The 70,794-nt window shown below is 43.1% G+C and overlaps 5 protein-coding genes and 1 long non-coding RNA gene across 9 annotated transcripts; 4 read left to right on the top strand and 2 right to left on the bottom strand.

Annotated features, from left to right (window-relative positions):
• Nucleotides 1-15,705: 15,705 nt before the first annotated feature.
• Nucleotides 15,706-23,481, top strand: LOC311149218 (cell death-inducing p53-target protein 1-like). Of its 3 annotated transcripts, none has more exons than XM_084186303.1 (7): nt 15,706-15,870; nt 17,148-17,288; nt 17,853-17,911; nt 18,451-18,610; nt 19,272-19,412; nt 19,546-19,822; nt 22,235-23,481. In XM_084186303.1, the coding sequence occupies exons 4-7, from the start codon at nt 18,526-18,528 to the stop codon at nt 22,344-22,346; spliced, it is 615 nt and encodes a 204-aa protein (XP_084042429.1). In that variant the 5' UTR covers nt 15,706-15,870; nt 17,148-17,288; nt 17,853-17,911; nt 18,451-18,525; the 3' UTR covers nt 22,347-23,481. The 3 variants fall into 3 exon arrangements, with proteins under 3 accessions (XP_084042429.1, XP_084042428.1, XP_084042427.1); XM_084186302.1 differs by having other exon boundaries at nt 17,116-17,288; XM_084186301.1 differs by lacking the exon at nt 17,148-17,288.
• Nucleotides 23,482-24,956: 1,475 nt separating this feature from the next.
• Nucleotides 24,957-26,271, bottom strand: LOC311149254 (DNA-directed RNA polymerase III subunit RPC10). Its single transcript, XM_084186358.1, has 3 exons — nt 26,051-26,271; nt 25,838-25,925; nt 24,957-25,575 (listed from the first exon to the last, which is right to left on the bottom strand). The coding sequence occupies exons 1-3, from the start codon at nt 26,159-26,161 to the stop codon at nt 25,448-25,450; spliced, it is 327 nt and encodes a 108-aa protein (XP_084042484.1). The 5' UTR covers nt 26,162-26,271; the 3' UTR covers nt 24,957-25,447.
• A 214-nt stretch (nt 26,272-26,485) lies between these two features.
• Nucleotides 26,486-28,631, top strand: LOC311149245 (U11/U12 small nuclear ribonucleoprotein 25 kDa protein-like). Of its 2 annotated transcripts, none has more exons than XM_084186335.1 (6): nt 26,486-26,965; nt 27,065-27,155; nt 27,269-27,374; nt 27,751-27,825; nt 27,919-27,983; nt 28,327-28,631. In XM_084186335.1, the coding sequence occupies exons 1-5, from the start codon at nt 26,729-26,731 to the stop codon at nt 27,974-27,976; spliced, it is 567 nt and encodes a 188-aa protein (XP_084042461.1). In that variant the 5' UTR covers nt 26,486-26,728; the 3' UTR covers nt 27,977-27,983; nt 28,327-28,631. The 2 variants fall into 2 exon arrangements, with proteins under 2 accessions (XP_084042461.1, XP_084042462.1); XM_084186336.1 differs by having other exon boundaries at nt 26,503-26,965; nt 27,275-27,374; nt 28,327-28,618.
• LOC311149238 (uncharacterized protein) lies at nt 28,386-31,653 on the top strand. The gene is made up of 6 exons (XM_084186325.1): nt 28,386-28,462; nt 29,420-29,575; nt 29,738-29,860; nt 29,953-30,033; nt 30,194-30,341; nt 30,687-31,653. Exons 2-6 carry the CDS (start codon nt 29,428-29,430, stop codon nt 30,793-30,795), a joined length of 609 nt encoding a protein of 202 aa, XP_084042451.1. The 5' UTR covers nt 28,386-28,462; nt 29,420-29,427; the 3' UTR covers nt 30,796-31,653.
• Nucleotides 31,411-56,556, bottom strand: LOC311149206 (myocardin-related transcription factor B-like). Its single transcript, XM_084186291.1, has 14 exons — nt 56,328-56,556; nt 46,393-46,458; nt 43,884-43,939; nt 43,677-43,752; nt 43,144-43,308; nt 42,604-42,824; nt 42,131-42,277; nt 39,141-39,388; nt 38,560-38,722; nt 37,506-38,381; nt 36,270-36,434; nt 36,030-36,140; nt 35,869-35,929; nt 31,411-35,758 (listed from the first exon to the last, which is right to left on the bottom strand). The coding sequence occupies exons 1-14, from the start codon at nt 56,482-56,484 to the stop codon at nt 35,247-35,249; spliced, it is 3,024 nt and encodes a 1,007-aa protein (XP_084042417.1). The 5' UTR covers nt 56,485-56,556; the 3' UTR covers nt 31,411-35,246.
• LOC311149262 lies at nt 51,986-62,776 on the top strand. The gene is made up of 3 exons (XR_014615014.1): nt 51,986-52,099; nt 57,059-57,176; nt 61,491-62,776. It is a non-coding gene; the product is annotated as an uncharacterized lncRNA (long non-coding RNA).
• Nucleotides 62,777-70,794: the final 8,018 nt, after the last annotated feature.

Raw genomic sequence — 70,794 nt, 5'->3', positions numbered from 1 at the left:
AAAGATCAAGATGGCTTCCAGAGTATTAGATGTTTTATTGACAAAGACAAGCAGAGACATAACATGCGTCGAAGCAAGCAGACATGACAGGGTGCAGATCTCAAGTAAATTTTCTCAAAGCCTTACTTCCTTGTTAATCTGTGTTTATACCTGGTTTTGCATCATAATGTGCCTTGCAATAATTGGTTACAGTAATCAAATTCAAAATACCACAACAGCTTGAGTGTAGAGTTTCAATAAACCGGTAGGTAGACCACATTTGACTAAGCTTCCAGGTGATGAGCTTAACCATTACATCAATGTTGTTGACATGAGATCACAGATACAAGTAGCTTGTTAGCGGCTGGCGTGTACAACATTTTAGTCATTTAGCAGACGCTCTTATCCAGAGCGACTTACAGTTAGTGAGTGCATACATTTTCATACTGGCCCCCCGTGGGAAACGAACCCACAACCCTGGCGTTGCAAGCACCATGCTCTACCAACTGAGCTACAGGGCAGGGCCTTCTCGCTTGACCTTGGGAGGAAACCTTCCCTAACTTAGACTCAATGGATTCTTACAAATATTTAATTAGTTTCAGAAACCACCTGCAGGATGACCCCATATTCTATGATAACAGACAGAAAAAGTATTTTGTTTTTCGAAGGCCCTTTGGACATCACTGTCTACTTGAGCTTGCAAACAAAACACACAGAGGCACATTTATATATGTTAAGAATGACAAATAATTGTGGTCTATTGCTATATGTCCATAGAGTACCACAGTATGAGTCATAATACCCATAAAACCTAGCGGTCAAACAGGGAAATGGTTCCAATCGTTTTTCCACCATTCATTTTTCCCATGGGGGATTTTAAAACACTTAAAATAAGGGCTGTGTTTCGTATAGGCTTACCCTGGCATGACGTTTTGATAACCGTGTAAATATCTCTAGGACAAGGTGACTTTTATCAATATATTTGCCTGTATTTACCCCCCAAAAATGAAATGCTAAATAGCTGCTAATGTGGTTATCATAAAGAACTACAAATGTCATGATGATCAAATCAAATCAAATTTTATTGGCCACATGCGGCGAATACAACAGGTGCAGACATTACAGTGAAATGCTTACTTACAGCCCTTAACCAACAGTGCATTTATTTTTAATAAAACAAGTAAAATAAAACAACAACAAAAAAGTGTTGAGAAAAAAAGAGCAGAAGTAAAATAAAATAACAGTAGGGAGGCTATATATACAGGGGGGTACCGGTGCAGAGTCAATGTGCGGGGGCACCGGCTAGTTGAGGTAGTTGAAGTAATATGTACATGTGGGTAGAGTTAAAGTGACTATGCATAAATAATTAACAGAGTAGCCGCAGCGTAAAAAGATGGGGTGGGGGTGGGGGGGGCAGTGCAAATAGTCTGGCTAGCCATGATTAGCTGTTCAGGAGTCTTATGGCTTGGGGGTAGAAGCTGTTGAGAAGTATTTTGGACCTAGACTTGGCACTCCGGTACCTCTTGCCGTGCGGTAGCAGAGAGAACAGTCTTTGACTAGGGTGGCTGGAGTCTTTGACAATTTTGAGGGCCTTCCTCTGACACCGCCTGGTATAGAGGTCCTGGATGGCAGGACGCTTGGCCCCAGTGATGTACTGGGCCGTACGCACTACCCTAATATAATATAATAATAATATGCCATTTAGCAGACGCTTTTATCCAAAGCGACTTACAGTCATGCGTGCATACATTTTTGTGTATGGGTGGTCCCGGGGATCGAACCCACTACCTTGGCGTTACAAGCGCCGTGCTCTACCAGCTGAGCTACAGAGCTACACCCTCTGTAGTGCCTTGCGGTCAGAGGCCAAGCAGTTGCCATACCAGGCGGTGATGCAACCAGTCAGGATGCTCTCGATGGTGCAGCTGTAGAATCTTTTGAGGATCTGAGGACCCATGCCAAATCTTTTCAGTCTCCTGAGGGGGAATAGGCTTTGTCGTGCCCTCTTCACGACTGTCTTGGTGTGTTTGGACCATGATAGTTCGTTGGTGATGTGGACACCAAGGAACTTGAAGCTCTCAACCTGTTCCACTACAGCCCGTCGATGAGAATGGGGGCGTGCTCAGTCCTCTTTTTTTTCCTGTAGTCCACAATCATCTCCTTTGTCTTGGTCACGTTGAGGGAGAGGTTGTTATCCTGGCACCACACGGCCAGGTCTCTGACCTCCTCCCTATAGGCTGTCTCATCGTTGTCGGTGATCAGGCCTACAACTGTTGTGTCGTCGGCAAACTTAATGATGGTGTTGGAGTCGTGCCTGGCCATGCAGTCATGGGTGAACAGGGAGTACAGGAGGGGATTGAGCACGCACCCCTGAGGGGCCCCTGTGTTGGGGATCAGTGTGGCAGATGTGTTGTTACCTACCCTTACCACCTGGGAGCGGCCCGTCAGGAAGTCCAGGATCCAGTTGCAGAGGGAGGTGTTTAGTCCCAGGATCCTTAGCTTAGTGATGAGCTTTGAGGGCACTATGGTGTTGAATGCTGAGCTGTAGTCAATGAATAGCATTCTCACGTAGGTGTTCCTCTTGTCCAGGTGGGAAAGGGCAGTGTGGAGTGCAATAGAGATTGCATCATCTGTGGATCTGTTGGGGCGGTATGCAAATTGGAGTGGGTCTAGGGTTTCTGGGATAATGGTGTTTATGTGAGCCTTTCAAAGCACTTCATGGCTACAGACGTCAGTGCTACTGGTCGGTAGTCATTTAGGCAGGTTATCTTAGTGTCCTTGGGCACGGGGACTATGGTGGTCTGCTTGAAACATGTTGGTATTACAGACTCAGTCAGGGACATGTTGAAAATGTCAGTGAAGATACTTGCCAGTTGGTCAGCACATGCTCGGATTACACGTCCTGGTAATCCGTCTGGCCCTGCGGCCTTGTGAATGTTGACCTGCTTAAAAGTCTTATTCACGTCGGCTACGGAGAGCGTGATCACATAGTCATCCGGAACAGCTGGTGCTCTCATGCATGCTTCAGTGTTGCTTGCCTCGAAGCGAGCATAGAAGTGGTTTAGCTCGTCTGGAAGTCTTGTGTCACTGGGCAGCTCGAGGCTGTGCTTCCCTTTGTAGTCTGTAATACTTTTCAAGCCCTGCCACATCTGATGAGCATCAGAGCCAGTGTAGTACGGTGATCCGGTGTAGCCGGTGATCTGGACGAGACTGACGAATCGAGGCAAAGGTAAGAATCTCTGAATTAACCATCTAATGTTAGCTAAATGTGGTAATGAAAAAATTATTTAAATTATATAAAATGTCTTTAAATGTACCTGTTCTCAAAGGTGCCAGCTAGAGATGACATGCAGGAGCTTGAAGCGATTTGTAGTCTTGCATGATGTTTACTTTGATGCTAATTGCTAATTAGCATTTTCACATCTGAGAGTAAATAGAGCAGAATATATTGATAAAAGTCACCTTGTCCGAGAGAGATTTACAAACGTCAAAATGTCACGCCAGTGTAAGCCTACACGAAGCACAGCCCTTATAACCACCATTGTTCCTGTACTCAATAAAGCGAAGGTAACTGAACTAAATGATTATCGCCCCGTAGCACTCACTTCTGTTATCATGAAGTGCTTTGAGAGGCTAGTTAAGGAGCATATCACCTCCACCTTATCCAACACCCTAGAACCACTGCAATTTGCATACCACCCCAATAGATCCACGGATGATGCAATCGCCAACGCACTGCACACTGCCCTATCCCATCTGGACCAGAGGAATACCTATGTAAGAATGCTGTTCATTGACTACAGCTCAGCCTTCAACATCATAGTACCCTCCAATCTCATCATTAAGCTCGGGGCCCTGGGTCTGAACCCCACCCTGTGCAGCTGGGTCCTGGACTTCCTGACGGACTTCCCCAGGTGGTGAAGGTAGGCAACAACACCTCCACTACTCTGATCCTCAACACAGGGGCCCCACAAGGTGCGTGCTCAGACCCCTCCTGTACTCCCTGTTTACCCATGACTGCATGGCCACGCACACCTCCAACTCAATCATCATGTTTGCAGATGACACAACAGTGGTAGGCCTGATTACCAACATCGAAGAGACAACCTCCAGGGAGAAGGTGAGGGCCCTGGCGGAGTGGTGCTAGGAAAATAACCTCTCCCTCAACGTCAACAAAACAAAAGAGCTGATCATGGACTTCAGGAGACAGGGGCGACGGGGCCGCAGTGGAGAAGGTTAAAAGCTTCAAGTTCCTCTGCGTACACATCACTGACAATCTGAAATGGTCCACCCACACAGACAGTGTGGTGAAGAAGGCGCAACAGCGCCTCTTCAACCTCAGGAGGCTGAAGAAAATCGGCTTGGCCCCTAAGACCCTCACAAACTTTTACAGATGCACCATTGAGAGCATCCTGTCAGGCTGTATCATCACCTGGTACGGCAACTCCACCGTCCGCAACAGCAGGGCTCTCCAGAGGGTGGTGCGGTCAGCCAAACGCATCACCGGGAGCACACTGCCTGCCCTTCAGGACATCTACAGCACCTGGTGTCACAGGAAGGTCAGGAAAATCATCAAGGACCTCAGCCCACCCGAGTCATGGCCTGTTCACCCCGCTATCATCCAGAAGGCGAGGTCAGTACAGCTGCATCAAAGCTGGGACCGAGAGACTGAAAAACAGCTTCTATCTCAAGGCCATTTGACTGTTAAATAGCCATCTTTAGCCGGCCTCCACCCAGTACCCTGCCCTGAACTTAGTCACTGTCTCTAGCCGGTTACTCATCCCTGCACCTTAGAGGCTGCTGCCCTATGTACATGGAACACTGGTCACTTTAATAATGTTTACATACTGTTTTAACCATTTCATATGTACAGTGGGGAGAACAAGTATTTGAGACACTGCCGATTTTGCAGGTTTTCCTACTTACAAAGCATGTAGAGGTCTGTAATTTTTATCATAGGTACACTTCAACTGTGAGAGACGGAATCTAAAACAAAAATCCAGAAAATCACATTGTATGATTTTTATGTAATTAATTTGCATTTTATTGCATAACATAAGTATTTGATCACCTACCAACCAGTAAGAATTCCGGCTCTCACAGACCTGTTCGTTTTTCTTTAAGAAGCCCTCCTGTTCTCCACTCATTACCTGTATTAACTGCACCTGTTTGAACTCGTTACCTGTATAAAAGACACCTGTCCACACACTCAATCAAACAGACTCCAACCTCTCCACAATGGCCAAGACCAGAGAGCTGTGTAAGGACATCAGGGATAAAATTGTAGACCTGCACAAAGCTGGGCTACAGGACAATAGGCAAGCAGCTTGGTGAGAAGGCAACAACTGTTTGGCGCAATTATTAGAAAATTGAAGAAGTTCAAGATGACGGTCAATCACCCTCGGTCTGGGGCTCCATGCAAGATCTCACCTCGTGGGGCATCAATGATCATGAGGAAGGTGAGGGATCAGCCCAGAACTACACGGCAGGACATGGTCAATGACCTGAAGAGAGCTGGGACCACAGTCTCAAAGAAAACCATTAGTAACACACTACGCCGTCATGGATTAAAATCCTGCAGCGCACGCAAGGTCCCCCTGCTAAAGCCAGCGCATGTCCAGGCCCGTCTGAAGTTTGCCAATGACCATCTGGATCATCCAGAGGAGGAATGGGAGAAGGTCATGTGGTCTGATGAGACCAAAATCGAGCTCCTTGGCATCAACTCAACTCGCCGTGTTTGGAGGAGGAGGAATGCTGCCTATGACCCCAAGAACACCATCCCCACCGTCAAAAATGGAGGTGGAAACATTATGCTTTGGGGGTGTTTTTCTGCTAAGGGGACAGGACAACTTCACCGCATCAAAGGGACGATGGACGGGGCCATGTACCGTAAATTCTTGGGTGAGAACCTCCTTCCCTCAGCCAGGGCATGAAAATGGGTCGTGGATGGATATTCCAGCATGACAATGACCCAAAACACACGGCCAAGGCAACAAAGGAGTGGCTCAAGAAGAAGCACATTAAGGTCCTGGAGTGGCCTAGCCAAACTCCAGACCTTAATCCCATAGAAAATCTGTGGAGGGAGCTGAAGGTTCGAGTTGCCAAACGTCAGGCTCGAAACCTTAATGACTTGGAGAAGATCTGCAAAGAGGAGTGGGACAAAATCCCTCCTGAGATGTGTGCAAACTTGGTGGCCAACTACAAGAAACATCTGACCTCTGTGATTGCCAACAAGGGTTTTGCCACCAAGTACTAAGTCATGTTTTGCAGAGGGATCAAATACTTATTTCCCTCATTAAAATGCAAATCAATTTATAACATTTTTGACATGCATTTTTCTGGATTTTGTTGTTGTTATTCTGTCTCTCACTGTTCAAATAAACCTAACATTAAAATTATAGACTGATCATGTCTTTGCCAGTGGGCAAACGTACAAAATCAGCAGGGGATCAAATACTATTTTCCCTCACTGTACCCTTTAATAAAACATATAAGCCTTTCCTTACAGGAGCAATTTGTAAGTTCAGTTACTGGCCAGCAATGTGTGGAGGACCGAGGGAGAGTATCTATGTGAGTGCAAAACCAAACATGAAATGTAATAGGCGAGTCAATCCACCAATAGAGTGCCTTTTGGGTTGTGCAATTTGGTTAAAGAAGATTTTTTATTTCACATGTTCAACTTCATAAAAAACATGTTTTCCCATCTCAAGAGGTTAAATTAAGAAACATGACTATAGTAAGTGGCAATTAAGTGCCAATTTAAGTAACAGGGTTGATCATAACAGGTTTAACAATTTCATCTTTAATCTGCCATAACTCCCCTTGTGACATACAGAGTAAATGGAAGCTTGTTGTGTAAACATTTCTAGCCTATATATCTATGGATAACAGGGTTGACAAGTTATACTCGAGTCGACACGCTCAGTTTTCCAACACATAACACCAGAAAAGTGCAACAAAAAAAATAGTACAACCAGCTCACCTGCTTCTTACACTAAGATTAGATGCTCAATGTTTCTTTTGAAAAAAGTATTTAAAAAGGAATGGTTTAACCACATTAAAACAAGTGTTCAGTTCACGTAACAGGGTTGATCTTAAAATGAGGGACAAACATAAATTAATCATTAATCACATGAAATAAATAATAACCTTCAGAAATATCTGTCAAAGCAACAAAATAACTAGGGCTTTACAATGATGGTAGAAAATGTGGGTGTTAAGTGCATTAAAATCGTCCTAGAACTCAGTAAAGCATGACATAGGAAATGTCAAAATGCAGATTTCTGGTACTTTAGCCAGTCTTTATACATATAAAAATCAGATTTATTGAATTTTCCACATGGTTTATATTAAAGGGCACTTCATTTAATATAACAGGCTTTTAGAATTCCTTATTGGTGCAACATTTCTACTTAAAATATCAAAGTGACGCAAAAAGGCACTCCATTCATGGAACGACCCAGGCAGTCATTGGTATACCTCAAATACTTTTTCTCTTGTGTGTATTTAGATTCAGGCTGATTCTGTTTGGGTACTTTGTATCATTGCCACATGGCAAGGGCCTATGTCAAGTTTCAGTGTGTTTGTATGGGAGAAAAGCCCAGGGATAAACTAATTCAAAAAGCAGCAATGATAAAGATCATCAGAAATATGCATGGAACACACATACAATGATTAGCCTCAGAAGATCAAGTTCTACATACTGATTGTCATATCAGAGAACAGACTGTGTTGCGAGTGCACACAGGGAGAAGGGTGAGAAACGGAATTGGGCAAGGGCCTAGGTCCCCAAGTGGTTTTCGAATGCCAGCCAGCAGGAGGCATCCCTACATGCTCTGGGTAGTGGGTAGTGGGTAGGCCTGTATCACAAGAGTATCAACATCTTGAACGCTGTCTTCTCTGTTTGATACTTCAATCTCCCCAGAACATAAGGTCAATATAAGGTCTGAAGAGGCCTATATGTCAACCTTGGTGAATGAATGTGAGACATTTAAGTGCAAACTATCACTAATTGATGCAATGTGATAATGGAGTGAGAGTGGAGTGGAAAAGAAGGCGGAAAAAACAGGGAAATGATGCATACATTCTTTATGAAACACCATTTTCCACCACCATTCAGCCACGGGTGTGTAACATCCTAAATTGTCAGAAAATACTAAACTTGTGGTGGAAGATGGTGTCAAAGTTATAGCAACTGTAGGCCTGTTTCAACTGTTTGTGATCAAATCAAACTCATCCAGACATAATAAAGTGCATGACTGAAGCTTCTCTGGATGCCTTCTTCTTCGATGAGGTTTAACGGCGGTTGGCATCCAATAAATGTTGCATTACCGCCTCCTACTAGACTTGAATATAACTCCCTTATACTTTGCTTACATTTTTTTTACAAAAAATTAAAACATACCCTACCATCTAACACTACACTCACAAAAAATAAATAAATACCATACCCCATTATTTCAATCTATTTAGTCCTACTTCAGGCCAACAGCCTGAAAGGATGGCACAACACCACTTAACACAACGTGTAACTCAAGTCTCGCACACCCAAATACCTCTCTGTAGCTGCCACCACAACCTCAATTCTCTGCGACTTACATTCCATCCCTGCAGTACAGTTGATAACCATTGCTATAAATGCCAAAAATCCAATTTTACTGAAACATACACTACCGTTCAAAAGTTTGGGGTCACTTAGAAATGTCCTTGTTTTCGAAAGAAAATACATGTATTTGTCCATTAAAATAACATCAAATTGATCAGAAATACAGTGTAGACATTGTTAATGTTGTAAATGGCTATTGTAGCTGGAAACGGCTGATTTTTAATGGAATATCTACATAGGCGTACAGAGGCCCATTATCAGCAACCATCAGTCCTGTGTTCCAATGGCACGTTGTGTTTGCTAATTCAAGTTGCAAAGAAAAAGCAATATCTCAGACTGGCCAATAAAAAGAAAATATTAAGATGGGCAGTCTGAAATATGGCTTTTTCTTTGCAACTCTGCCTAGAAGGTCAGCATCCCGCAGTCGCCTCTTCACTGTTGACGTTGAGACTGGTGTTTTGCGGGTACTATTTAATGAAGTTGCCAGTTGAGGACCTGTGAGGCGGTTGTTTCTCAAACTAGACACTCTAATGTATTTGTCCTCTTGCTCAGTTGTGCACCGGGGCCTCCCACTCCTCTTTCTATTCTGGTTAGAGACAGTTTGCGCTGTTCTGTGAAGGGAGTAGTACACAGCATGGTACGAGATCTTCAGTTTCTTGGCAATTTCTCGCATGGAATAGCCTTCATTTCTCAGAACAAGAGTAGGCTGACAAGTTTCAGAAGAAAGTTATTTGTTTCTGGCCATTCTGAGCCTGTAATCGAACCCACAATCGCTGATGCTCCAGATACTCAACTAGTCTCAAGAAGGCCAGTTTTATTGCTTCTTTAATCAGCAAAACAGTTTTCAGCTGTGCTAACATAATTGTAAAAGGGTTGTCTAATGATCAATTAGCCTTTTAAAATGATTAACTTGGATTAGCAAACACAACGTGCCATTGGAACACAGGACTGATGGTTGCTGATAATGGGCCTCTGTACGCCTATGTAGATATTCCATTAAAAATCAGCCGTTTCCAGCTACAATAGCCATTTAAAACATTAACAATGTCTACACTGTATTTCTCATAAATGTAATGTTATTTTAATGGAAAAATAAATTGCTTTTCTTTCGAAAACAAGGACATGTCTAAGTGACCCCAAACTTTTGAACAGTAGTGTATATCACTTGTTGGTTTATCCCTATGTACTGATAAAGATCTACTACTCACACCACACCTCTCAGGATCCCTCCCCCTTGACCCATCTTCCTCTACTTTCTTCACCGCCTCAGCATATGACAACTTCTGCACTACTCTAACCCTGGAAACCTCAACCTGCCTCCCTCGCATGGGACATTTCTGATCCCCAGCCCCATGGGCACCCCTTCAATTAACACATACCACTAGTTTCCCCAATGCTACACATTCCTTTGTCTCATGCCCTTCTGCACACTTCTCACACCTAGGAACCTCCCTCCTACACACTGCTGCCACATGCCCATAAGCTTGACACCTGTAACAACGTAATGTATTCGGCACAAAAGCTTGTACAGGATAATTTATATATCCTAACATCACCTTGTCGGGCAAAGACTCAACATCAAAACTCAAAAGAACAGACAATGACTCTTCTGTTTCTCCACCCTGTCTGCGTTGCACCAAACGACAAGCATCACAAACACCGGGAATCTTCCCCTTCAGTTGGTCAGCTTTCACATTTACCGCTACCCCAGTAATCATTCCTTTCAATGGCTCCCTTTTCTTGAGAGCGAAACAATTCACATTTCTTGCCCCCATTTGTTTAACACAGACCGCCTACTCCCTCTGACCAGCAGAAACACATACAATTATCACTAGACCACTTCTGGTTACCCTCACCGATTCCACAGCAACCAACTCTGTTTTCACCCACCCTGAAAACACAAATGGATCAGCCAAAAGGCAAGGGTCCACGTTTTCCCAAAACTTCACTCCTACTGTCACAGACTCATCTTTATCCTGACCCTCGGTGCAAGCCTAGGGCTCCGAGAACTTCACCACACCTACCACCTCCAATACTTCGCCCTCATTCACTTTCATTTCTCCTGCTGTCTTCAACTCACTCTGCTTACACTTTCTACCATTCGTTAACAAACCATCTCCCTTTTCCCCGCCATTTTTAATCGACTCAAGCTCACCCTTTTCCTCCCTCTCTCTCTTAGACCTCCTCTGCCTCTCTTTTTTCCTCCATTCCTCCTCTGTATTCCAAGTATACGTCTCCATATGATAATACTGCACTTCTCCTGACATACATCTTGTTCTTGCCTTGTCAAGGGATGCCATTTAACCTGCTGTCACAATCTCCATACAATCAGCACGAACCCCTCGGGATGTGGCGTTCAACAGTGCATCCCACTTGTAAACTCTTCTCCACTTTCTTGCGCCCTTGTTGAAAAACAACCTTCTCTGGATGTCCATCAAGCCTAAGTGTTTTGTTCTCTGATTCTGATGCTGTTCTAGTGTACGAAGTCTAAATGCTTGTTCTGTTTGATTAAACTGTAAAGTAAGTGCAAACTCATTGCCTCATCTAGGTTGCCTTGGGCAAAATACAGGTATTAACTTAGCTCTTATAGAACTTTGGCCTACATTCAGATGCCATGCATTTCTATCATACCCTAATTCTAGTTTAATCAGTGTTCAAATCACACACACTAACTGATTGGATTTTCGGACAATTCAGCCACGGGTGTCAGAAAATACGAAAATGGTGGTGAAAAATTGTGTTTATGCATATTTCCCCCGTTTATTTCGCCTTCTCGCCAATATAGCGTCTAGGCTTGATGTGCATTCCCGGTAATGCACTCGTGTCCCCCGTGGACCGGCTCGTACATAAAGAATCCTTCATTCAGGCTGCAAATGCATAATTTTCCTTTGCAGCCTGAATGAAGGATGCTTTATGTACAAGCCGGTCCACGGGGGACACGAGTGCATTACCGGGAATGCACATCAAGCCTAGACGATAGTGCAGAGGCTACCTTTATAGATTACTTAACATCTGGACAATATAGGCTATCAGGAGCCCCCATCTAACCCACTCTCAGTCTCATTAAATGTCCTATGTTCAAAATGTTATTACATAAAATACAATAACTTCAACATTATGTTACTACTGGGCAATACATGATGATCATTCCACATAATGTCCTAGTAATGGCAATGTTGACATATGCATAATACATTTAATTTTAGGCCATTAGTCTGCATAAGAAAAGCTTTATTTCTCATCTTTGTTACATTATTATTGAGTATTGAGTGTCATAGGTGTCTACAAAAGTGTGACACTTCCAAAAAGTGCAACAATGTGCCTAAAACAGAAAAAATAGATGTCATCATCATCATACCCAGAGCAGTAGCTGGCTGGACAAATGGTGCTTTAAAGACGACTAGAAAAAAACGATGTCAAATCATGACGTCGGTGAATTTCAAGTCGGAAAGTCGAAGCTCTAGAAAGATGCCCGAGTTTCCGACTTGGAATTCCGAGTTGGATGACCGTTCAAAACGATTTTTCCCAGTCGGAGTTCACAGCTGTCTTGACCAAACTGAAGTCGGATGTCGGAGATTTCCAAGTTTCCAGTTCCCAGTTACAATACCTCTCGCTAAGCACTGTTAAGTCAAATACCTCTAATGCTGCGTTCAAAACAACTGGGAACTCGGAAATGTCTGACTTCTGACTTCAGTGCGTTCAAGACAACTGGGAACTCAGAAAAAACGAGCTCCGACTGGGAAAGATCTTTTGAATGGTTATCCAACTCAGAATTCCATGTGGAGAACTTGGGCCTCTTGGTGCTTTCAAGACAACTGGGAACAAAAAAATAATGAGGTCAAATAATGACGTCAGTGATCTTCAGGTCGGAAAGTCAGAGCTGTAGAAAGAGTTTCCGATTTCGAATTCCGAGTTGGATGACCGTTCAAAACGATTTTTCCCAGTCGGAGCTCGTTTTTTCAGAGTTCCCAGTTGTCTTGAACGCACTGAAGTCAGAAGTTGGAGATTTGGTGAGGGCACTAGAAAAGTCTGCAGCACCCAGCCTCACCCTACTGGACTCGGAAATCAAATGTCTACTGTTTGCAGATAATCTGCTACTTCTATCCCTAACTAAGGAGGGCCGACAGCAGCACCTATATATTCTGCACAGATTCTGTCAGACTTGGGCCCTGACAGTGAATCTCAGTAAGACAGAAATAATGGTGTTCCAAAAAAGGTCCAGTAGCCAGGACAACAAATACAAATTCTATCCACAATTGCCCTAGAGCAGTGGTTCCCAACCAGGGGTACTAGGACCCCTGGGGGTAACTGACCTATCCACAGGGGGTACTTGAGAATACTCATGAGACCATAGGCCTACTGGTAAAATGCAATTCCCCTCTATGGTTATGAGGTCTGGGTTCCACTCACCAACCAATAATTCACAAAATGAGACAAACACCCAATTGAGACTTTGCATGCAGAATTCTGAAAAAAGATACTTTGTGTACAACGCAAAATCACAAACAATGCATGCAGAGCCGAATTAGAACTATACCCGCTAGTTATCAAAATCCAGAAAAGAGCTGTTAAGTTCTACGAAGCAATGCCCACACATTTCACCACAAAGCCCTCATCTACAAAGAGATGAACCTACAGAAGAGTCCCCTCAGCCAGCTGGTTCTGGGGCTCTGTTCACAAACACAAATAGACCCCACAGAACCCCAGGACAGCAACACAATTAGACCCAAACAAATTGTGAGAAAGCAAAAAGATAACTATTTGACACACTGGAAAGAACAACCAAAAAATGGAGCAAATTGGAACTCTATCTGGCCCTAAACAGAGAGTACACAGTGGTAGAATCCCTGACCACTGTGACTGACCCAAAATTAAGAAAATCCTTGAATATGTACAGACTCAGTGAGCATAGCCTTGCTATTGAGAGAGCCCGCCATAGGCAGACTTGGCTCGAGAGAGAAGAAGGGCTGTGTGCCCACTGCCCACAATTTTTTGGGGTGAAAACTGAGCTGCACTTCCTAACCTCCTGCCAAATGTATGACCACATTAGATACATATTTGCCACAGATCACACAGACCCACAAAGAGTTCGAAAACAAATCAAGCATTGATAAACTCCCATATCTGTTAGGCGAAATACAGCAGTGTGCAATCAAAGCAGCAAGATTCCATCCTTGTCGGCTGGCTAAGGAGTATCAGTGTCTCTGAGGGGTATTTGGCCTGGTTTGCTAACTAACTCTCTCAAAGAGTGCAGTGTATAAAGTCAGAACATCTGCAATCCCAGCCACTGCCTGTCACCAAGGGAGTACCCCAAGGCTCGATCCTAGGCCCTACACTCTTCTCAATTTACATCAACAATATAGCTCAGGCAGTAGGAAGCTCACTCATCCATTTATATGCAGATGATACAGTCTTATACTCATCTGGCCCCTTCCCAGATTTTGTGCTAAACGCTCTACAACAAAGCTTTCTTAGTGTCCAACAAGCTTTCTCTGCCCTTAACCTTGTTCTGAACACCTCCAAAACAAAGGTCATGTGGTTTGGTAAGAAGAATGCCCCTCTCCCAACCGTTGTGATTACTACCTCTGAGGGTTTAGAGCTTGAAGTAGTCACCTCATACAAGTATTTGGGAGTATGGCTAGACAGTACACTGCCCTTCTCTCAGCACATATTAAAGCTGCAGGCATAAGGTTAAATCTAGACTTGGTTTCCTCTATCGTAATCGCTTCTCTTTCACCACAGCTGCCAAACTAACTGTGATTCAGATGACCATCCTACCCATGCTAGATTACGGAGACGTAAATGTATAGATCGGCAGGTAAGGGTGCTCTCGAGCGGCTAGATGTTCTTTACCATTCGGCCATCAGATTTGCCACCAATGCTCCTTATAGGACACATCACTGCACTCTATACTCCTCTGTAAACTGGTCATCTCTGTATACCCGTCGCAAGACCCACTGGTTGATGCTTATTTACAAAACCGTCTTAGGCCTCACTCCCCCCTATCTGAGATACCTGCTGCAGCCCTCTTCCTCCACGTTCTCCCGAGTGGCGCAGTGGTAGCTGTGCCACTAGAGATCCTGGTTCGAATCCAGGCTCTGTCTTAGCCGGCCGCGACCGGGAGACCCATGGGGCGGCGCACAATTGGCCCAGCGTCGTCCAGGGTAGGGGAGGGAATGGCCGGCAGGGATGTAGCTCAGTTGGTAGAGCATGGCGTTTGCAACGCCAGGGTTGTGGGTTCGATTCCCACGGGGGCCAGTATGAAAAATAAAAAATAATGTATGCACTCACTTAACTGTAAGTCGCTCTGGATAAGAGCGTCTGCTAAATGACTAAAATGTAATGTAAATGTAACATACAACACCCGTTCTGCCAGTCACATTCTGTTAAAGGTCCCCGAAGCACACACATCCCTGTGTCGCTCCTCTTTCCAGTTCGCTGCAGCTAGCGACTGGAACGAGCTGCAAAAAACATTCAAATTGGACAGTTTTATCTCCATCTCTTCATTCAAAGACTAAATCATGGACACTCTTACTGGCTGCTTCGCGTGATGTATTGTTGTCTCTACCTTTGTGCTGTTGTCTGTGCCCAATAATGTTTGTACCATGTCTTGTGCTGCTGCCATGTTGTGTTGCTACCATGTTGTTTTCATGTTGGGTTGCTACCTTGCTGTGTTGTCGTGTGTTGCTGCCATGCTATGTATGTGTTGTCTCTCTTGTTGTGATATGTATTTGGTCCTATATTTATATTTATATATAGGTCCCCGCAGGAAGCCTTTTGCCTTTTGGTAGGCGGTCAATGTAAATAAGAATTTGTTCTTAACTGACTTGACTAGTTAAATAAAGGTTAAATAATGTAAAATTTAAAAGGCTTGTGGCCCATTGCCATGGGAAAAGGGCAACCAGTGGAGCACAAACAACATTGTAAATAGCATTTCACTTGCTTTAGCAATGCAAACCCATGTTTCCCATGCCAATAAAGCCCATTTCAATTGAATTGTTTTCTGAGAATTGATTTCCTAGTTTTGAACGCTGCATCTTTGTAAAGCTTTCGTCTTCTGACCTGAAGATCACTGACGTCATGAATTGACTTCGTTTTTTTCCCGAGTTCCCAGTTGTCTTGAAAGCACCACAAGAGGCGGGTGTTGAGTAGATTTCATGATAAACAGAGTAGCTAACGTTTGCTATCTAACTTGGCGGCCATCAATTGATTTCCCTACGGCCAAGCTTGGGGTATAGCTATCATCATTATTACCTAATTCTTGTGTGGAAGAGACAACAACGCATCAGGTAAATCTGTAGAGATAGTAGGAAACAATACTTGAGAGACATTATCAGCTAGCTAACGTAACGTTGGCGTAGTTAGCTATTCTCCCTTTAGTTTTAAACTGATGTTACTCAATGTGAGATAGCTAGCTACATGTTACTTCACTGTTTTTTTTATGTGTTCCATTTTCACTGATGGAAATACTATATCTAGCTAGATAGCTAACTAGGTAGTTGAACTAGCTAGCAACTACTGACTAGCTAGGCAGACAGTTGTATAACGATAGCTAGCTGATGTAAACATCCTGTCAATCGAGGCTTCTCTCACGTCAACAAGTCCTAAATGCAGTAACGACGAGCTAGCTTATTAAGCTAGCCATTTATTTTTGATAGAAGCTGTGTGGATGCCTAGATAGCTAGCTACATTACGTAAAGACAATGTTTGTCAGGTGGGTTGAGCGGATCATCTATGTAAATATAGCAGATCGGTAGCGAGAGGATTCAGCAAGGATGGATGAAGCTTTCTAGAAAGTTGCCTCTAACTAGAGATAACTATGCTGGTGTTGTATAAGTCATCCCCCCTGATTCAGTTCCACATTAACACAATAGTGTAGCTTTTATTTTTTCTTTTTTCTTTTAAGTTAAGTTATTGAAAATTATGATGGCTCATTCATATCCTACTTCAACATAAATTGGCAATGGCACTATTTTTGTAACATCACCATCATTAATCCTCAATTACTTTGTTGCTCACTAATTGGACATCAGGGTAATGTTATAACAAATGTAGGCCTGTTTCAACTGTTTGTGATCAAATCAAACTCATCCAGACATTAAGTGCATGACTGAAGCTTCTCTGGATGTCCCTCAAGCCTAAGTGTTCTGTAGTCTGATTCTGAATTTCTGATGCTGTTCAAATGTACGAGGCCTAATGCTTGTTCTGTTTGATTAAACTGTAAAGTAAGCACAAACTCATGGCCTCATCTAGGTTGCCTTGGGCAAAATATGGGTATTAACTTAGCCTAGCTCTTATAGAATTGTGGCCTACATTCAGATGCCATGCATTTGTACATTGTTATTTCTATCATACCCTGGACATTCCTGTAATTTCCCCAGTTTAATCAGTCATCACACTCACTAACTAGTTGGATAGCTCTCCTCTGCCTTAGATTACCCAGTCATTTGACAGGCTTATTTTTATTGCACTGTCTGGCCAGTTGGTTTTGGAGCAGGTGGGCCAGCCTCCTAATCATCTTATGTTCAAATTAGAGACACCTGACATGCATGGTGATCTCACACAGGCCTGGTCAGCTGACCTGGGAAAGTGAAGCCTAGTAGGCCGAAGTATGGATGGCAGGTCTGGACAGCTGGTGGCATAGCAGTCCTGCTCCCTAGGCTTGTTTGTTTTCAGACTCAGTTCCAGAGGCACGTGTAGTAGTCAGGTGAGGTTTATGTTGTTGTAGAGTCTGTTAGGGAAAGTGTTAGGCTAATCTGTAGCCAAGTTAATTGCGCTGCATTGCTGACATATCTAGTTTTACAGGCCTTTTAACTGTGCCAATAATATCAGCTCCTCTTGTGTCATTTGGCCAGTCAATCTCCTTTATGCTGAAGTGAATTGTAGTAAGGAGGACTATAGAGTTACATTTCTCATTGACATAGACTAAGTTGGCAATGTGCTTGTTTTATTTATAGGCTAGTGAGATTAGCTTGGGTTAGTGCTTGTGTTGTCAGGTGAATGAATTGAAGCCATAGAAATGTCATGATGCAATCGACTGTGATTAATGTGCATGCATGTGTTTGTATTTTATAATTATGATGTTGGAGGCTAAATGTTAATGCATCAATGTTTGAGTGAAGCAGGCTGTCTATAATTAACCTAGCACTTGTTAATGGCTACACACTGTCACACTGTTAGTGTTTTTCATTCGCCTGAGAAAGTAGCAATTTCCAAGTAGGACCACATGCAAGATATGCTTGTCATCTTTTCTCTTCCCTTTTTCTTGTAGACCGTTGGACCTGACAGAAGAGCTCTCTGTAGGTGGAACCTCCCCACTGTCATCAGCAGGTAATCATTAATAATGTCCCTACTCTTCGCCCTGCTGCCATAGGTTCTGTTTTTCTGTAAATATTGGTGGCTTTTAGAGGTCATTTCTGTTTGTCAGACCGCCAACTCATTGCTAAACTCCCTAATGTTTACTGTTGTGAGTGTGTTAGGATAATAAACATTAGAAATGTTTATCATCTAACACACATTTAGGTGAAGGGTGGTTTGAAAGCAAATGCCATTGTTTTTGTCTTAAATCCCTGTAAATGTAATATTATTGTAGCCTCAGAGGCAGTAGCCTTAGCTTAAACTCAGCGTTATCCAGCTATGCTGTTGAATGCTGTCTGCATCTGTCATATTTAGCATACAAATTCACTTCATTGAAAAGATCTAGGGTCTACCATGACGAGTGAATACTGAGATTTTTTTTTTAGGATAAATTAATTTACTTGAATGCATCAGCAGCTGAAGTGCGAGGCAGCTGCTGTATCATGTTGCAGTGTGTGGGTATTGAACTGACTGTCAGTGAACTGATAGGCCTGTGTGTGTTCTTCCCACAGAGTGGCTGAGTGAGTCCAAGGCCCGTGGTGAGTGGAGCTCCTACCCCAGGCCCCCCATCCAAAGGTCGAGCCAGCATGTCCAGCGACCCCCCTCCTCCCTACCCTGGAGGTCCCAGCGCCCCTCTTATCGAGGAGAAGAATGGACAGCCAGTCGTTCCGGGTACAATTATTCTCTGTCTCTTAATGTGTATGCTGTGGGGGAAAAAAACGTTAGTTTGGGACAAGACTACAAAAACACATTTTAAGAGACTATTTTAAGAATGGACAGAAGTCCAGGGTAGGAACCATTCACAGGCATGCCTGTGAACTTCAAAATACCATCTGGTGTCTTTGACTGGTCTGCTGCTTTGTATTTGCACTGTAGCTGACTAGCTGTAGGGTAACTGGTGTGAATTTGCATAATTGCCTCTAAATGCTTCCCATATCAGCTCTTGTGTGGCTGGTTAGAGAAAGGCAAAGAGAAACATCACCAGGGAAACTTTGAAAGTAGGCCCTGTCTGTAAACAAATCTTTCTTTGTCTGGGCTCCCCCTTCACCCCAGGTTTCCTGACAACAAAATACTTTTTTGACCAGCCAAAGGAATGCGATCAACAAAGTGTATTTGTTACAAACTGAGTAACAAATCCTTGAGAATTGGAGAGCTATGAAAAAGCACTAGTGTGGCTATTCTGGCATCAGTAACAGATGATGATGCATGTCCTCAATAATGGGCGAATGCCTTACTTGATTTAAGCCCAACATAAGTAATGTTGCTTCAATCAATCATTGGTGTGAAAGCTCACAAATAAATCCTTCTTGTTTGTCTGTGTTTTCTCTCCCAGGCTCGGCGGACCCTGTAACGACGGGTCCTCCTCAGGGGCACCCCCTGCCTCCAGACTATGGCCCTCCACCCTATGAGGCCACGCCGCTACAGCCAGGCTTCCTGCCACCACATGTCCCAGGAGATATGCCCATGCCACATGGTAGGCAGACACTGGTCTACAGAGGAGAATGAAATAAGATGGGCGAATCTAAATGCATACTCATGATGTTTGGCATAGCACCTGCATACAGAACATAAACAGTACATACCTCCTTGCGTTTTTTACCCTACAGGTGGCTTCTACCCTCCGCCGGGTCACTTCGGCCATGCCATGCCGGGGCAGTTTGGCCCTGGGCCCATTCAATTTGGGCCTGTGGCAGGTCAGACGGCTCACACGGTGCTGGCACCCCCGGGGACAGCTACCACAGTGACCGTGCTACAGGGGGAGATGTTCCAGTCAGCACCCGTACAGACTGTGTGTCACCACTGCCAGCTGCCCATCGTCACCCGCATCAACCACAGCGTGGGCCTCATGAACGCGGTCTTCTGTCTCTTCTGCTTCTTTGTTGGGTAAGAGGAGGAATCGGTGGACTACATTGGATAGAGGTTATGTAAGGGATAATCAACGAGTGGCTATACGTTCTATGGAAAAGAACGAACGATGTGGAAGGTGTTCCATGACGCACTAGCGGAGTGGAACTGACCTTCCACGGAGTTACATTATTTTCCAGAGAGCGCATAGAGCCACGAGTTGATTATCCCCTTTATACCATGGCTATAATTTAACACATTTGCCGCTAGAAATGTGTTCAACATCCACTGAAGTAGCTAGCAAGTTTACTAGATACAGTGCCTTCAGAAAGTATTCTTACCCCTTGACTTATTCAACATTTTGTTGTTACAGCCTGAATTCAAAATGGATTAAATGTGTTATTTTTTTCACATCTACACATAATGCCCCATAATAACAAAGTGAAAACATGTTTTTAGAAATGTTAGCAGATTTATTGAAAATGAAATACAGAAATATTTCATATACATAAGTAATCACACCCCTGAGTCAATACTTTGTAGAAGCACCTTTGGCAGCGATTACAGCTGTGAGTCTTTCTGGGTAAGTCTCTAAGAGCTTTCCACACCTGGATTGCACGACATTTGCCCATTTTATTATTTTCAAAATTCTTCAAGCTCTGTCAAATTGGTTGTTCTTCAAGTACATTTAAGTCAAAACTGTAACTCAGCCACTCAAAAAAATTCACTGTCTTCTTGGTTAGCAACTCCAGTGTAGATTTGCCTTTTGTTTTAGGTTATTGTCCTGCTGAAAGGTGAATTCATCTCCCACTGTCTGGTGGAAAGCAGACTGAATCAGGTTTTCCTCTAGGATTTTGCCAGTGCTTAGCTCCATTCTGTTTATTTTTTATCCTGAAACTCCCCAGGCCTTAACGATTACAAGAATACTCATAACATGATGCAGCCACCACTATGCTTGAAAATATGGAGAGTGGTACTCAGTAATGTGTTCTATTGGATTTGCCCCAAACAAAACACTTTGTATTCAAGAAAAAAAGTTACTTGTTTTGCCACATTTTTTGCAGAATTACTTTAATGCCTTGTTGCAAACAGGATGCATGCTTTGGAATATTTATATTCTGTACAGGCTTCCTCCTTTTCACTCTGTCAATTAGGTTAGTATTGTGGAGTAACTGCAATGTTGTTGATCCATCCTTAGTTTTCTCCTATCACAGCCATTCAACTCTGTAACTGTTTTAATGTCACCATTGGCTTCATGGTGAAATCCCTGAGCGGTTTCCTTCCTCTCCAGCAACTGAGTTAGGAAGGACGCCTGTATCTTTGTAGTGACTGGGTGTATTGATACACCATCCAAAGTGTAATTAATAAATTCACCATGCTCAAAGGGATATTCAATGGCTTCTTTTTTTTTTTTTTTTTACCCATATACCAATAGGTGCCCTTCTTTGAGAGGCATTGGAAAACCTCCCTGGTCTTTGGTTGAACCTGTGTTTTGAAATTCACGGCTCGACTGAGGGACCTTACAATTATCTGTAGCTCAGCTGATAGAGCACGGCGCTTGTAACGCCAAGGTAGTGGTTTCGATCCCCGGGACCACCCATACACAAAAAAAGAAAAATGTATGCGCGCATGACTGTAAGTCGCTTTGGATAAAAGCGTCTGCTAAATGGCTTATTATTATTTATCTGAATGTGTGGGGTATAAAGATGAGGTAGTCATTCAAAAATCATGTTAAACACTATATTATTTCACACAGTGAGTCCATGCAACTTTTTATGTGACGTGTTAAGAAATATTTTACTCTTGAACTTTATTTAGTCTAGCCAAGACAAAGGGGTTGAATATTTATTGACTCAGCTTTAAATTGTTTATTAATTAGTAAAAATTAAAAAAAAAACATAATTCCACTTTGACATTATGGGGTATTGTGTGTTTGTGTAGGCCAGTGACACAAAAATCTCAATTGAATCCATTTTAAATTCAGGCTGTAACACAACCAAATGTGGAAAAAGTAAAGGGGTGTAAATACTTTCTGAAGACATTGTAGCTACAGTAGTTGCTTTGGTAACCAAACAGACTTGCTAGTTTAGCTAACCAAACCATCAGTCCTGCTTGCTATTATGAAAATCGAATGCACCAATGCCAATAATGTTTTCAATTAAACTTTTGCTTTCAAAAGCAGCTCGAACATAGAATTCTACTGTGCGCCATAGGGAAATAATGTAAGCTCTAGAATGCCCTTCAAGCCAATCAGAAACGAGTATTCAACAATGCCTTAGTATAAACACAGAGTAATATACTACGGCAGGAAATATTTGATTTCAGGCCAAACACCACAGAATGAAATGAAGTGTAGCAGCGGGTTGTTAGCTATAATAAGACTATTGATTTTGGTCTGTTTTCTCTGGTGGTTTATGTTTCATCATTCTTTCTCTCTCTCCTATACCACAGGTGTGATCTGGGCTGCTGCTTGATTCCCTGTCTGATCGATGATCTCAAGGATGTGATACACACCTGCCCCTACTGCAAGGGCTACATCTACACATACAAGCGTATCTGCTAACCACCAACAGACAGACACGTGTATATATATATATTATGCACACATTAACTCACAGCTCCTCATGGTGGTAGTTGCAGCCTCTGTTCTTTCTCCAACATTTGCTCAGTGTGTCGTGCTTCATTTAGCCCTCCTAACTGTACCTTCACTTTCTAATGTACTTACTCTATATCAGAGTAGGCTGGTGGGAGGAGCGGTAAGAGGACAGGCTCATTGTAATGGCTGGAATGGAATCCATGGAACGTCCAACACGTTGTGTCCATGTGTTCGATTTGTTTGGTACTATTCCATTGATTCCATTCCAGCCATTACAATGAGCCTGTCCTCCTATAGCTCCTCCCACCAGCCTCCTCTACTATATATATATATTTATATTTTCCAGACTCGCTTACATAGCTATGTACAGGCATTTAGATAAGTGCTAGATAGACACATCACACAGGACTGAACCTGATCTAAAAACAGAAACCTAGAACAGTTGAGAAAAGATGAGTTGCATACTTTAGAAAAATGTATTTGGTTACGGGAAGGCTTGGAATTTGACATTTTTAGGAGCGAAATGGAGGAGTAGAGAGGAAGCTCACACTTTGGGCAAGCTGTAAAAATTTGTCACTTTAATTTAATCAAAATCCTCAGCAATTGCAGGGTCAGTATTTTTTGTTTTTGTAATTATTTAATCTATTTTAATATGTTAATATTGAAGACAACGAAGGTTAGGTCCACGTCTGAGACCTACTTTATGTTTATGTTCTAATCACCCTGTTTGTCCTACAACCTAAATAATGTATATCCCTTTTAAATGTTACAAGTAAATAACCATGTATCAGATTTGTCCTGACAAACTCGAGTCGGTAAAACTGAGTTTGTTAATTTATTTAGTTTGTTTGTTTTGCTCACCTGGGAGTGGTTAAGTGAGAGAAGTATCTGTTACTATCTTTTTTAATCCTCTCTGTGATTTAGATAGTCACTCGATGTCCAGGGATTTTTTGCTAGAGCTGTTACACAATAATACCATTCATGTCCATATTAATGTATTCAATTTTGATAATGAAGCAAATGTTTGCTTGCATAATGGTATTGCGAATACGCACGTTACCAGGTGAAATGTCATACATTCATAAAACCATAATTGCCATGACTTTACTGTAGTTTTTATTTATTTAAGCGGTTTGGGCTGTCATTCAGTTAACTACTTTATAGCCTTGCTTATCATTAAGACACAACTGGAAATGAGACTAGCTAGTTTTTGTAAGACTTTTGTCAGTAACTTGGACTATATGTCATATTAAGGATAATTTATATTTGGCTTTGTGTCAAATGAAGTGTCGGCGTGAACCTGATCTTTACTCATAATCCTGTACTTTCCACAATCACATCTGTCACTCTGATGTAGGGCTACATTGAGCTTCAACATTCATGCCTTCACTGAGCATGACCGTGCACATGTCAGAGGCTGAGATTTTCTAGTTGATCTATCAGTCCACAGTGATAAACAGGTTTCCTTGTATTTTTCAGCGAAGCCGACCTGGCTGGCAGAGTCCAATCTGCTCTGCTGGAGGGGCTCATTAGAATGATGAAGCGCTCTGCATATTATCACCGTAATCTTGTGCACTCGTCCTCTCTCAGGCCATATGTCCAGTCTGTGTCAAGCTGTTCTGCTTGCCCACATACCGCTCTGTCCTGTCCAATCCTAAACAGATTATCCTTTCCCCCGATCATGGCTGTCGGCCGATGTTCAGAGGGAATAATTAAAGTAGAGCGCATCCAGTTTTTTTCCCCTCATCAGTGTTTTACTACTTTTTTTGATGGGTTACATAACTTATTTAATGATAAACAATGTCCTTCACATTCAACCTCATCTCAAATACTTTCGTTCATATTTAGCATTTCTGTGCATAAACCTGCTACATCATCTGTTCAAGCAAAGTTAAGGTCTCAAAGCTACATTCTGCTCTTTCTCTTTAGTGTTCCTTGTCTAGGTTTGATCACTATTGCTCTGATGCATGTTAGTCTGATATGCCATAGATACAGGTGTACAAAAGCAAGTTCGTCACCAAGTCTTGGCTGAAATACTGTAATCTCGAATGCAGATTCAAGTGATGTTTTCACCTGCTTCATATTATCGTGTTAGATCCAGTCCAAGTACACCAATGTATGTCTGCTTCATTTGAGTCTCATCTGTAGGATCTCTCGTCTACTCTCAATACTGACAATAACCAGCATGATTATATACAGTAAACACTGACGACAAGTGGAGTATGTCTGCATGTACATGCATTCTTATGGATACGTTTCACAGGCTGGTCTCCAACTTTGTACGCTCTTGAATCTTCTACTTGCAGTGTGAAGTGGCTTGAAGCTGTGTAAGAACATGTAGTAAAACCAGAGTTTAAGAATTGCATTTGACTTTGAACACAATGAATGCCTTTGTTGTTGGTAGCTAGTTTGGTCTGTGTTGCCCCCTCAAAAAAATAAAGAATTGTATAATGTACATCTAAATGATGAGTTGGGTCATTGCTGTTGCATACAGTGCAGTTATTTTAACAAAACAAACCAGTATTTGTGATTTTTAAAATTGTATTAGTCATTTGTCAGATAGTTATACTCTTTCAATTCAAAAACAGTCCTTTTTATTCTTTATAGTATGTGAAACAAATCTAGGAGAAATAAAATAATGACCAATAATGGATTCTGGCCATTTGGCAACTCCTCAAACACATGATGTATCTAAAGCTATAATTTGGAAGTGCAATTGACTTCAGAATGTATTCATAGGAAACACAACCCAGAGAAGTTAAAAACTAATCACAATGCTAATCAAAGCAAGGACATACTCTTGTGTATAAAGCACATTTGGTAGAAGTGTATATTACATCAACTCTTGCTACTTTTTCCCCAACACGCTCGGCGCCAGAGGTGTGGTCAACTAGTAGCCATGTGGTCCAGTCTGTTTGTGCTATTAGCAAACTCCTCTCTGTTTATTCAATGTTATGCCAAAGCTGTCTGGCATGACAACAGAAGAGTTGGCTACAGCACATACACTATAAAACCAGGCTAGCTGACTCAACTAGTGTTCTCAGGTAGAGATCCAATTGAACACCAGTTTAGTCTCTCCAGCGATGTCCACACTCATAATTGCAGCATTTGTAGAAGGTTGTCATCGGTTCATCTGCAGATCTTGTCTGAATCTGCATGAAGAATGCTCGGGGGTGCTCACACTTGGGACATTTTTCTAAAGAACACAAACACGAGGGTTACAGTAAATACATACTTGGCTATAAGTAAGAGTGAATATTGCCCATTAGGACCACCTGTCCTCTATAGGTCTGGTGGTGGACACAGGACAGAAGAGGTGGGGCAAATCCAATCCAGCTATGCCATCTGCCGGCCTTTGTGCTACAATCCAGCCAGCCAGTGTTCTATCATCTTAGGCAAGGGTGACCACAGAATGATTTAAATGTTAGCTAAATTATGCAGGTGATTTGGTAACTTACCTGGCGTGGAATCCACATTTTCCCAGGCTGCAGCTCCACCAAGCACATCATCAACCTCTTTCAGTTTGGGATACTTCCTGTTGTTTACCTATGGGAAAGATGGACATATTGATGTATCAATACGTTTTAAAATGATACATTGTAAGAGATAACACATGACAGATATCAATTACTTGGCTATAAGTCTAGGAATTAAGTAAAAGTCAATTTTACCTTCCTAGTTATGTTATGCACGTACGGACATGTGTTGCAGGCGAATCGATAGCATTTCTGTCCTTCCTCTACAATCAACACATTCCCACATGTTGGACAAAACAGAAGCATATTCTCTTCACTAAATTCGTCAGCACAATCACTCTTACAATGTAGCTAAGTTGATACATCTATTTCAATCATTTAGCTAAATGACGAAATTCCTGACAACGTTGTGCGAAACGTTGGTTACATCTAAAAAGGTTCGGGTAAGAAACAACATTTGATTTTGAGAAATATGCTCTTTCTTTATGGTTCTTTGTTAAAATAATTCTAATTTATATTTAAAGTAAACCATATTGTATTATATTAGCAAAAAAGCCCTAGAAATGGAGCAATGATGTTAGAAATAGCAGTATTCCTAGTCGGAACCTCCACTTGGGCTAGTTTGACTCCGGTATGTTGTAGCTGACGTACATGCCAGTAGCTAAATGTTTTAGCATGGATTACAGAGCTTCAGATTTAACCAAGTAGCCTTTTTTATTTTTAAGCTACAGTTTATGTATGTTTTAGTAATCATGTAATATATATTTTACTGTACACTTTGAGTATAAGGTGTGACAATCTTGCATGAAATAGCTAGTTAGCTAACATAAACTGGTCAGCAACTTTAGCTACAAACTCCTATTCACAGTGTAAATGATGGGGGAGGAGACCCAGTCCCTTCACCTGGATAAGGGACTGTCTGTAAAGGAAGAGGAGTTAGGACAGGCAGAGGGGAAAATGAGCCAAGTGGAGGATGAACAACCAGAGGTTGAAGAGGAAGATGAGGAGGAGGATGAAGAAGCATTGCCACACTCTGAATTCCTGGACATCTTTGAAGAAGGACTGGCTCGGCTTGTACAGGACCCTCTACTTTGTGACCTTCCCATTCAGGTTGGTGACCTAATCCATACTGGTGAAATGTATTTATTTGATGATGTAAAGTCCTCCAGCCTAACCAATTTCTCACTACTTTCTGTCGCTTTCCTGCAGGTGACTCTGGAGGAGGTGAATTCCCAGGTTGCCCTGGAGTATGGCCAGGCCATGACTGTCCGTGTATGCAAAGCAGATGGCGAAGTAATGCGTGAGTTTCTGGCTGATCTTTCTAAGTAGAATACCTTTTTTTCCCCTCTTTGAGCAGGTCAAATGAATTATACTAATGTGTGTGTAAGTGAAATTCCAATGTGTGTTGTTCAGCCATAGTGGTGGTGCAGAATGCTATGGTGCTGGATTTGAAGAAAGCCATCCAGAGGTTTATGGAGCTTAAACAGCAACGGGAGGGAGGGGTGAAGCATGTCAGCTGGTAACACACACACACACACACACACACACACACACACACACACACACACACACACACACACACACAGTCTTGTACAACTAACCTTGTGGGGACACACAATTCAGTCCCATTCAAAATCCTATTTTCACATACCCTCACCCTAACCTTAACCCGAAAACCTAACCCTAAAACTAACCCTAGCTCCTAACCCTAACACTAATTATAACCTTAACCCTAACCCCCCTAGAAATAGTATTTCACCTTGTGGGGACTAACAAAATGTCCCCAGTTGGTCAAATGTTTTGTTTGTTTACTATTCTTGTGGGGACTTCTGGTCCCCACAAGTATAGTTACACACACACACACACACACACAGAGTTTTTCTTTTCTTGTGCAGGAGATACGTATGGAGAACCTTTCATCTCGTATTTCAAGGAGAGAAGCTTGATGATGACAAAATGAAACTAAAGGAGTAAGTTTCAATCAAACACCATTGTGATTATATTACATAATGTGCTGCTTTTGTTAACTGAAAACAACATTTCTTGTGTTGTTTTCTTGTCAGTTATGGGATCAGAAACAGAGATGAGGTGACATTCATGAAGAGACTGAGGAAGAAGTGAAACGGAGGTACAGTAGACTTCTGAATTATGATCTCATTCTGAAAGATGTTCACAGGCTGATAGTATGCAAAGTGTTACCATATAATCATGACTGTAACTAATAAAGTGTTATGGCCGTGTGAATGAGAGAAACGTTATTGGAAAGGACCACTGTCTTATGTTCCTGTGGCATTTTCCATTATAATAAGATAATGCACATTTTGAAAGGACTCAACATTTGTATTTCTTGCACTCCCAATGGGAGTATAACACTTGCAACCCTTTTAAATAAATATTGTATGTTTCTAATATTATTGATAATACATTGAGTTGAACAATGAATGACACTGCTCTATGCACTTCTTACTTAGATCTCACTACCGTGGGGAGTCCTGCCTACTGTCAGTTGCCTGCACTGTCCCCGTTGCTTCAGACCTCTATGTTTCAACCTGGAGATGTACAGCAACTATATTCATACACTGACATGATTCAGTTGATGTCTAAAAGGTTTTTCAATTGACATCTCAAAAGTTTTTACATGTTGTAGATATGATTGTGTGGAATGTTTTGTACGTCTCAATTTTGTATTGTTTGGACATATTCTCTGTCATTTTGTACAGTAAAATTGTGCCACTTCAAATATGAATAAAGGCTTCAGTGCTACCAAAACGCCCCTGAAATATCACCTAAATATAGTGAATATGTTTTAGAATTTTATCTCGCTTGAAATCATTTAACCGAAGCTGGCTGTGCAGCCTGGTCTCACAGCGTGAGAGTAGAACCACAATATTTAAATATCTCCTGTAGTCCTTGTTTAAACCAAAACAAAATATTACACTATTTCCTGGAGTACATAGAGGAGCATCACATTTTCCACAGCACAAGCTGGGAGCAACCATTGAAACCCGGTAAAAATATGTATTGTCTCTTTACAGTAATCATTTAATTTGCAGCAGCTAAGATGGATAAGAGAAAATGTGAAATCTATTTCTTATCTTTGCAATCTTGGGTTTTAGCAATGTTGGTCACAATCTATCTGACTTGTACAAACATATTAGAACATGATCTCCTCACATTAGTTTGTCTTGGTATGAAATATGTTTAGATGTGCACGGTTGATGCTTACATTGATACATAAAGTTAGTGCTATTGGCTTGTCATCCAAGTGTTGGATAACAGGAATAGAGATACATTCATATCAATTATATAACTTCATTACCCAATCATCTGAACTTGCTTGGAAAAATGTAATTGTTGGCCCAACACTATATAGTTCAAGCTTCAGCAAGGTTCTGGGCGACTGGCATGTGTTTCAGACTGGACTTCTTGATTGGTGGCATTGACTGGTGGCATATTATTATTATTATTATTATTATTATTATTATGTGGCAGGTGGTAAGTCAAAGAATTATGAAATGTTCCACCTTTGTGATGTCTGATCTGATGCTGGTGGGTTTTTTTCAGCTCCCAGGATGTCTGGCTCTTCTGAGCACAGGGAGCTGGAAAGGATCTCCATGGAGATGAACCAACTGTCATTCAGGAGGCAGCAGCTTAACGACCGCAGGAACATGCTGACCATCCTGCAGGAGTTCAGGAACCGCTCCAACCCCAATAGCACAGGTAAAGAGGAAATTCACTGTCTAGAACTGCTATTATTGAGTAAATGCACATGGCAGGCATGGATGTACTGTGTGATGTGGCCTCTAGCTATGATCCAGCAGGGCTGATGTGTTCTATCACCTACTCCCTCTGAGACTTGTATTACCTCTCTGTGTCCAGCAGAGGGCTCCAAGCAGCAGATTGAGATTCAATGCATCGACCAGGAACTGCAGGAGCTGTCTGAGAAGAAGAGAGAGCTGCAGGAAAGCCAAGATAACATTCTCCATTCCAAGGACCAAAGAAAAGGTGTGTCTACTCTACCTACGTTATGGTGATACAGTCCTCACACAGCACTCTCTTAATACTCAGACTCTGATCATGATTGTCTCCCTTTGCAGAGTGCATCATCAGTCAGGGGGGCTTGTCTGTTCTCCCTGTCACCTCTGTTGTCTTTGTTGAAGCTCCACCCTGTATACCAGGTGAGTCACTTGGACTGAGAGTCAAATGAGGTCTGAACTTTGTGGGTTATTTCAAGCGGTACCCCCATTTTGCTACAATTATTTTCCTGGCCTGCTTAGATCAGAGGCTAGTCCTATAGATGAGTGATGTCATATGGTCACACCTACACTCCCTCCATAGCTCCGGAGGTGATCCTGGACATCCAGAAACTTCCTCCCTTCTCATCTCAGACCCAGTGCCCAGAGTGTCGACAGTTCATCACCACAGAGATTGTCACTTCAGTTGGCAATGTGGCCTGTCTAGTCTGTGTCACAATGTCTATACTTGGGTGAGTTGACCTACATTGTCTTACTGCTGTGTTACTAACAATCGTCTGCCATCTTTGAATGCAGGATGTCGACAATGCTGTGTTTTCAACTCTATGCTTCATCTAGAGTTGGTAGGATATTTCGGTTAACAAAGAATAGGAGGACTGCTTAGGTCTCACCTAAGTAGAGGTGCCAACAAAAGTGCTCTTCAGAGACTACATTCCAGTTATTTGTTTCCTGCAGTACTATGCAAATTTCAGTTTGGACAAAAGCCAGTGCCTTTAGGCTAGTGTCATGTCTGATAATCACATCACCTGATGGAATCCAAAGTTTGAAACTGTCGTTTCTGGTCTCTTCTCATTCAGCTGTGTGGCTGGTTGCTGCCTTATCCCTTTCTGCATTGATAACTTCAAAGATGTCACGCATAGATGTCCTAAGTGTCGAAGTTCAATAATCACCATCACAAAGCTCTGAGGTAAGGGCCCACATGTACACAGAGACTGATAAACAGGTCTCAGACTGGGATTGGAGATCTCCCCATGTGATGATGAGGCATCTACCATGGATCTGAGGTGACCCATTTAGGGTTCAGGAGACACCCTTTCCCATCATGCAGATATAGGACAGCAGTGGATGGGGGGGAAATGGACAATGGATGTTGAATTGAGCCAAGCCATAGTGAAACATGTTCTGCTGAGTGAGAAGAGATCATAAATTCCCAACAACTGTACTGTTGGTCAGTGTCACTCCCATCACTCCTGTGATGATGATGCATCCATACTGTGACAACTGTGGCTGGATCCTGTACATTTTAAGTTAGTATGTATTGCATTGTTCTTAGAATAAAATGTCTTCATCAATGCAATTTATTAGAGAACAACTGCATTAAAATGTTTTTGTTGTTGTATTTTTATTGTGCTGCAAAAAGCCTGTGTGAATTGTAAAACATCAGAGGAAAATAGTGTTTCAAGGTATGTGAACTCTAAAGCTGTATGTGCCTAGTGGTGGCTGTGTTAGGAACTCCTTGATAAACGAAATGTCACATGATTTTATTTACTAAACACAACTGAATGATTTTCACACACAATGTACATTACCATTTTTATTGACACAAAGGCTATATATACATAATGGGTATACAGTAGTACGCACACTGTATACACCAAACAGTCTTAATACAAAAGAGCTCAGATGTGCTACATTTGTATAAAATAAAATGCATGACATAAAATATATACACAATGTGCAAAATGTATGGCATACTAACTATGTATCACTATTGCGGGGGGGGGGCTATACTAGTATAGTACAAATTAAATTACTTCTGGTTCCAGCACATTCTCCCTTTCTTTAGTTTGGACACATGATCAATGGGTGACAGACGTTGAATAGTAAAATGAGGCACCGATGCTCAGACAAAAACAAAGTTGTGCACAAAGACAATGTTTTTTTGATTAGCTACCCATTTTTTATCCACTCAGTGTAAACTGCTTTGCAATTTAAGTGCTTTTGTCAGTTTTTCTAACAGAAATGTGTGAAATTGAGGCTCTTAAAGGCCCAGTGCATTCAAAAACATTTTGATTTTCCTGTGTTATATACACTGAGTGTACAAAACATTAGGAACAGCTTCCTAATATTGAGTTGCACCCCCTTTTTCCCTCAGAACAGCCTAAATTTGTCGGCGCATGGACTACAAGGTGTCGAAGTGTTCCACAGGGATGCTGGCCCATGTTGACTCCAATGCTTGCTTCTCACAGTTGTGTCAAGTTGGCTGGATGTCCTTTGTAGACATTCTTGATACACACAGGAAACTGTTGAGCATGAAAAACCCAGCAGCGTTGGAGTTTTTAACACACTCAAATCAGTGCGCCTGGCACCTACTAGCATACCTCGTTCAAAGGCACTTAAATCTTTTGTCGTGCCCATTCACCTTCTGAATGGCACACATACACAATCCATGTCTCAATTGACTCAAGGATTACAAATCCTTCTTTAACCTGTCTCCTCCCCTTCATCTACACTGATTGAAGTGGATTTAACAGGTGACATCAATAAGGGATCATAGTTTTCACCTGGAAAGAGCAGGTGTTTTGTACACTCAGTGTATGTTTCAACACTGAGGTTGGAATAATACTGTGAAAATGATAATAATGCCATTGTAGTCTAAGAGCTGTTTAAAAAGACCGCCTGAAATTTCAGCCTGTTTACGTGGGATGGAGTTTTGGTTTGCCTGGTGACATCACCTGGTGGTAAATTAGTTAATAGACCAATAAGAAAGAGTTCCAAACCTCTCTGCCAATAACAGCTAGTTTTCAGTTTCCCCCTCCCTACTCAGACCACTCCCAGACAGTCCTAGCAAAATTATTGCTAGAGAGATTGCTCTTTGCTAAGAAGCTTTTTTGGGATAATTTTAAGTGAAAACAATCATAGTAAGGTACTTAATTGTTACTCCGAAATGATTTGATATTGAGGTAAAAACGGCTGCATTGGACCTTTAAGTAATTTTCTTTGGTAGGGGACAGACAGGTAGGCTGTAATTTATCAAAACCATTGAAATTACATACTTCTTTAGCACCGTCTGCAATGTATTTCCAAGGAATTCTTATGCTGTCGTTGGTGCTTCAAACTTATCATGCTGAATAGTGTTTTAAAGCTTCTTCCATGTTTTGGGGCTCTACTAAATTGCTGAAATGTTTCTGTGTTTCTAAAGGCAGTTATCCTTTGTGTAGCTCAGACTGCTTGATTAAGAGGACTGCCACCTTTTGCAAAGTCAACCCGTCTGTAAACTCCTCTGGCTTAACCCATTTCAACCATTGGTTTCAACACTCTTCAAATGCTTTCACATTTTATCTTTGGCCAGTATATATCACTGTAATGTAATTTTTAACTACAGGTGTACGATTGCAATAATAATGTATGATTTTGACCTAAAAAAGACTTCAACTGGGAGTGAGGAGTGAAACCAAAGGCTATTCCAACAGTGTGGAGATCATTTTAATACTCATCTATTGGTAATAATGGTACCTATGGATCACGCACTGCTTTGTTTTGAAATGTGTTTTGAAAAGTTGCCTCTATTTATGTGATGATGTGAGTGACTGAAATCCCGACCCTACATAACCTGCTGGACTAAGGCTTCATGAATAGAGGCACATCAGGCCTACTACAACACAATTATACAATAATTATGCTTACATGAACATTTGAGTGTCAAAGACACCTGAACCTGCAGGACTATGGCCACAAATATTGCTAAGCTGATCACAAAAGCACAAGACAGCCTTGAACCACCTCTGCTGATTCACTGTGACGCACTGGCTTGTCAAACTGAATGATGTCAATTTGTCTGTGCTCAGTATATCAGCCAACTAAGACAGTATATTGAAGAGAGCAATGGAAATGCTGAGGGGAATTTACTGGCTATATTTCTGGCAGTTCCTAGAGTCAAAACAAGCAAAAGTGATATGCAACACAGATGTGCAGTGCACAGACACACACCAGCTCTCACTCATGTGCACTGCACACCACACATAAACAAGCAAAATTCAGCTGATCTGTACATTGGGATAGATCCACTCCAGACTTGACAATAGGGTTGAGAGAGAGAACATTTTCAAAGGCTCTTTTGTCAATCCTATAAAGGACATACGCCTAGACCTGGCTAGGTACAGCAGTGCTGTGGGATGCTGTGCCACCTATTGTGACCCCATGGACACTAAGGCAAAGCACGTTGCAGCTTGGTAAACAAACTCACATTGGCCCTACGCTCCCCACACAAGAATAGAGTAAGAACAACAGCTGCCAGAAATGTGACGCCTCTCAACTTCTAATTCAGATGAATTCAAGAGTTCTCAGGCCGACAGCTCTCTTATTGTCAACCAATGACACTAAATGTGGGTTTTGTGCTCTCACTGTTTTCTCTTACATGATATAAGGCTGCTTACTGTTAACACTTCACTTTAAGTAGTAATCACTCTGTGTACTCTGTGGAAATTCTTTGGTTGAATTAAGTGAAAGCAATGCCTTGATAATAGCAAGATATTTGCCAAAAGGTCTTATAAATAAGGCACAATGCAATATGTGCAGTCTTTTAGCATCTGTGTCCCATTTCCTCCTATGATGGGAATCGCATGGGGGCACTGAGTAAAGCAAAGGCAGTTATTTCAAAGCCATAATGCTAAGCTAATACCACATTCCAATAGGTCATACATACACAGGACTGTAATACAGCTGCCTTAGTGATGTATGCAGCAGAGCAGACAGACTCCTGCTACTGTAGACATAGGCTTATAATATCTACAATCTCTCTGCGCTGTCTGTCAAATTTATCAAATTTAAAGTCAGTCAGTAACCATGCCACTGTGGTGCAGTCAGAACCAGGCGTGAAATTCTCTGTAACACCTGGGTCAACATCTGTTTCCACTAGCAAGTTCTCATCCTGAGCCAGGATCACATTTCCTGGTCCCACTCCTTATCTACTGTAACGCCATTTCAGTAGAGACCACCCTTCCTCAGACCAGGTCCTCTTCTGAAAGAGACCACAGGGGGAGATCAACCTAATCATACCACTGATCTATACCACGGTCAGCCCAGCGGGTGCTTTGCCTTCCTTAGAATGAGTGGCTGTTATGAGGGCCGATACCTCAGAGGGAAACAGCTATATTGTATATCCAATGAGGAAGGCGGGTCCATGCCTCTAGCACTCTGAGCTGCTCAGAGCAGTGAGATCCACCACCACTGCTGCTGTAGCCCTGCACAGAACTGCCCACAGAGACTCAAGGCCAGCAGCACTGCACTCTCCTCCCCCACCTCCACTGGAGGAGGACTGGGCTCTCCGTCTCACTTATCAGTATGTGTGTGTCTCTCCCTGACAGCCCTCTGTCTGAACAGGCCTGTTTGGGGGCAGGGGGTCACATTGACGCCCCTTAGTCCCAGTGTAGCTGCAGGTCATGGGAGTCCAGGAAGTCAGAGGAGAAGACCCCAGACGGGGGAAGGCCCAGTGGGTTGAGCCCCCCCGTCGGCCCGGGCATGGTCAGGTCCAGCCACTCCATGTTGTCCAAGTTGGTGTGGTCCAGGTGGTAGCTGGAGGGGGGTGCACTGATGTTGTTGAACCCGGTGGTGTCTGTGTCCATGTCCATGGGGGAGTGGGGGGAGTGCTCCAGCAGCTGGCTGTGCAGCTCCTCCATCAGCCTCAGTGTCCGGGGCTCAGTCTCCCTAGCCAGCGTGCCATCCAGGAAGGCCTCCAACTGGTTGTCTGTGGCCAGGGCTGTCAGGCTGGGTGGGGCCGGGGGGTTCAGGGTGGGGACGGGCCGGGCCACCTGGATCTGGGGCGGGGGGCGGGATAGCACCGTGTTGAAGGGCAGGGTGGTTACACTGGCGGTCACAGGAAGCAGCTTGTCTGGAAAGGAAGGGTCCTGTCTGATGAAGGGGGAGATCTCTGTAGAAGAAGGAACATGGGCGATAATGGATTAATGGACAGGGAGGGACTGATTCAGCTGTCTCAATGGAGAAGAGGAGACCCCAACTATAGTCAAGTATTTTTCTCACCTCCACTCTCGATCAACACGTCAAACAGGTCGTCCATGTGCTGGCTGGTTGCAGTGGGAACCTGCATAGACAATAAAGACCAGTAAATACCTGCCTTAACGCCTAACAGACCTAGCGGGTCAGTCCAGTGTGTTTTAGTAGTGTTATACAAGCTGTATTACCTGTGCAGCAGTCTGCATTCTGCGTGTCTGTTTAACGGCCTCTTCGTAGCGTGGCGGGTCCTTACTCTTTGGGACGTGGTTTGAGAAGTTGGGCTGGCAGGGAGAGGGGGACTGATAAACAGAAAAAACTATGAGCTCTAACCCCTATAAGCTGTAAACAATGCGGTTCACATATTCAACACAACTAAATGAATACATGTAGATAAGATGTGTATACGTAATACAGTATTTAAACAATACCTTCTTTGTTGGACCATTGGGGACTGCTTGGTTGGACGAGGCCCTGGAAGGGGACCTGCTCCCTGGGGAGGTGTTTAGGAAACACTGGGAGATCTCTGTCTGACCAGGGCCTGCTCTGAACTGGAACCCAGAGCCTGAGGTGGTGGTGCACAGTGGGACTGTCGTCTGTAGAGGAATGATGAACAGTGGTTAACCCTGTGGTACACGCTCCCTCTGGGACAGATACATACTGGTCAGCTGTAGTAGTAAACACTCCCCTTAGAAGGCACACAGTGGTTAGACAGGGTAGACACTTTCTCTGGGAGGAATAAAAAGTGTTTATGTATTATTATGTGGTAGTACACATTCTTTAGGAACACAATAAAAGGCATGGGCAGTGCAGTGCTAAAAGAGTTGTGTTTCTGGGTGTGAGAGCACTCTTCAATGAGTGTTGTGCTGCAGTTGCTGTTGCTAATTCTGTCTGGCTGTTGGTTCGGCCCAGTGCAGCTCTGCAGACCTGGGTTCAAATAGTATTTGACATCTTTCAATTAAGTACTGTTTGCTTAAGCTTGCATTTGAGTGACCGATGGATGGGGTGTGCACTTTTGGGACTATCCAATTGGTTTAATTATGCCGGACAAGCCCAGTCAAACACAGCTTAAGTATTTGAAGGAAAACAAATGCTATTTGAACCCAGGTCTGGTCCTATAGACTAGAGCAGACAACATAGTCTACTGTGCTGTCTGCCTGGCCGTCAGTCAGCACCTGCTCCAGTAACCGGAGCATAGACGGCCTCCGGCCCTCCTTCTGATGTGACTAGGAGAGGAATTCATCACCCTGGCCAGGCCTGCTATTACCTTGGCAACACACTAGATAAATCACCCAGAGAAGAGCATATTAAAGAAGTTGGAGAGAGAGACTCTCTGCTTTCAAAACACGGCTAATGCCCTAAGAAATGTGATTAGGCCGGCCCATCACAATAGAATGTAATTTATAAAGTGCTCTGGAAATGGTGTTATCCCAGAAAAAGGGCACAAAAACAGGATGTGCAATTAATTCAGCGGAACAATTCATCCACAGACAGCTATTTATTTAGTTTATTTAGTTTGGTGCAGCACACAGCCCATGGAGAGTACTATAACCCAATACACAGAGACACTACAATACAGGTGGGTAAAATGGTGGCTGCTGACAGTAGCTTGGGGAATATCCCACTCTAAATATGGGATTGGAGTAAAGTAAACCATATATTCTCACCTGTGCCATGGGTTGGGTCTGGGTGGTGTGTTGTTGTTGCTGGGGTGCTGAGGCCTCTGTTTTCTGGATGAGGCCTGGAGCTGCAGTGTTAACTGTGGTCTGCAGGACCGGCTCTCTGACCTGCAGCTTAATGCTGTTGTTCGGTAGCTGGATGGTGGCAGTGCTGGTGGGCAGGGAGACAGGCAGCAGGATCTGTGTTCCAGGCTGGCCAGACAGCGGGGTCTGAGGCTGGGGCTGTCTGATGACCTGAGGCACCTGCTGGTGGCTGATGAAGAACTGAGGCAGGGGGGACGTCTGCACCTGGCCTGAGCTGGGCTCCTCCTGTTTCACCACTGCGCGTGGGCTATGCGCAGAGGCGGAGCAGTTTGAGGCGGCCCTGCCCTCTTCTTTGACCTGGGCCAGGGCCATGGGGGCTGGAGGGCTGGGCTGACCCCTCTTCTCCACCTCTAGCTGCATCTTCAGCTCCTCCACCAGCCTCTGCTCCTGCTCCAGCTTCCACATCAGCTCCTCGATCTGACGCTCCTTCTCGTGCAATCGCTGGTCCTTCTCTGAGGTTCTGGTCTCCATGGGGCTGTCCTCCAGGGGGCCTTGGTGGGGAGACGACCCAGAGGGAGTGGGCCGAGCTGGGGAAAGAGCTCCTGGCATCCCAGCCTCCTCCATGCCCAGGCTGGAGACCTCTGAGGGCGCGGGGGACACAGGGGGTGTGGAGCTCATGCTCTCCGGCTGTGGGGCCCCTGTGTGGCCTGTCAGCTCCATGGCAGTGGCAGCCTGGCTGCTGGGGCTCTCTTGATAAGGCTTTAATCTCTCTATCAGGTCAGTCTTGGTGCCAGACACCGGAAGACCTCGCAGTTTCAGCTCCATCTTCAGCTCAGCTACCTACGGACCAGGGATAATGAACAGTCATGAGTCATCATCATAAAAGACAAGCCCTCTCAATAAATCTCCATACAACATGTCACTGCCTAGGTGATGTGCTGTGCTCTGCCCTGTAATGTATCTATGTTTGAGTAAAATAAGCTACTGTATGTTTTTACGGAGCAGGAGTGAGCTTCACCTTCATTTCATCCAGGTTGGCAGGTAGGACACCAGGCTTGCGGTTTGTAAGAGTCTGGTTAGACCGTGCAGGGGCAGCGCTGGGTAGAGAGACCATGATGGGACTGGACAGACTGCTGCCACTCAGAGACACATTGGAGCAGCTGTTCTGACCCTCCATCGACCTGTAGGAACACAGACAAAAGGAGGAGGGTTTAGTGTTTAGTGTTCGGATGGGAGAAAGAGTTTCCTGTATGTCCCATCATTCACATTCAACAGTCTCCATCCGGGACAATGAAGACAGGAATACTATATCTAAGCCAAACAGAAGCTGTGCAGGAAACGGATGTGGCAGATTACATCACTATTACCCAGGTGTGGACTTATTCTGTTAGGATTGTTTGGTAAATAAAATGACATTGTTCAAAGGAAACAATGTTTGTCTTCCAGGTGTAGCTATGATGTACTGACTGCCCTCAACACAAAGCTATCAGTCAATAAAACTACAACTAGAATGTGAGGGCTAGCCACATTACTTGGCCTACGGTATGCAAGCTGTGGTAACACATTACATTCCAATGTCCTTTTCACAGTGGGCCATACTTGAGTGGGGCAGGCAGGATGGCCTGGTAATTATAGTGCTGCTGCTGCTGGCTCAGTATCTGCAGCTGGAGGAACTGCTGCTGCTGATGCAGTAGCCTAGTGTAGGCTGAGTCCATGGGGGCCTCGTTGGGCTCCTGTTTCTGGTCCGGGGGGATGTACTGGTGGTACTTGAGCTTCTTCACCCGCGGCTTGGGGTCCTTATTCTTTTTACTGCGGCTCTTGTCATTGGGTGTCTTTGGCTGGCTTTGCTGCACAGGGAAAAGAGGAACGGTTACAACCTACTGAATACTATCTGGGAGGAGCATTGAAACGTTTTCACTGAAAACCTCAATGGTCCATCTCACAGAGTGGTTTGTGGACATTTTTGGTGATCTAAAGCCTGTTCTGACTGTTATGGATAACGTCTAAACATCTTGCCAGTATTGTGAGGCTTGTACATGAAATTGTGCCCATTTCATACTGTAGTATCAAATTAATAGGTGGGACATTGTGATAACGCCCAGTGAGAAAGACAGGATGGGGAAATGGAATGTGGAAAGGGATGTGAGGTGACCCTTATTGTTCAGTAACTAAATTACAGGATACACATTAAATGGCTTGGTATTTGGGAGGTAGATTCAAGCCATAGAAATATCATTCAAGTTGGTTTATGTAAACACACAGCCTCAAATGTATTCCTCCCTGTTCTTCAACACGGGAGGGGCAGAGCTCAGAAAATATGAATTTGCTTTGAGTGTAAAGGATTATGACAAATGCCCAAGTTATTGCTTTACTCCCGTCTTTTGCTTCCATCCTTTATGCCCTGAAGGCTAAGAGTAAGCCTGTCACTTAACCTTAATTGAAGACTGAGAGCGGCTGGCTGTTTAAGTTAATGGATTTGTGAAAAACTCCTCCAGGCCTTGTTGTGCTTTGAACCGCATTTGACTTGGTTGAACCATCACTTTCGACTCGTCTCTGCCTGCACTGACAGGCTCTTTCACTGTGACCGAACACAGCCCCAGTGTTTGTCCTCTGACATCTTATCTCTGATTACAGTTCCAAAGGAAGCAGCATGAAAACCACAACAGATCAGAGAGAGAGAGAGTCAAATATCAGAGGTGACATTCACGTTTACAGGGTATATTTAGTGTTTGTAGGAAAAGCTTGCTCAGCTAGCTGGGATCCAAAAGGAACCAACATATCTTAATTGCTGAAATAAATAGCTTTCTGTGCCAAGAGAAAGAAAAGTTTGGTTATAGCTTGTAATGTGCTCAGCTAAATGCTATAAATAAATGTATATTTAATCGTTGCATTGAATGTACAGTGAGGGAAAAAAGTATTTGATCCCCTGCTGATTTTGTACGTTTGCCCACTGACAAAGAAATGATCAGTCTATAATTTTAATGGTAGGTTTATTTGAACAGCGAGAGACAGAATAACAACAAAATAATCTAGAAAATGTCAAAAATGTTATAAATTGATTTGCATTTTAATGAGGGAAATAAGTATTTGACCCCCTCTCAATCAGAAATATTTCTGGCTCCCAGGTGTCTTTTATACAGGTAACGAGCTGAGATTAGGAGCACACTCTTAAAGGGAATGCTCCTAATCTCAGTTTGTTACCTGTATAAAAGACACCTGTCCACAGAAGCAATCAATTAATCAGATTCCAAACTCTCCACCATGGCCAAGACCAAAGAGCTCTCCAAGGATGTCAGGGACAAGATTGTAGACCTACACAAGGCTGGAATGGGCTACAAGACCATCGCCAAGCAGCTTGGTGAGAAGGTGACAACAGTTGGTGCGATTATTCGCAAATGGAAGAAACACAAAATAACTGTCAATCTCCCTCGGCCTGGGGCTCCATGCAAGATCTCATCTCGTGGAGTTACAATGATCATGAGAACGGTGAGGAATCAGCCCAGAACTACACAGGAGGATCTTGTCAATGATCTCAAGGCAGCTGGGACCATAGTCACCAAGAAAACAATTGGTAACACACTACGCCGTGAAGGACTGAAATCCTGCAGCACCCGCAAGGTCCCCCTGCTCAAGAAAGCACAAATACAGGCCCGTCTGAAGTTTGCCAATGAACATCTGAATGATTCAGAGGAGAACTGGGTGAAAGTGTTGTGGTCAGATGAGACCAAAATCGAGGTCTTTGGCATTAACTCAACTCGCCGTGTTTGGAGGAGGAGGAATGCTGCCTATGACCCCAAGGACACCATCCCCACCGTCAAACATGGAGGTGGAAACATTATGCTTTGGGGGTGTTTTTCTGCTAAGGGGACAGGACAACTTCACTGCATCAAAGGGACGATGGACGGGGCCATATATCGTCAAATCTTGGGTGAGAACCTCCTTCCCTCAGCCAGGGCATTGAAAATGGGTCGTGGATGGGTATTCCAGCATGACAATGACCCAAAACACATGGCCAAGGCAACAAAGGAGTGGCTCAAGAATAAGCACATTAAGGTCCTGGAGTGGCCTAGCCAGTCTCCAGACCTTAATCCCATAGAAAATCTGTGGAGGGAGCTGAAGGTTCGAGTTGCCAAACGTCAGCCTCGAAACCTTAATGACTTGGAGAAGATCTGCAAAGAGGAGTGGGACAAAATCCCTCCTGAGATGTGTGCAAACCTGGTGGCCAACTACAAGAAACGTCTGACCTCTGTGATTGCCAACAAGGGTTTTGCCACCAAGTACTAAGTCATGTTTTGCAGAGGGGTCAAAAACTCATTTCAATTAATACAATTTTTGACATGCGTTTTTCTGGATTTTTTTGTTGTTATTCTGTCTCTCTTACTGTTCAAATAAACCTACCATTAAAATTATAGACTGATCATGTCTTTGTCAGTGGGCAAACTTACAAAATCAGCAGGGGATCAAATACTTTTTTCCCTCACTGTACATCTTTGCACATTTCCATGATTTACCATACCTTTGCCACAAGGTTCAAGTACTCTCCATCATTATGTGATATGACATCACTTTCTTTAAAGTTTGTGGCTCACCTTTACTAACATGGGCCCCGGCTTTGGAGGGGCAACAGTGGTGATTGGCTGAGGCGTGGTCACCAGATGATTGTTCTGATGCTCATTGGTGGAGACTTGAGAGAAGTTGAGGAAGTCTGTTGTGGACTGGGAGGTAGGTGGGCAGTGCTGAGATAAAGAGACAGATAGAAACCACATGGCCCGTTCAGTAAGGAGGGGAACAGAGGCCTGTAAATCCCCCTCCCACAGTAAGCCACAAGCGCAGAGCAACTGGAAAAAGACTAACAACATATGAATGCCTTCTAATACAGAAAAAAACAGAGGCAAATAATATTTTCTAGCAAATTAAATTTCATATACAACAGGCAGGTGCACTGGGAGACTATTATTCAGGCCCAAAATGTAGAAACATACAATATTTACGCTGTTAGTAATACCATAACACAATTTAAGATGGGTATTTATAGGTGGTGAGGTATAGCGATGGGACCTACCTGCATGGTGATGGAGCTGGTCGGTTGGGAGGTTGAGGGAGCAGCAGGGGCCTCTGTCTCCCTAGGGGTCCTGGGGGAGGGTGAGGGGGCAGAGGAGCTCTGGGACTCCTGGCTGGCCGGCTGCTCTGGGGACAGGGCGTCGCTGCTGTCCTCGTCAAAGTTGTACACATCCAGTGTTGACGTCTTGGGGAAGTCATTCTCCACCTCACCATCTGCGCGATCTGCAACGTAACATGTGTACAAAAATGTATGCACGCATGACTGTAAGTCGCTTTGGATAAAAGCGTCTGCTAAATGGCATATTATTATTATTATTATTATTATGTGCAAAAGCACAGCTTATTAATTACAAGTAGACCAATGGAGAGAGGTTTGTACTAAGTTGTTTCTTATGGTAGTCACTGGAAATGTCTCAATGCTGTGTTAGTCGTAATAGGCACTTTCAGAAATCTAGACTATACAAAATATCCAGGGAGTGGGAGTTGAATGAGTTACTTCGCCCTTAGCCTAATAATGTATAAACTCAAGAGTGTTCTCTACCGGTGACAGCGTCCTTGACGAGGCTGGGTTCCACAGGCAGAATGTTCTTGACCACCAGCTCCATGGGGCCGGGTCGCTGGGCCAGCTTCTCATTGAGGTCATCAGCCAGCCTGGCTCTCTTCAGCATCATCTGAGTGGCCTGCAGTGAGGCCTCCGCATGGGTCTCTGTGGGACAGACAGCAACTCATCAGTAACTGCTAGTCTACCTAGAACTCACAACAGTACTGTTCTACTACTGTGTGTCTCACAATGGAGACTGTTTAAGGTGGTATGTCCTCATACGTCAAAGACAATCAATCAGACAACTGATTGTAGCATCTAAAGTTGTGAATATTTAAGATCCTATGGATTGTATCCAATAGGGAGGGATACAATTTCACAGGATCCTCCTCTTCCATCATCATCTCTCTTCTGAGAGCTAACTTGGCCAGCTAAACGTACATTGACGTTATGTTGGTAGCTGAGTATGCTCTGTATTATCTGTCTTCTCTACAGCCTATCATAAAGCATACAGTACGTGGTAGTGTAGTTACCTTGCAGAATGTGCATGCGGACCAGCTCTGAACGTTCAGGTCTACTGCGGATTTTGTGCTTCAAGAAGTTCTCAGTCTGTAAAAAACAACACAAAAATACATTTAATCGAGATGATATGGAACGGCATATGCATGTTATAGTGTGTGTTTATCTCAATGAAGTACAATGAACACTAGTGTTAGTGAGATGAGTTTGTGAGGTCTTACCCTGGACCTCTGCAGGCTGCGGATCTGCTCATGGAAGGCAGCAGGGCATTTCAGTGCTATGGGAGGGAAGATGAACATCATATACAGTGAGCTCCAAAAGTATTGGGACAGTGACAATGTTTTGTTGTTTTGGCTCTGTATGAAATGATACAATGACTATGAGGTTAAAGTGCAGACTGTCAGCTTTCATTTGAGGGTATTTTCATCCATATCGGGTGAACCGTTTAGACATTACAGCAGTTTTTGTACATAGTCCCCCCATTTTAGGGGACCAAAAGTATTGGGACAAATTCACTTATGTGTATTAAAGTAGTCAAAAGTTTAGTATTTGGTCCCATATTCGTAGCACGCAATGATAACGTCAGGCTTGTGACTCCACAACTTGTTGGATGCATTTGCTGTTTGTTTTGGTTGTGTTTCAGATTATTTTGTGCCCAATAGAAATGATTAGTAAATAAGAATATTCTAAACACTTCTACATTAATGTGGATGCTACCATGATTATGGATAATCCTGAATGAATCGTGAGTAATGATGAGTGAGAAAGGTACAGACGCACAAATATCATACCCCCAAGATATGCTAACTTCTCACCATTACAATAACAGGGGGGGATGATATGCCTTTGTAACCTTTTCACTCATCATTATTCATGATTCATTCAGGATTATCCGTAATCATGGTAGCATCCACATTAATGTAGAAGCATTTAGAAACATATTATATTCTTATTTACAATAAAAGTGACTGCAAAATGACAATTCATTATTTACCATTCATTTATATTGGGCACAAAATAATCTGAAACACAACCCACAACCAAAACAAACAGCAAATGCATCCAACACGTTCGTAGAGTCACAAGCTTCATGTAGTCATTGCGTGCTAGGAATATGGGACCAAATACAAAACTTTTGACTACTTTAATACACATATAAGTGAATTTGTCCCAATACTTTTGGTCCCCTAAAATGTGGGGGACTATGTACAAAAAGTGCTGTAATTCCTAAACGGTTCACCCGATATGGATGAAAAAACCCTCAAATTGAAGCTGACAATCTGCACTTGTTTCATTTCAAATCCAAAGAGCTGGAGTACAGAGCCAAAACAACTACATTTGTGCCAAAACTCACTACAAATGTGTCACTGTCCAAATACTTTTGGAGCTCACTGTAACTACCCATAACTTCTAATGGGTAAAACGTCAACTCGTCATCCTGAAAGTTCATATTTGAGACATGATGTAGTTGTACTTGAGATGACAAGCTGATGACAATAAGGGAGAGACAATAATGCGTGATATTTCTTTGGAAGAGAGGATAGCCTTGATACTACACAATAGTTGACGGGAGTAGGACAGGATGTCTCTGAATGCTCCACTCATCCAACTAGTGAGACAGTCAGGCTGAGACTTTGATCTCATCAGACACACTTATCCTGCTGTTGGCACGGCACGGCTACACCCATTAGTCACCTCTAGCTAACACAAGCACTGTTTGCTCTCAGCACATACACACTGAGGTCTGAACACACACTGACCAGGGGTTCTTCTCAGTCATAGGGTGTGCGTCAAACTCAGAGGAGCAGAGCTAAGCATTCCTGAGCGTCACCCAAGCCCTGGCCTGCATACCTATTATAAGTCCTCTGTGTGGGAGAACCAGAGCGATTCACCCAGTGTCGCTATTTGGGAGGTTCCTGTGCGGCTTGCGCTAGGGCCACAGTGATGGTTACTGACCTCCAGTGCAGGCCCAGTCGCTGACTCATACAGTGCTGACTATGGAACCTAATAAGAGGAGCTTAGAGTCCACATGGAGGAGGCCTCTTAGGGCTGGACAAGACAAGACAGAACACACTCCCAGCACTGAGAGGGATCTGGTCTGGGGCTCCTGCGGCTCTAGCCACAAATCACTTAGCTACACCACTGTTCTCCCTCTCTCTGTCTGCTGTCTGCTTTCTTATCAGTGTGTCTGCTCTAGTCTGCTCTCTTTTATTACATACAACCCACTCCCAGAGAGACTGATCCAGTAAGGGCAGCAAGAGGAATGATTCTTCTCCACTTTGCTGACTTTGAGAGCCGGGTGTGGAAGTTTTCAGTATGCCTTTTGGTTTCTGGTATGCCACTGGCCACCGATATATGCCTCACTGTGGGTTAAGACCTTGGACCATTCCGAGTATTTATTTATTCTACAAACATCATGACAAGGTTTGTGGTGGAGGGTGGTCAAGACATCAGTGGTGGCAGAATTCCACTCCTGTATGGTTGTCATAATAGTATAAAATCAGACAACATGTAGTTCAATGTATGGTATTCATTGAGGTAATAAATATATCACATATCCTGAGAGCATTCTGGAACCAAGACCCACTTTAATTACTATGGTGTGGGTGCAGTTATAATTTTCCTACATGCCAGACCATTAACCTTAACTCTGGTAGAAGTGAGTTACAGTATATTAAATCCTTCGTGGTTTGAGAGTGGCGGTGCCCAATGCCCAGTGGCCATACTCACGTGGCATGATGCCCTGCTCCACTAGCTGCTCACGGGTGCGTCTCTGCTGCAGGCGGCGCTGGAGGACTGTGGGAGAGAAGCAGAGATAGGTTAGAGGTCAACCTATACACAACTAGCCTGGTCCCAGATCTGTTTGTGCCGCCACGCCAATGACCATAGGCGTTAGCAAGACAGCATAAACATATCTGGGACCAGGTTCAGACGACCCTCCATTTACACACTAGAGCTGGGACGATGAACTGAAAATTATCAATACCGATCACTTATCGCAGGGATCTTGCTGATATCGTTTATTACGATAAGTAGCCTATACTAGAGAAATATGAAGTTTGAAATGAAATAAGTTTGCTAATATGGATGATTGTTAATGGGACAACTCATGGCTACAACCATCAAACTAGTAGTAGTAGTTTAAAGGATAAAAAAAAGGGGTGCTGCACCATATTGCGATAAATTGGCAGACTTTTATAACATGAATGTTCGACTGGTGCACATTCATATTACAGAATTCTGGCAATTTATCGCAATATGGATTTTTGTCTGCCCAGTTCTACTACACACCCAACCCACAGATAAAGGCAGTAGGTTACTTAAGACAGAAACGATAGGAGGGAGGTTGGTCGTGGGAGGATGGGTGGGCATATAACGCGAAGGTCTAGCAACCCAAACGTTGCGTGTTCGAATCACATGATGAACAACTTTGACATTTTAGCTAATTAGCAACTTTGTAACTACTTACTACTTTTTAACAACTTAAGCTAGCATGTTAGCTAACCCTAACCTTAACTCCTAACCTTAACCCCTAACCCTAACTCCTAACCTTAACCCCTAACCCCTAGCCTAGCTAACGTTAACCACCGAGCTAACCTAGCTAACTTTAGCCACAACAAATTGAAATTCCTTATGAAGAACATCGTGTACTGGACTCGATTCGTTATGAAGAAGAAAATCGTGTAGTGGACATGAAAAATTTGACCAGTCAGGAATTTGTGTTGACACACCACGTCACAGCCCAGCCAGAACAAAACAGGAAGTCCTGTTCCTCCACATAAGACATCCTATAGAGACATCTTATAGACTTCCTGCATAGTTAACCTACCAGACTACTGGCAATAACACTCTTCTTGACACGGTGAGTTTACTTTAGAGAGATTACATGGGCTTTACATATTAATATACAAGCTCTCTTCAAATAAAGTGAAGACAATGAAATATTGAGGACGGACTGGGATGCAAATGCAGAGGTAACTTTACATAGATGTTCAACTTGAAATACAATCATAGATAGACACAGGCAAGGGATGAGTCTTTCTCAAGTACCACTGTAGAAAAAACAAACCCTGAAGACTAATTACAGTGCAATGTTCATATATCCAAGTCACCTCCGAGTTGGAGATGATGTCATCCTAGGGCTGAGTGATCTCTGTCTCATTTGTAAGTGCCGCTTCATAAAAAGTGAGATGTGTAGTCTTGTTTTGGAGGGATAAGCACTGATCCATTAAGCCGCTGGAACTTAAAAAGACAAGAAGGACTCGGTGCAGAAGAAGTGAAAAATGTTGAGTCTTATGCAGGAGGCTCCAAATCCTTGGATGGCACTCAATGTTATTTTTCCATCATAATAAACTGCAGTGCGGGCCAAGTTTAAACATGCATAAACAGGCGAGCGTGGACGTGTTATTTCAGTGGAATAACAGTGGAAGGTGACGGTTGATAGTGATGAACGACGCGGCACTGTGAGGAACGTGGGGACCTTATCGGCACCAAGGCGCTGTGTTCATAATGAGGTCGGACTGCTGCTGGAGTAGACTTTTTAACTACTTAAGCTAGCATGTTAGCTAACCCTAACCTTAACTCCTAACCTTAACCCCTAACCCTAACTCCTAACCTTAACCCCTAACCCCTAGCCTAGCTAACGTTAACCACCGAGCTAACCTAGCTAACTTTATTCACAACAAATTGAAATTCCTTATGAAGAACATAAACTGCAGTGCGGGCCAAGTTTAAACATGCATAAACAGGCGAGCGTGGACGTGTTATTTCAGTGGAATAACAGTGGAAGGTGACGGTTGATAGTGACGAACGACGCAGCACTGTGAGGAACGTGGGGACCTTATCGGCACCAAGGCGCTGTGTTCATAATGAGGTCGGACTGCTGCTGGAGTAGACTGCTCATTGGCTCTAGCCAGATGGTCTACGCACAGTCACACACACTAAACACACACACACTACATACTACTCTGCTCTAGTCCCCTGGGACAGTCACTGCGTCTGACCAGGCCAACATGACTCACTCCAACTAAAATAAACTGGGCAGCTGTGAGAACAAGGCCTGGGAACCATGGAGTCTGGAGGTGGCGTGGGGGTGGGGCCCGGGACTGGAACCCAAAGCATTGTACAGAGTGGGGGACCCGCTCCCACTGGTGGACAGAGGAGAACAGAGTGTCCCAGGGACCCGAGGCGGGGGAGCAACTGAGTACATTCTCAGAGCCCCCCGAAACAAGCCCACTGCGCCTCCAGGGCTCAGAACACTGTGTGCCTGCTCCTGCTGCCTATACATGGTTCCCATTACACATTCACAACAGGGTCAGGTTAGTGTTTTTTGTCATGAATCTTGTTCTGGAGGAAGCTCTGCAGTGGTCACTTGCTGGAACAGCCACAAAGTAAATAAAATCTGATTTTAACCCTAACTTTAACCACACTGCGAATGTTTGTTTTCATAAATTCTTACAAAATCTTGACTTTGCAGCTCACCTATCTAAGGGGAAATCGCTGCCTCCAGGACAAGACTCATGACAATACACGTCAACCTGCACACCAGGGGGGTGCCTACACGGCCCCAGAAAGATCATTCTGGAAGATGGCCTCTTGGCCTCCCGAGTGGCGCAGTGGTCTAAGGCACTGCATCGCAGTGCTAGCTGTGCCACTAGAGATCCTGGTAGAATCCAGGCTCTGTCGTAGCCGGCCGCGACCGGGAGACCCATGGGGTGGCGCACAATTGGTCCAGGGTAGGGGAGGGAATGGCCGGCAGGGATGTAGCTCAATTGGTAGAGCATGGCGTTGTGGGTTCGATTCCAACGGGGGGCCAGTATGAAAAAATAAAAAAATAAAAATAATGTATGCACTCACTAAACTGTAAGTCGCTCTGGACTGTCACCTAAATGACAAAAAAAAAAGATTGGAGAGAATTACCATTGGTCAGTTTCAATATTCATATTATCCACTCTGACTCGACTGGAAAAGAATGCTAAAGGCCAATTGACGATTTATGAGAACAATAGTGCCATATCAAGTTGTTATTCTTGACATCAGCGTGGCAGTACAGCCCATGCCTGAGGTGCTCCTTACATTTGTTTGACTGATGTCAATAGTGCTGTTCTCAGTGAACCCTGGCTAACCTCTGTGATGCAAGTCTGCTGCACTCCCCTGCTCTCCAGCACAGCATAAACAGAGGTACTTCACAAACCTCAGTGTACATAGGCTTTACTAAAATCCCTGTCTCCTGATTCTATCTCTAATCCCCTGCCCATGTTCGTCTCAACAAAACTCATCTCTGGACAAAGTCTACCGTTAGATCTTTTGGCCTGACTTTTTCCTAGAAACACTGTGCATACATATAAAAGATAATCTGTTTTGTTATGGCTACACTGTTATAGCAACAGTCTGACACTGACAAAAGCTATGTTGCCATTACTGCTGGAAATATACAGTGTTCTCCTTGCAGCTCAGCTGTGCTCCATGCCCTTGCAAATACTAATTGACTTGATGAGTCAGTTTGTTGTTTGATGTATTTTTGAAGATAGATAAGTAATAGCACATTGGTCCCGAGTGGCGCAGTGGTCTAAGGCACTGCATCGCAGTGCTAGCTGTGCCACTAGAGATCCTGGTTCGAATCCAGTCTCTGTCGTAGCCGGCCGCGACCGGGAGACCCATGGGGCGGCGCACAATTGGCCCAGCGTCGTCCAGGGTAGGGGAGGGAATGGCCGGCAGGGATGTAGAGCATGGTGTTTGCAACGCCAGGGTTGTGGGTTTGATTACCACGGGGGGCCAGTATGAAAAATATAAAATAATGTATGCACTAACTGTAAGTCGCTCTGGATAAGAGCGTCTGCTAAATGACTAAAATGTAAAAATGCAATAAATTCAAAACAGATCCATCCAACTCATCCAAGCATGATTCTACATCTATGACCTGAGGGGACTTACATTAAAGAGTCATATCACCTTTTCTTTACAAACCAAGTTGTTCTTCGAAACACCTTATACTATCAGGAGTTGCCCTGTAAAGGTATGCAGATCACAAACAGAATGTGGAGCTACAGCATTTCCAGGTTTAGAATTTCACTGGGGACTTTTCCTCTGAGCCAATATATTGTACAGTAGAATGCTGTTCAGGAAAAGGTACTAACTAAATGGTGACATCATGCTTAGCTGATAGCCTGAGGGTAACACTGGACTCATCATAAGAAGTGAACACACAGTCCGGGGTTTAAGGATCCTAATAATATGATAAGCTATACCTCCCCAGTCCCCTCCCTCATTCTGGCCTCATCTCCTCCCTTGTTTTAACTTTGTTTGTTTCTAATAGAGAACAACAACTCTTTACACTATTGTGATGCTGTTAATCTAGTCTCAAACTGACACTGGACATAATTTAATGGCTATTTGTTCTGTAATGCCCTATCATTTCCTGGTGGGGCTCTATGTCTCTGTCCCAGCTCATCGTCAAGGTGTTGTCATCAATTAATCAGTACAGATTACTCTGACATCACTGCTGTCGGTCATGTTCAATAGGCCTATAAGTAGCTGTATATTTCATTCAAGGTAATCAAGTTGACTGAAAAGCAGACCTAAACCCATAAAGCCATACACATTTTACAGTAACTCCATTATTTTACTGAGAATAAAGTTTAAAAGTCCTAAACAGACAACATTTCTGGAGACAACCGTAGAGGAAACCAAAATGGATACTGATTTATGTTGATACTGGGCTTCATGCCAACAACGTAGTGATGCTACCTAGCAGTCAGCGAGAGAGTGAAGAGGAGAGACGGGGAAAGAGTGAAGAGGAGCGACAGAGAGAGAAAGAGGAAGAAAGAGAGGGAGTGAAAATGTAAGCGATAGAAAGAGAGAGTGAAAGAATGAGGAGGGAGAAAAGGAAAGACCGATAGAGACGGGGGCACCTGAGTTAAATTTACCCCTGCAGACGGCGGGGGTCTCCACGTCGAGGCACGCCATAGAGGAGGAGAGAGCCGGGTCGCTTAGCGGCCGGGTCTGGAGTCCCATGGAGTGATCAGGGCAATGAGGAACAAGGACCAGCATGAGGGTTTGGTAATGAGGGAAAACACCCAGCTAGGAGCATATGATATGAGAACTGTTTCTCACAGTCTGGTACGTACAGTCCTTCCCTCGCTCTCTAGTCTCTCCAATCTCTGTCTGCCTGTCTTTGTGTTGGTCTCAGCGGAGCTAGTGTGCGCTCACTCATGCTCTGGCTGGGCTCAGCCAGTGAGCGTCAGGAGGAGGAGGGAACACAGACAGACCAGCCACTGTTAACCCTCGCTGGGTCACTCTGCTCGCAGTGCTCTGCTCTTTCAACACTAGCCTCATTAGAACTAAATACAATGAGTCAAGCAACTTTAATCACTAAAACAACACAGAGAACAATACAACCTTTTGACCAAACCAACCGCTGTCCTAAAAGTCTACAAAAGTAAGTAATATATTCAACCAAATGATGAAATAGGCTAACTACATGCATGTATTGAAATTCTTACTTTAACTTTTAAAGTCTCACTGAACTGAAGGACTACTTGTGTCTTTCTTGGCCCAAAAACATTGAGTATTTGTGACTTTTGAGTGAGAGAATGAAAAGCTCCATGAGAAAACGAGCCAGGAGTTGTTTTTCATAACATGTTGTGTCACTGGATAAAAATGACTAAAACAAACATGCTGATGCCCCTGGGACATCAATGTTTATCTTTGTCACTTTTCCCAGTTTTAATCTGTGTATTTCTGATATTTAGCATATTCTTGTTATTTCTATCATTTTCATTTCATTATTTCCACTAGAACACTACACTCAAAGCACAAACATGACATTAATACAATCTTATCTACTGTTTTCATTTTTGTAGACCTGACCGTAGCTGTTGCTGGCTAATATTGACGTAATGGAAAATAATCAATATTTTCTATGGGATTTCAAATAAAATAGATTAAATGTAAATATTAGAAATGAGGGGTGGTTGCATTCAACCCTGTCTCCTTCACAATGTTGTCTAGGAGAAAATATATCAATCTGGTCTCTGTCTGCCAGAACAAATAACAGCAAATAGAAATATCACCCACCCAGAGGAGACTTCTAAAGGGACAACAGGGATGAAAGAACACTGAAGAGTGATAACAGATGAATAGGTGGTCATTTCCAGCCAGTTAGCATTCACATACAGGAAGTATGAGTCATACGCTTGAAGTCCGGATGTGTGTATCCCTCCCTACTCCCTAACACTGCAGGTTAAAGGGCAGAGGGCAGCCACCATGAACTGGCATGCTGCTTCTATTTCCATTCCAATCCATTTCGTCCTGATATATTTCACCCATGTCAATGTTCAAGAACGACTTGGGAACAGTCATTATTAACGTGTTAACCTTACAATACTATAAAATGACACAAACTCATATAATAACACTAATAAAGATCACTTACAAACCCGAAAGGAAATGACTGGCAGGTACCATGTGTTCAAATGGATTAGGAATGCTGCCTAAATGAAAGCAAGCTCCTTTATAGAGCTGGTCCTGTTCCTGATTCTAGCCCCTGTTGTGCAGGTGAATCCACCACAGGGGTCTTCCTCTTAGGAAGAAAGACAGGATGCAGTCTGTGCTCCAGACGCCCCAGATGCTCCCTGTGACGTGCCTGACAGTGTCAGCTCCTGCTGGGGCCCAGGGAGGGAGAAAGAGCCCTGGTGGGGAGGGATTAATGGAGCTCAGACCTGGCCTGCGATTGGATCAATGTGTCTGCAGCCCAGAGCAAGAAGAAAGTGGCAATCAATACAGAGAGTGGCACAAGATGGAGTACCAAGCAGAGACACTAGCCTATGAGAGCTCCCCACTAAAGTGGTGTGTTGCTGTTGCAATGTCATGGGCCTCCACAAGAGCATACTGTATGGAGTAAACACTTACAGTGCCTTCGGAAAGTATTTAGACCCCTGTACCTTTTTCATATTTTGTTAGGTTACAGCCTTATTCTAAAATTGATTAAATAGTTTTTTCCCCTCATCAATCTACACACAATACCCCATAATGACAAAGCAAAAACAGGTTTTTAGACATTTTTGCTAATTTGTTAAAAATAAAAAACAGAAATATAACATTTACATAAGTATTCAGACCCTTTACTCAGTACTTTGTTGAAGCACCTTTGGCAGCAATTACAGCCTCGAGTCTTCTTGGGTATGACGCTACAAGCTTGGCACACCTGTATTTGGGGTGTTTCTCCCATTCTTCTCTGCAGATCCTCTCAAGCTCTGTCAGGTTGGATGGGGAGCGTTGCTGCACAGCTATTTTCAGGTCTCTCTAGAGATGTTCGATCGAGTTCAAATCCGGGCTCTGGCTGGGCCACTGAAGGACATTCAGAGACTTGTCCCGAAGCCACTCCTGCATTGTTTTGGCTGTGTGCTTAGGGTCGTTGTCCTGTTGGAAGGTGAACCTTCGCCCCAGTCTGAAGTCCTGAGCGCTCTGGAGCAGGTTTTCATCAAGGATCTCTCTGTACTGTTCATCTTTGCCTCGATCCTGACTAGTCTCCCAGTCCCTGCCGCTGAAAAACACCCCCACAGCATGATGCTGCCACCACCATGCTACGCTGTAGGGATGGTGCCAGGTTTCCTCCAGATGTGATGCTTGACATTCAGGCCAAAGTGTTGAATCTTGGTTTCATCAGACCAGAGAATCTTGTTTCTCATGGTCTGAGAGTCTGTAGATGCCTTTTGGCAAACTCCAAGCGGGCTGTCGTGCCTTTTACTGAGGAGTGGCTTCCGTCTGGCCACTCTACCATAAAGGCCTGATTGGTGGAGTGCTGCAGAGATGGTTGTCCTTCTGGAAGGTTCTCCCATCTCCACAGAGGAACTCTAGAGCTCTGTCAGAGTGACCATCGGGTTCTTGGTCACCTCCCAGACCAAGGCCCTTCTCCCCCTATTGCTCAGTTTGGCCGGGCGGCCAGCTCTAGGAAGAGTCTTGGTGGTTCCAAACTTCTTCCATTTAAGAATGATGGTGACCACAGTGTTCTTGGGGACCTTCAATGCTGCAGAAATGTTTTGGTACCCTTCCCCAGATCTGTGCCTCGACACAATCCTGTCTCGGAGCTCTATGGACAATTCCTTCAACCTCATGGCTTGGTTTTTGGTCTGACATGCACTGTCAACTGTGGGACCTTATATAGACAGGTGTGTGCCTTTCCAAATCATGTCCAATCAATTGAATTTACCACAGGTGGACTCCAATCAAGTTGTAGAAACATCTCAAGGATGATCAATGGAAACAGGATGGACCTGAGCTCAATTTCGAGTCTCATAGCAAAGGGTTTCGCTTTGTCATTATGGGGTATTGTGTGTAGATTTTCTTTTCATATAATCAATTTTGGAATAAGGCTGTAATGTAACAAAATGTGGAAAAAGGCAAGGGGTCTGAATACTTTCCAAAGGCACTGTAAATCATGGATAGTATGGAGTCCAATGTGCATCACGTGAGCTGCAATGGAAATGATTAATCAGACATTAACCAGAAGAGAAAACAAACAGCTAACTTCCTCTATTATTCTGGTGATAAAAGACATCATAGTCTGAGTCGAGTCACAGTCGGAATTCTGAGGAAGGGGCTGGTGAGGGGAGGGTAGTAAGGGTCAGTACATGAGAGATTAAACTTGGCCAGACGCATGTATTTTGAAAAAAAAAAATATATATCCACTACATCATCACATCATCAACAAGCCGTAGGGTACAACACATTTGAGTTTTCCCAGTGTCTGTTACTTGGGCAGTAAGGTCGGGGTGACCAGTGGTCTCCACCCCATGCCCTCCATCCCTGACTGTGCCCTCTCTAGGGACTGGGAAAATGTCAGGGTGCCACTCAGGGTGGAATATTTCCAGACTGGAGTTCTGGCTGTGGTTGTGAGAACCAGAGGGAGAGCGAGATAACAGAGGAGATCTCAAGATGCTGAAGGTCCATAATTTCAAGGAAAATACACTGTGAGATATTAGTAAGGTATTCATCATTAGTGAATAGTTCAAATTGAGGTTCAACACGTTCATTGACTTTTGTTGAAGTCTGTTAATCAGAATCAGCATCGAATTGATCATATTTAACTCTTTAATAATGGCCACCTAAAAAGCTGCTTTTCTGAGAGCAACCAACAAACAACACACTTAGTGGCCCAAGACTTTTGGGAACCGTTCACGCTGTGATTATGTGTTGGCTTCCAGATGCAATTCCAGTCTAATTCCCCACTTCTCTCCACAAACAAATCTCTCTGGACTGGAGAGGAGTTTGTTTTCTCACTGCCAGGGCAGGCTTGCTCTCTGATGGATGACGTAGAAACCAGAGTCTCTGGGTGAATTTCAATCGTATTTCCTTGATTCGTCAGAGCCTCAGATCTGCTCCAATGCATTTTGAGAAGGATTCACCCTCTGTGTTTTCACCACTCATCCTCCTGATACTAGGTATGCATTTAAAGTGGAAATTACAAACTTTAGAAGCCTTTTTAAACCTCGAATACACTACAAGTTTGTGTTTCCTGCTGTGCAGGAAATTTCCTGCAACAAACAGGGTGATCAAAGTAAGATTCTACATTTGTATATGGCACTATATAGGCTAGGCAATAGGGTGCCATTTCAGATGCATGCCCTAGTTGATTGACCTAGGTGACTGACTGGTCTACTACTCACCATTCTTACGCTCTTTGAGAGGCGGCAGGCTGGGGCTGGGCTGCAGAGTCAGCTCCTCCAGCTCGTGGGTCACTGCCTCGCGCCGGAGACTGGGCACCAGCAGCGCCAGCTGCAGGCTGAAGTCCCCCTCCACTCCCAGACTCCCCTGGGGCTCCATGCTGCAGCCTCAGGACTCAGGAGGAGGAGCTAGGCCGGGTCTCCTGGAAACCAGCAGGCAGATAGAGCTGCTGTTGTCGGTTGTTGCTGGGGAGATGGGAACATTGTGTCATTTTATAACAGTTTTATAACAATTATGCCATCAGGCTGACAGTTGATTGCATAGAGATCACTATGGAACTGAAGCAGAAGGGAGCTTGACAATAAAGTTAAAGATTCATGTGCCATGTTAACATTTCATCTGATGCTGATCAATCACGAAAATTAGGCTAAAAGCCTAATTACTTATTTTAACAGATTAATGTACCAGATGTAAAAGGTTAGCATTTCTACAGAACCTTCAAACATCCCAGCTCCAGCCATGGGACAGATAGATGTAAAACTATATGTTGAATACATGTCTTTATTATGTCTGTTATCCCAGAGTAAGAGAGGGATAATGAGTGTGTAGACAGTGTTGTAGATAGTGTAGACAGGGCACAAGTCTCCACAGCTGGGGCGCGTTCAGCAGGACGTTCAGAACAACATTCGAGAACGTTTCGCAACTGAACGTGGCCCTGTTCTATGTCTGCCAGTGACAGATGCTGAATGTGCAACGTGAGGCAGACTGTGGTGCAGATCCAGATCCAGACTGCTTAGAAATTGAACCATCATCGGTCTGTTTCAGGAGAACAACCTACAGAGGGGATTCAGGTATACACAACTTTACCCTTCAAGTGCCAGAGAGTAATATAAAATGGCCTTACCCTATAGCTACCATAGCAACCACAGCTACTACAGCTACTACAGCTACTACAGCTACTATAGCTACTATAGCTACTACAGCTACTATAGCTACTATAGCTACTATAGCTACTATAGCTACTACAGCTTATATTACTACTACAGCTACTATAGCTACTACAGCTACTATAGCTACTACAGCTACTATAGCTACTATAGCAACCACAGCTACTACAGCTACTACAGCTACTACAGCTACTATAGCTACTACAGCTACTATAGCTACTATAGCTACTATAGCTATAGTAGCTACTACAGCTTATATTACTACTACAGCTACTATAGCTACTACAGCTACTATAGCTACTACAGCTACTATAGCTACTATAGCTATAGTAGCTACTATAGCTACTATAACTACTACAGCTACTACAGCTACTACAGCTACTACAGCTACTATAGCTACTACAGCTACTATAGCTACTACAGCTACTACAGCTACTATAGCTACTATAGCTACTACAGCTACTACAGCTACTATAGCTACTATAGCTACTATAGCTACCATAGCTCCTCTAGCTACTACATCTACTATATCTACTATAGCCATTACAGCTACTATAGCTATTACAGCTACTACAGCTACTATAGCTACTACAGCTACCATAGCTACTACAGCTACTATAGCTACTATAACTACTACAGCTACTACAGCTACTACAGCTACTACAGCTACTATAGCTACTACATCTACTATATCTACTATAGCCATTACAGCTACTATAGCTACTACAGCTACTATAGCTACTACAGCTACTATAGCTACTACAGCTACCATAGCTACTACATCTACTATATCTACTACATCTACTATATCTACTATAGCTGTAGCTACCGTAGCTACTACAGCTCCTCTAGCTACTACATCTACTATATCTACTATAGCTACTACAGCTACTATAGCTACTACAGCTACTACAGCTACTATAGCTACCATAGCTCCTCTAGCTACTACAGCTACTACAGCTACTATAGCTACTACAGCTACTATAGCTACTACAGCTACTATAGCTACTATAGCTACCATAGCTCCTCTAGCTACTACAGCTACTACAGCTACTACAGCTACTATAGCTACTATAGCTACTACAGCTACTATAGCTACTATAGCTATAGTAGCTACTATAGCTACTATAGCTACTACAGCTACCATAGCTACTACAGCTCCTCTAGCTACTACATCTACTATATCTACTATAGCTACTACAGCTACTATAGCTCTACAGCTACTACAGCTACTACAGCTACTATAGCTACTATAGCTCATCTAGCTACTACAGCTACTACAGCTACTATAGCTACTATAGCTACTACAGCTCCTCTAGCTACTACATCTACTATATCTACTATAGCTACTACAGCTACTATAGCTATTACAGCTACTACAGCTACTATAGCTACTATAGCTACCATAGCTCCTCTGGCTACTATAGCTACTATAGCTACTACAGCTACTATAGCTACTATAGCTACCATAGCTCCTCTAGCTACTACAGCTACTACAGCTACTACAGCTACTACAGCTACTATAGCTACTACAGCTACTACAGCTACTACAGCTACTATAGCTACTATAGCTACTACAGCTACTATAGCTACTACAGCTACTATAGCTACTATAGCTCCTCTAGCTACTACAGCTACTACAGCTACTATAGCTACTACAGCTACTATAGCTACTATAGCTACCATAGCTCCTCTAGCTACTACAGCTACTACAGCTACTACAGCTACTACAGCTACTATAGCTACTACAGCTACTACAGCTACTACAGCTACTATAGCTACTATAGCTACTACAGCTACTATAGCTACTACAGCTACTATAGCTACTATAGCTCCTCTAGCTACTACAGCTACTACAGCTACTACAGCTACTATAGCTACTATAGCTACTACAGCTACTATAGCTACTACAGCTACTATAGCTACTATAGCTCCTCTAGCTACTACAGCTACTACAGCTACTACAGCTACTATAGCTACCATAGCTCCTCTAGCTACTACATCTACTATATCTACTATAGCTACTACAGCTACTATAGCTATTACAGCTACTACAGCTACTACAGCTACTATAGCTACTATAGCTACCATAGCTCCTCTAGCTACTACAGCTACTACAGCTACTATAGCTACCATAGCTACTCTAGCTACTACAGCTACTACAGCTACTACAGCTACTACCGCTACTATAGCTACTACAGCTACTATAGCTACTATAGCTACTACCGCTACTATAGCTACTACAGATACCATAGCTACTACAGCTCCTCTAGCTACTACATCTACTATATCTACTATAGCTACTACAGCTACTACATCTACTACAGCTACTACAGCTACTACAGCTACTATAGCTACTATAGCTACCATAGCTCATCTAGCTACTACAGCTACTATAGCTACTACAGCTACTACAGCTCCTCTAGCTACTACATCTACTATGTCTACTATAGCTACTACAGCTACTATAGCTATTACAGCTACTATAGCTACTACAGCTACTATAGCTACTATAGCTACTATAGCTACCATAGCTCCTCTGGCTACTATAGCTACTATAGCTACTACAGCTACTATAGCTACTACAGCTACTACAGCTACTATAGCTACTACAGCTACTATAGCTACTATAGCTACCATAGCTCCTCTAGCTACTACAGCTACTACAGCTACTACAGCTACTATAGCTACTACATCTACTATAGCTACTACAGCTACTATAGCTACTACAGCTACTACAGCTACCATAGCTCCTCTAGCTACTACATCTACAATATCTACTATAGCTACTACAGCTACTATAGCTATTACAGCTACTACAGCTACTATAGCTACTATAGCTACCATAGCTCCTCTAGCTACTACAGCTACTACAGCTACTATAGCTACCATAGCTACTCTAGCTACTACAGCTACTACAGCTACTACAGCTACTACCGCTACTATAGCTACTACAGCTACTACAGCTACTATAGCTACTATAGCTACTATAGCTACTACCGCTACTATAGCTACTACAGATACCATAGCTACTACAGCTCCTCTAGCTACTACAGCTACTACATCTACTACAGCTACTACAGCTACTATAGCTACTATAGCTACCATAGCTCATCTAGCTACTACAGCTACTATAGCTACTACAGCTACTACAGCTCCTCTAGCTACTACATCTACTATGTCTACTATAGCTACTACAGCTACTATAGCTATTACAGCTACTATAGCTACTACAGCTACTATAGCTACTATAGCTACTATAGCTACTATAGCTACCATAGCTCCTCTGGCTACTATAGCTACTATAGCTACTACAGCTACTATAGCTACTACAGCTACTACAGCTACTATAGCTACTACAGCTACTATAGCTACTATAGCTACCATAGCTCCTCTAGCTACTACAGCTACTACAGCTACTACAGCTACTATAGCTACTACAGCTACTATAGCTACTACAGCTACTATAGCTACTACAGCTACTACAGCTACCATAGCTCCTCTAGCTACTACAGTTACTACAGCTACTACAGCTACTATAGCTACTATAGCTACCATAGCTCCTCTAGCTACTACATCTACTATATCTACTATAGCTACTACAGCTACTATAGCTATTACAGCTACTATAGCTACTACAGCTACTATAGCTACTATAGCTACCATAGCTCCTCTAGCTACTACATCTACTATATCTACTATAGCTACTATAGCTATTACAGCTACTACAGCTACTACAGCTACTATAGCTACCATAGCTCCTCTAGCTACTACATCTACTATATCTACTATAGCTACTACAGCTACTATAGCTATTACAGCTACTATAGCTACTACAGCTACTATAGCTACTATAGCTACCATAGCTCCTCTGGCTACTATAGCTACTATAGCTACTACAGCTACTATAGCTATTACAGCTACTATAGCTACTACAGCTACTATAGCTACTATAGCTACTATAGCTCCTCTAGCTACTATAGCTACTATAGCTACTATAGCTACCATAGCTCCTCTAGCTACTACAGCTACTACAGCTACTATAGCTACTATAGCTACTATAGCTACTACCGTGTCTTGCTTCTGAAACCTGTCATCCAAAAGCAGAGACACAAGACGTCTGAGCTGCTAGGCACCTTTGATCTCTAAAACAAACTCCAGCTGTGTTAAAACTAAGACTGATCTTTGTTTGTTCTTCTTCATGCATTCCGGTTTCAGTGCTGAAGATAGTCTTGGTAGATTCCCACTGGGAGCTGGCAGACCGGGAGAGGTATGAAAGGTGGCTACAGACAATGACAGCATTCTGGTCACAGTCCTCCCATCTCAGCGTGTATTCATCACAGCTCCTCATGAGTAAGCAAAGAAGTCAACTGCTAAGCACATCTCAGCATTAGCCTAGGTCATTGTGGTTCTTCTCTTGAATTCCCACCACTAGTACAGAATATATTTTTCGAATGTCAGAACATGTGGTTTTAAGGGTAGAGAGTGCAAGCGAAGAGAGAATGTGAATATGTATGTCAGCTTGACGTGTAAACTGATGCTTGGAGATACATATTGATGCTTGAAAGTATGCTTTTTTTATTTTGATGAGGGGGAAAATATATAAAAAAATCAAAATCATTCTAATAATTTAAATGAGTGATATCCTGAATGGGATGTCAAAACCAGTTATTTCTAGCACCTGGTACCAGTCAGATATGCCTCTTCCCCTATCACCCATTTTAATGTCCTATTTCAGATAGTGATGCCATAAAACATATCAGAAACACTTTCCTCATATAATAGTAAATTCCATCGCAGCGTACACAAAGCCTACAGTTTGCTGATTGATTTATGAAATACAATGGGTCAAATCACAGAGATAACAAAATGCAGAAATGATGTGCCACGGAGCCAAACATATCACCCTTCCATCCCCTCCGTCCCAACCCAGAGTCTACTCTCTCTCTATAATGTGCTGCAGCCTCCCAGAGGATGGAGCGGCACCAGTCCCATTTCTCCTGTCTGTCTCCAGGGTGTTATTCTGGGTAAAAAGAGAACCAGCTGTGTTGCAGGATGACTCTGGGTAAAGACACAGTCCAAAATGGAAATAGTGTTATCTATCTACAACACACATATACATCTCCATAGTCCTTTGGTATGAGTAGCAGTGCCAGAAATCGTCAAAATAGAAGATGGACAAAGATAGAGTGCACAGACCTCATTGTGTAAAACTATCACGAGGCACATTATCAAGATGGGGAAAACAAATCAGACAGCTGCCACTTAACTCAGTTGATATACGGTACAACGAGGAGAGGCTTTATTTGCAGCTAGGAGAGGGTTTGTAATGTGATCCCTGGACTCTTTGCCAAGACTAATGTCAGCTTCAGTGTGCTGTTGAGCTTCGATCCATACTCTGATCCCAATGCTTCTTAGTTTACATTCTAAGTCAGCTGAAGTACATGCATTCGTGTTGTTTACAGCCAGGGCTGTGCAGGATATGAAGGACTGCCTCTCTCTTCACTTGAGATTCTCCGGCTGGCCAAATAAACCAGTCTTATGCATGTAAATAAAGATAAAATGTCTCCAAACTCAGGCTGAGTTCCATTATTAACACTATACAGTCTTTTATATCCTCCATGCAAAGAGTTTATCACTTGCAATGCATTGGCCTTCCTGGCTGTATTCAGTTAGCCAAGTATGCACCAGTCCAAAAACCTCAGGGCACCAGTCCAAAAACCTCAGGTGCACCTTTGGCTAGGATGGAAGTGTACTAGATTAATCCTCTTGGTACATGGTCTGTGGTACTCTGTAGGTCTGTTAAATATGGTTTAGCTCTCAAGTCAGTACTGTCCGGGGCGGCAGGTAGCGTAGTGGGTAAGAGCGTTGTGCCAGTAACCGAAAGGTTGCTGGTTCTAATCCCCGAGCCGACTAGGTGAAAAATCTGTCGATGTGCCCTTAAGCAAGGCACTTAACCCTAATTGCTCCTGTAAGTCGCTCTGGATAAGAGCGTCTGCTAAATGACTAAAATGTAAAATGTTCCTTAGAAAGCCTGTTCTTGGCCAAAGACAGACCAGGAACCATGCCATAACTATGGGGTGTTTTGGCTCCTCGAACAACCAGATGTAGATCATATCAATTGGAATAGCCTGAGTTTTTGTTTGGAGAAACTTGAAAACCTTACAAGAGTTGTTTACTGGATTCCTTTCAATGAAAAATCTGTCATTAGTCATTTCTACCAAAATGTACTCATCACTCATCATGAAATAAGATGAACATGAGAAAAGAAGAGAGAAGAATGTAGCTCTACAACTGACCTGCCACATCCTTTCCAGACAATTGCCAGAACAAACATGACATTTCCAGTGGATGCCATACTGATGGGTCTAACCTTTCTGTTAGGAAGCTACTTCAACACAACACAACACTCGATCACTGAGATGGCTGTGCAGAAATGTACCTTTCCTGCATACCAATAACGGCTCATTAAACTTACAGTATGTACCCCATTACGTTTTTCCTGTTTTTGGCTGATGCCATATGTTGTCATGATGAGAAAACACTTCCACTATGACTTATGTTGATCTCATTGGACCGTTGACCCTATGTCCTAAATTATCTTTCACAATGAACATTCCCACTTCCTTTCCCCCAAAGAGAATGCCTTTGAACATCAAAGCCTTTTTAGTATCAAATCCCGAGTGTTGAGTCCAAAAAAGTGTGTAACTACAGACTTACATCTAGTGAAGCGTTCTCAGGTTACAGTACAAAGAACCACATCAAGATGAAACCCGATTCAGCAATTAATTAAGTCACTTTAGCTTACAACGCATAAGAAGAACCACAGTATAAGTAGCCAGCAATAACATGGTTGACAAACCCTTATAAGACACTTAAGCTGATTTAAGGCACCACTAGCAGGCTATGGTTTCTCGTTACAGAGACCAAACACTGAAGCAATCCTCTGTCTTCCCCCGAAGATACATGACGTGTGCTTTAACCAAGTTCAGATGCACTGTGGGAGATAGAATCTGCTGCTCATGCCTCTGCATCACAGTGGTGTTTGCTATGAAACAAAGACTTGCTTTAAGCCTTTGTAGGATTTTTAGTGAGTGAGAGAGGTTGAGAGAGAGAGAGAGAGAGAGGGAGAGAGGTTGAGAGAGAGAGAGAGAGAGAGAGAGAGAGAGAGAGAGAGAGAGAGAGAGAGTGTGTGTGTAGAGACTGGCTAAACACACCCACACTTTCAAGGTGATCTGTCTACAGCAGGGTTCTTCAATTCCGGTCCTGGAGGGCCGAAACACCTCTGTTTTTCATCCTCTCCTTCTAATCAGGGGCTAATTCAGACCTGGGACACCAGGTGAGTGCAATTAACTACCAGGTAGAAATAAAAAACAGAAGTGTTTCGGCCCCCCAGGACCGGACTTGAAGAACCCTGGTCTACAGGTACCCACATGTGAATAGAGTTAGTAGGTCTTGCCACAGCTCTAAGCCCATTTCTGGTCAACTCTCTGCCAAAAATGTCAAACTGGAAGAAAAAGACTTGGTTTTGGCTACATAAACCACCTGGCATGTTGATACAACCAAGATAAATGCCTAGTTGGATCAAGGCCTGACTGCCTAGCTAGAACACAATGAGCATAAAGCATCAGCGTTGAGGGTTTGTGGTTATAAAACATTGAGATTACAAGCTCTTAGCCTAGTGTTATTCATTATTGAGAGAGGTCTGTGTAGTTGGCACAGTTTGACCCTGTCTATCAGTCCGGGAACTAGGTGTATCGCCTTCCACCTGGTTTTAGATGTTATCTAAGAGGCCAAGCCAAGGATCTGACACTGGAGGAATATTATCTCAGAGGAAATAGACTTGCTAGCCTAGCCATTGGATCTCACTGGCAATGTCTTAACTGATAAAGGTGATTACAGTGCCTCGACAGTGGACATACAACTCTGTAAATCCAGACACATTTATTTTTGACGGACGCATAAGGATAAATAAAGATTGTACTACCACGGGGAGCATGCTGATACAATACAGTAACTTTGGCTCTTGGTTTTCACAGAGGAATCTCCTCTACACCCACTACCTTCCCATTCCTGCTGCTCTGCTCCTCATCTGCTGCTAGGCTCTCTGCAGCGCAGTGCAGACGGTGGGAAAGCCAGAGGGAAATCCCTGTAGGCCTCTAACTTCTCTTTGAAGGCCATGAAGGCCATGAGGCACACAGGCAGCTGTCAAGAAGAGGCTACGGAAAGACATCCCTCTGGCAGTGTGGGTCACATCATCTTTAACACACACACATGGATGCATGCACACACACTTACATACTTACACACACACACGCACACGCACGCGCGCACAAGCAGATCTCACACACACACACACACACACACACACACACATAACCAGGCACGCACACAGGGAGGGGCAAACATTACACACGGAACACTGTAATGTACCTCAGCTGGATTGCTGCTGTCACATTTATATTTATTGCAAATGATGATAATGAGATACTGGACCCAATGCCTGGACATGCCTGGACATGCAATCAGTCAATACATTACTACTATTGGTGAGAAAGACGGCAACAAACACTCCTGACTATTAAATACACATCACTGTGTATTTAATCTGCCAAATATTTTAGTGTAAGGATTGAAGTGGGCCACTGTTCTTCATTCAATATTTCTATTCAATAATTTTTTTCATAGAACAAACCACAGGGCATCAGTAGATGGCGCTGCAGCGTATTAGCTGGAGTGAGTCACTTCGAATTCCTCACTGATGTTGTTGGAAGCCAATTACATGTCATTTTCAAGAATGTTCTGTTCCTAACCCTGGCAGTGCCTTTATTTTATTTTTATTCAAAATGACTGATCCCTAAGGGAAAGCAAACTTCAGCCATGTGTCACTATTGTTATTTCGGTAATTTAGTATAATGTTTTCTAACCCAACCTCTATGTTGATGTTTGGGTTTAACTTGATCTTGAAAAGGCATTAAGGAAAGTATATTATCAATTACAATGAACGTATATTCATTTATAAGAAGCCCTTTAAAGTAAATTGAAAGTCAATGTTCAATCCTCCATTGATGATTTACAGCACAGTGGTAGAGGAGGAAAATATTTCTACTGGGTGAGACAACCTTGAGATGTTATCTGGGCTTACCTGTGACTGGACGTGTGACTGGACGAGAGGGAACAAGGAGAGGACACTGCCTGGCAGTGCTGCTGTACAACTCAATAAGTCATTGCGCTGCTTTCTAAACTGGAACACAAAGAAAATAGATTTTTAGCATTGAATCCCTTTTCCCAATCACTTTCTGTGGTAGAGGCACAGTGGCTGTGAAATGAGACTACCATCACTTCAACATCTTCTCTAAAAAGGAGAATGTAGATTAACAAGATCGAGACTTGTTTGTCAACTTGAAAGTTTGCATCTCATTGAAGAGGGTTGCTGTGGCGACGGTAATTGGTGAGCAGAGTGCAGTGTTGGTCGGGGCTAAACAATAACAGGACAGGTATTTATAGACCAGCGGCTCTTCACTGAAGTGGCAGCTTTAAGATATGGAAAACAGGCACACTGAAGCAATAGGGTCCAGCTGCGACTTCATCTCTCAGAGCAGTCATCCCTCAGGGTCTCGATGCTGCCACCTACTGATATGCAGTAGCGGTGCAGTAGCGACCGTGATATAGAGGCCTAAAGGCCGAGACAATAAGAAGACACAGTGGCAGAATAAATTCAACCACACCTTTGTTTTATCACAAAACCGGACAGCAACCTCTGTCCAGTGAAGTCCACAACGCATATTGCATGTAACAGACAGTTACAGTGCCTTGCAAAAGTATTCATCCCCCTTGGCGTTTTTCCTATTTTGTTGCATTACAACCTGTCATTTAAATGGATTTTTATTTGGATTGCATGTAATGGACATACACAAAATAGTCCAAATTGGTGAAGTGAAATGAAAAAAACTACTTGTTTCAAATAATTAAAAAAATTAAATAACGGAAAAGTGGTGCGTGCATATGTATTCACCCCCTTTGCTATGAAGCCCCTAAATAAGATCTGGTGCAACCAATTACCTTCAGAAGTCACATAAGTTAAATCAAGTCCACCTGTGTGCAATCTAAGTGTCACATGATCTCAGTATATATACACCTGTTCTGAAAGGCCCCAGAGTCTGCAACACCACTAAGCAAGGGGCACCACCAAGCAAGCGGCACCATGAAGACCAAGGAGCTCTCCAAACAGGTCAGGGACAAAGTTGTGGAGAAGTACAGATCAGGGTTGGGTTATAAAAAAATATCCAAAACTTTGAACATCCCACGGAGCACCATTAAATCCATTATTAAAAAATGGAAAGAATATGGCACCACAACAAACCTGCCAAGAGAGGGCCGCCCACCAAAACTCACGGACCAGGCAAGGAGGGAATTAATCCGAGAGGCAACAAAGAGACCAAAGATAACCCTGAAGGAGCTGCAAAGCTCCACAGCGGAGATTGGAGCTTCTGTCCATAGGACAACTTTAAGCCGTACACTCCACAGAGCTGGGCTTTACGGAAGAGTGGCCAGAAAAAAGCCATCACTTAAAGACAAAAATAAGCAAATACGTTTGGTGTTTGCCAAAAGGCATTTAGGAGACTCCCCAAACATATGGAAGAAGGTACTCTGGTCAGATGAGACTAAAATTAAGTTGTCTGGCCATCAAGGAAAATGCTATGTCTGGCGCAAACCCAACACCTCTCATCACCCCGAGAACACCATCCTGTGGTGGCAGCATCATGCTGTGGGGATGTTTTTCATCGGCAGGGACTGGGAAACTGGTCAGAATTGAAGGAATGTTGAATGGCGCTAAATACAGGGAAATTCTTGAGAGAAACCTGTTTCAGTCTTCCAGAGATTTCAGACTGGGACGGAGGTTGACCTTCCAGCAGGACAATGACCCTAAGCGTACTGCTAAAGCAACACTTGAGTGGTTTAAGGGGAAACATTTAAATGTCTTGGAATGGCCTAGTCAAAGCCCAGACCTCAATCCAATTGAGAATCTGTGGTATGATTTAAAGACAAATGTACACCAGCGGAACCCATCCAACTTGAAGGAGCTGGAGCAGTTTTGCCTTGAAGAATGGGCAAAAATCCCAGTGGCTAGATGTGCCAAGCTTATAGAGACATACCCGAAGAGACTTGCAAAGTATTGACTTTGGGGGGTGAATAGTTATGCACGCTCAAGTTTTCTGTTTTTTTGTCTTATTTCTTGTTGGTTTCACAATAAAAAACATTTAGCATCTTCAAAGTGGTAGGCATGTTGTGTAAATCAAACGATACAAACCCCCCCAAAATCCATTTTAATTCCAGGTTGTAAGGCAACAAAATAGGAAAAATGCTAAGGGGGGTGAATACTTTTGCAAGCCACTGTACATGACCTAAAGCGTGGTCAAGCAAGTAAATGTTTCCACTAAACAACTATTGATTTAGAACCACAGAGAATTACCGCAAGTCGCAAAGAACAGGAGCTGCCTCCACTATTCCAGCACCATTTCAACTTCAACATTTCAACATCATGAAATCACCTCTGCTTAGTCTAATACAGTGACAACTAAAAGATACCAAGAACGATTTAGTCGTTGTAATGTAAGCTAAATATGACTTGGTTGTCCATGGTTCTGATTTGGTGTTGAATGGAGCTGAAGGATGGGACTAATAACAACTAACAACAAGTAATAACAACACGATAACTAATGTAAAGCATACTGTGTCCATAATAAGTATATTGGTTATAGGTTGAGAGCTTTTGTGAAAGAGCACAGTTAGAAAGACATGGCATATAGAAGCAAACCGGATGGACATCATGAAAATGGTCGGAGAGGTTGAGGGTAGAGGAAGTTCAGGAGTAAAAACAAACAAAACAGAATTATTGTAAAATTGACTGTCCATAAAATGTATATAGTATGTATAAGCTGGAAGTAGAGGCCTAAGAGTTGTTGTTCAGTAGTTTACTCCAAGTAGTCTTTTCGAAAGAAAATATTTTTTTTTAACCATTAAAATAACATCAAATTGATCAGAAATACAGTGTATACATTGTTAATGTTGTAAATGGCTATTGTAGCTGGAAACTGCTGATTTTTTATGGAATATCTACATAGGCGTACAGAGGCCCATTATCAGCAACCATCAGTCCTGTGTTCCAATGGCACGTTGTGTTTGTTAATCCAAGTTTATCATTTTAAAAGGCTAATTGATCATTAGAAAACCCTTTTGCAATTATGTTAGCACAGCTGAAAACTGTTGTGCTGATTAAAGAAGCAATAAAACAGGTCCTCAACTGGCAGCTTCATTAAATAGTACCCGCAAAACACCAGTCTCAACGTCAACAGTGAAGAGGCGACTCCGGGATGCTGACCTTCTAGGCAGAGTTGCAAAGAAAAACCCATATCTCAGACTGCCCATCTTAATCTTTTCTTTTTATTGGCCAGTCTGAGATATTGGTTTTTCTTTGCAACTCTGCCTAGAAGGTCAGCATCCCGGAGTTGCCTCTTCACTTTTAACGTTGAGACTGGTGTTTTGCGGGTACTATTTAATGAAGCTGCCAGTTGAGGACCTGTGAGGCATCTGTTTCTCAAACTAGACACTCTAATGTATTTGTCCTCTTGCTCAGTTGTGCACCGGGGCCTCCTACTCCTCTTTCTATTCTGGTTAGAGCCAGTTTGCGCTGTTCTGTGAAGGGAGTAGTACGCAGCGTTGTACGAGATCTTCAGTTTCTTGGCAATTTCTCGCATGGAATAGCCTTCATTTCTCAGAACAAGAATAGACTGACGAGTTTCAGAAGAAAGTTATTTGTTTCTGACCATTTTGAGCCTGTAATCGAAACCACAATTGCTGATGCTCCAGATACTCAACTAGTCTCAAGAAGGCCAGTTTTATTGCTTCTTTAATCAAAAATAAAATAAAAAACATATGGGGGATTGGAAGTGATGCAGACAATTACATTGATGGAAGATACAATCTATCTGCAATATTAAAGCTGATCTACCCCCCAAAAAAATAAAACATAAAAAAATAAAAAAGATACCAACAAATATTTAGTCCAATCAATGTAAGCAAAATATGATGTGGCTGTCCATGGTTCTGATTTATGTGTGCGTGTGTGTGTGCATGCACATTCGTGCAAGTAGAAAACATGCTGACTCACCCTGCCATCCTCCTCGCTTTCATGTTGACGAAACGGTCTATCACTCTGTCATACAGTGCACACTTTTATGTTTTGTTGTCATAGGCTACCTGGCTAAATTGCTTGCTTGCTAGCCTAACTTCCATTCATTGGCAACGCTAGCTAGTTAATATTAGCCTTCTACATCTAGCTACATATTGAACTTCCATCCTCTCAGGCCAGGGGCACAACAATGTATGAATTAATGGTTGGATCAGAATCGCCATTATAATAATTTGCCATTACGGAGAATTAAGTAAAAAAATTCAGTAAAAAAAGTCAAATTCCCTATCTCAATCCATGGCTAATTTAGGAAAGGGACCATTTTAGCTA

The sequence above is a fragment of the Coregonus lavaretus genome (genome assembly GCF_964263955.1).
Source record: "Coregonus lavaretus genome assembly, chromosome: 2".
In the NCBI taxonomy this organism is placed as follows: domain Eukaryota; kingdom Metazoa; phylum Chordata; class Actinopteri; order Salmoniformes; family Salmonidae; genus Coregonus; species Coregonus lavaretus.
This window is presented reverse-complemented; position numbering and strand designations above follow the sequence as displayed.

Coding starts and splice junctions, on each gene's coding strand:
- LOC311149218 (XM_084186301.1), top strand. CDS start 18,526: ATGTCCAGCGACCCCCCTCCTCCCTACCCTGGAGGTCCCAGCGCCCCT. Junction 18,611..19,271: donor TGGACAGCCAGTCGTTCCGG/GTACAATTATTC, acceptor TTTCTCTCCCAG/GCTCGGCGGACCCTGTAACG. Junction 19,823..22,234: donor CTCTTCTGCTTCTTTGTTGG/GTAAGAGGAGGA, acceptor CCTATACCACAG/GTGTGATCTGGGCTGCTGCT.
- LOC311149238 (XM_084186325.1), top strand. CDS start 29,428: ATGTCTGGCTCTTCTGAGCACAGGGAGCTGGAAAGGATCTCCATGGAG. Junction 30,034..30,193: donor AGCTCCACCCTGTATACCAG/GTGAGTCACTTG, acceptor CTCCCTCCATAG/CTCCGGAGGTGATCCTGGAC. Junction 30,342..30,686: donor GTCACAATGTCTATACTTGG/GTGAGTTGACCT, acceptor CTTCTCATTCAG/CTGTGTGGCTGGTTGCTGCC.
- LOC311149254 (XM_084186358.1), bottom strand. CDS start 26,161: ATGCTTCTGTTTTGTCCAACATGTGGGAATGTGTTGATTGTAGAGGAA. Junction 25,926..26,050: donor TGCATAACATAACTAGGAAG/GTAAAATTGACT, acceptor TCTTTCCCATAG/GTAAACAACAGGAAGTATCC. Junction 25,576..25,837: donor AAATGTGGATTCCACGCCAG/GTAAGTTACCAA, acceptor TGTGTTCTTTAG/AAAAATGTCCCAAGTGTGAG.
- LOC311149206 (XM_084186291.1), bottom strand. CDS start 56,484: ATGGAGCCCCAGGGGAGTCTGGGAGTGGAGGGGGACTTCAGCCTGCAG. Junction 42,278..42,603: donor CCAGCTCCATCACCATGCAG/GTAGGTCCCATC, acceptor TCTTTATCTCAG/CACTGCCCACCTACCTCCCA. Junction 35,930..36,029: donor GAATGCAGACTGCTGCACAG/GTAATACAGCTT, acceptor TTGTCTATGCAG/GTTCCCACTGCAACCAGCCA.
- LOC311149245 (XM_084186335.1), top strand. CDS start 26,729: ATGATGGGGGAGGAGACCCAGTCCCTTCACCTGGATAAGGGACTGTCT. Junction 26,966..27,064: donor TTTGTGACCTTCCCATTCAG/GTTGGTGACCTA, acceptor GCTTTCCTGCAG/GTGACTCTGGAGGAGGTGAA. Junction 27,826..27,918: donor GACAAAATGAAACTAAAGGA/GTAAGTTTCAAT, acceptor TTTTCTTGTCAG/TTATGGGATCAGAAACAGAG.